Here is a 69,596-nt window from a genome sequence, read left to right on the forward strand (position 1 = left end):
TGTATGGCAAGAATACACTGGTCTAAATCTTTAAGCTGTGACAGTGGCTAACGCAGAGACAGCCTCACATTTTGTTTTTCTGGGGCTGAAAAGTTTCCCCGGAGTCATTAGCTGCCAGCAGCTGGGTCAGTGGCGGACCGCTAGCAGATCAACTTCCAGAGATTCCAGCCTAACTGAAACTGAGCTGAGGTCTCTTAACCTCTTTTGTGCAGACTGAGCCATGTGGTGTAGGGGGGGAATAAGGGCCTAAATCTGACGGGATGGTTCTGCTTTCAAATTCTTCCTTTTAACATTTCAATCAATCATCACTTTAAGGTGGATCTGCAGAGCTTTGGTCTGAATCCCTCATAAACCAGCCGTCCATCAGCCTGGTAGAGAGAAACTCGTTTGGATGTGAACGACCACAAGGAATGCAGATGATAACAGAGGAATCCAGAACAGAAATCAGGAGAATGTAATCAGCTACGACAGAAACAGGTGGTGGTGGTAAGGTGGGGGTGGTTGTTTGAGTCTGAAGCCTTCCTTCCTCTCACTGTGGAGACGCCCCTAAAGGACTCCTTCATGGAGACCCTCCACCCTAAAGGACTCCTTCATGGAGACCCTCCACCCTAAAGGACTCCTTCATGGAGACACTCCACCCTAAAGGACTCCTTCATGGAGACCATCCACCCTAAAGGACTCCTTCATGGAGACCCTCCACCCTAAAGGACTCCTTCATGGAGACCATCCACCCTAAAGGACTCCTTCATGGAGACCATCCACCCTAAAGGACTCCTTCATGGAGACCATCCACCCTAAAGGACTCCTTCATGGAGACCCTCCACCCTAAAGGACTCCTTCATGGAGACCATCCACCCTAAAGGACTCCTTCATGGAGACCATCCACCCTAAAGGACTCCTTCATGGAGACCCTCCACCCTAAAGAACTCCTTCATGGAGACCATCCACCCTAAAGGACTCCTTCATGGAGACCATCCACCCTAAAGGACTCCTTCATGGAGACCCTCCCCCTTTTGGAAGCGGTTTACAGGACAGTGAGGGTTACTGCTGTAGGGAACGAGCTCCACTTCAAATCAGAGTCTATAGACCAAAAACAGGATGTCAGACTAATCTAGCTTTATGTTGTATGTTGGTGCCATTCAGGGTTTTTCTAAGCCAGTCCTTCTTATATCTGGGTAGTTTCTGATCGACTGACTCCACACTCTTCTGCTTTAGTGTAAATCACTGCTAAGTATGGAGGCTTTCCTGTTAAACTGCTCCCCACTGACCTTGTTTCATCATATCTCCTCCTGGCTCTGGATCATCATTACAACAGCGCCATGTTTGCCAGGGAATAATGGGGCAATGGGTCAGTGTTCACTGGCTGCTTCTAACCCACACCACCCATCACTGCAGCAGACCACTGACCTGCAGGTGGTGCAACTCGACCTCCTGCTGCAGCTAAGCTCACCTGATGCAGCTGTGACCCAGATCTCAGACCAGAACCTCCTCTTCCTTCACCTGTTTAACCAATAATTCTTTTATTTCCTTAATATCATCTAATTTCTGCTGTTTGATCTGAGGAAGGAAGGATGAGATAACTAAACGCTGCACACAGACTAGTGAGATAAAGATGGATGCTGAGTGAACTATTCCTGAGTCCATCCTCATGGATGACACCTATTCTCTCACTGAGCGAGTCACTAGTTCCTTTAATAAACCGTCTCTTTGAAGCTGATTGGCAGCATTTAGTGCCGCTGCCATTAAAACCAACTGGAGCGGTTTGATGGTTTTACTGGAAAAACAGGCAGCCACCTGAGCATGGCACACCTGGAGGAGTTGGTTTTGTTTACAGTAAGGGCACAATAACGTTGGGGTTAACCCTGGAAGTAAAAGCTTTTGGAAGGTTCTGTGCATCTCTGCAGTCAGTAGCTGCTGAACGAGGGTGACTGTAAAAATCTGAGCTGGATTAAAGACCCACTGCGTGGTCAGTCAGCAGGACCTCCAGTAGCTGATGGGATGAGCTGCAAAGGTCCTCAGGAGAACCAGCTTTTCCACCAATAGAGTTTGGGGTTGCTAAGCTCTGCTGGACATCCGTCCGTCCGTCCTCTCAGACATCTTCAGGACTGCTTTAGGGACCATTTGTCCATTTAAGTCAGATCACATGATCTTCAAAGCATCCAGATCAGATCCAGGATCTCCTTCATACCAGAGATGTTCAGATGTTCATTGTTCATAATGATGATAAACTTTTAATAAAATCATACATCTGATCAAAGTGTTCAGTAGCTGCTTGATGTGACTGAAATAAACACTATTTCTAACAATGAGTCATTCCTGTGAAGCTTCTCCAGGATTGTTAAAATACGTTGGTGCCACAGAATTGGGGCCTCAGTGTCTGCTGCCCCCTATCTGTAGATCATTAGCACTACATGAAATGATGTGGACAGCAAATATAGAATAGAAAATCCCTTTATTTTCCCTCCATGGGTAATTCTGGTATTTACATCAACAACAGGATAAAAATGGTCACACAAATGTGGACCTTAGAAAAATGTATCAGAATAAAAATAATAGTGAAGAGTTAAAAGATAAACAATAAAATCCTGTAAAGTATTTTAACAACATAAAACTGGCGAATAAATACCCAACATGCAGCTATGGACATTTTTCCAGTAATGGATATTTGAAAATAGCAGCAACATCAGAGATGTGCAGAATGACAGCAGAATGTTATTTAACTAAGGTAGAAACTGTGCAAAATCAGCATGAACGGATCAACTGATTGAGGTTGTTGGGAACAGTGGTGGTTCTAGAATCTTCCAGCTGCTGGGACAAAGGATCTGTAATAACGCTCCCTGGTGCATTTAGGGGGCAGCAGTCTGTCACTGAAGGAGCTCCACCATCATCCCTGCTGGGGTGGCAAGGGCTGCCGTCTACGGGTAAGAGGCACCGTCCGCCCTGGATAGGGGGGCGGGGTCCATCCTGGATAGGGGGGCGGGGTCCATCCTGGATAGGGGGGCGGGGTCCATCCTGGATAGGGGGGCGGGGTCCATCCTGGATAGGGGGGCGGGGTCCACCCTGGACAGAGGGGCGGGGTCCATCCTGGAAAGGTCGCCAGTCCATCTCAGGGCAACACAGAGACAAACGGGACAAACAACCATTCACACTAACACCTAAGGAGAATTTAGAGACCAGAACCAGGACCGGAACTGGAACCAAAACCAGAACTATAAACCAGGACCAGAACCAGGACCAGGACCAGAACCAGTCAGGAGGAACAGAAGGTTTTATTGAGCTGTGGAGATAAACAACATCTAGTGTAGAAAATACTGATTATCAAAAAGGCAAAGTGATAGAAGACCCTTTGGGGGGACGGGGGAGGGTCACTGTTGCCATAGAAACGGAGCAGCAGTCCTTCCTCCTCCTGGTGTCACATGAGCGACCTGCGGCCGAAGGAATCAGGACGTTTCAAGAACCAAAGTTCTGCTGATGCTGCTGGAACCACCTGATCCAGGAACCTGGTTGCCCTGGTTACCAGCAGAGTGCAGCGGCCCGGAACCACAGAGGAACTCGTTAGGTGTCTATGTTGGGGCGTGTGGTGCGGCTCAGTTCTTCTTCATGTCCTCCAGCAGTTTTATGATTCGCTCGTTCTGCTCGATGATCTTCTGGCTGTACTCGTTGTCCTTCTCGCACTGCTGCCTGATCAGGCGCAGCAGTGCGTCTCCGCAGCGTTTCCTACTGGGCTGCGGCGCAGTCAAGCCGTTGCTGGTGGAGGCTGCGGCACGGCAGGGTGGCGGGGAGGAGCGGCCCTTGTTTGGGGCCCCACATGAAGCGATGAGGTGAGGGGCCTCCACAGCTCCCCGCTCCCCGATGGCCTCATGCATGGCTTCAAACCAGGGCCAAGTAGCGGCCCTGCCCTCCTCCTCAGACGACCTCAGGTTGGGGTTCGTCAGCTCCTGCAGGAGGAACGCGGATCGTTAGCCTACCTTAGCTTTCTGTCAGCTAACGACGTCCTAACAGGAATCTACCTTGTATTTGGATTTGAGGTTGTCCCACTTCTTGGCCGCCTGGGTGGGAGTGACCACCCCTTCCACCCCCGTCTCCTGGATGACCTGCCTTATGATGTCACAGCGTTAGTCAGTGGACTCATGGATGGACAGAAGCAGGACTGGGATGGACTTACTGCCACGCTCCGTGGACCTTGTTTCTCTTCCCCGTGAACAGGAAGTCCAGGCGGGTTCGGGTCTGGATGAACCTCAGCGTGTCTTCGTCTGTGACTGCGGGACAGAAGGATCCAGACTTTACTGGTTCCAGCAGGAACCGCTTTGTCTTTCTACACCGAGTTACCGACAGGAAACCATTTATTGTTAACGGAAAAAACCCACAGTGGACAGGAAGCAGCCGGCTTCCTCTACCTGCCGCTCTGCTCATTGGCACTTTGGCAGAGACTCCTCCTGCTTCCATTCATCAGGATTCAACCGTCAACCATCAATCATCTGAAGACTGAAATATGGAGGCAGAAGGAATGCCGCACGCTTTTCCCTGTAGACTTCCGGAAAACAGCCGCTTCCTGTGGCGCCTGCAGAGGGCGCTGCTGCTGAACCAGAACCATGGAGACCCATCTGAACAATGGAGACCCATAAGAACAATGGAGAACCATCTGAACCACGGAGAACCACCAGAACCATGGAGACCCATCAGAACAATGGAGAACCACCAGAACCATGGAGACCCATCAGAACAATGGAGAACCACCAGAACCATGGAGACCCATCAGAACAATGGAGAACCACCAGAACCATGGAGAACCACCACAACCATGGAGAACCAGCAGTACCACGGAGACCCACCAGAACCACGGAGAACCACCAGAACCATGTAGACCCACCAGAACCATGGAGACCCACCAGAACCATTGAGAACCACCACAACCATGGAGAACCACCAGAAGCATGGAGAACCACCAGAACCATGGAGACCCATCAGAACAATGGAGAACCACCAGAACCATGGAGACCCATCAGAACAATGGAGAACCACCAGAACCATGGAGACCCATCAGAACAATGGAGAACCACCAGAACCATGGAGAACCACCACAACCATGGAGAACCAGCAGTACCACGGAGACCCACCAGAACCACGGAGAACCACCAGAACCATGTAGACCCACCAGAACCATGGAGACCCACCAGAACCATTGAGAACCACCACAACCATGGAGAACCACCAGAAGCATGGAGACCCATCAGAACCATGGAGACCCATCAGAACCATGGAGAACCACCAGAACCATGGAGACCCATCAGAACCATGGAGACCCATCAGAACCATGGAGAACCACCAGAACCATGGAGACCCATCAGAACAATAGAGAACCACCAGAACCATGGAGACCCTTCAGAACCATGGAGAACCACCAGAACCATGGAGACCCATCAGAACAATAGAGAACCACCAGAACCATGGAGACCCTTCAGAACCATGGAGAACAAACAGAACCATGGAGACCCATCAGAACCATAGAGAACCATCAGAACCACGGAGAACCAACAGAACCATGGAGAAGCATGGAGACCCACCAGAACCATGGAGAACCAACAGAACCGTGGAAAACCACCAGAACCATGGAGACCCAACAGAACCATAGAGACCCACCAGAACCAAGGGGAACCACCAGAACCATGGGGAACCACCAGAACCATGGAGAACCATGGACAACCACCAGAACCATGGAGACCCATCAGAACCATGGAGAACCACCAGAACCATGGAGACCCATCAGAACCATGGAGACCCAACAGAACCATGGAGAACCAGCAGTACCACGGAGACCCACCAGAACCACGGAGAACCACCAGAACCATGTAGACCCACCAGAACCATGGAGACCCACCAGAACCATTGAGAACCACCACAACCATGGAGAACCACCAGAACCATGGAGACCCATCAGAACCATTGAGACCCATCAGAACCATTGAGAACCACCAGAACCATGTAGACCCACCAGGACCATGGAGACCCACCAGAACCATTGAGAACCACCACAACCATGGAGAACCAGCAGAACCACGGAGAACCACCAGAACCACGGAGAACCACCAGAACCACGAAGACCCATCAGAACCATGGAGAACCACCAGAACCATGGAGACCCATCAGAACAATAGAGAACCACCAGAACCATGGAGACCCTTTAGAACCATGGAGAACCACCAGAACCATGGAGACCCATCAGAACAATAGAGAACCACCAGAACCACGGAGACCCTTCAGAACCATGGAGAACCACCAGAACCATGGAGAACAAACAGAACCATGGAGACCCATCAGAACCATAGAGAACCATCAGAACCACGGAGAACCAACAGAACCATGGAGAAGCATGGAGACCCACCAGAACCATGGAGAACCAACAGAACCGTGGAAAACCACCAGAACCATGGAGAGCCAACAGAACCATAGAGACCCACCAGAACCAAGGGTAACCACCAGAACCATGGAGAACCATGGACAACCACCAGAACCATGGAGACCCATCAGAACCATGGAGAACCACCAGAACCATGGAGACCCATCAGAACCATGGAGACCCAACAGAACCATGGAGAACCACCAGAACCATGAAGAACCAATCGAACCATGGCGACCCACAAGAACCATGGAGAACAAACAGAACCATGGAGAACAAACAGAACCATGGAGACCCATCAGAACCATGGAGAAGCATGGAGATCCACCAGAACCATGGAAAACCAACAGAATCGTGGAGAACCACCAGAACCATGGAGACCCAACAGAACCATGGGGAACCACCAGAACCATGGAGAAGCATGGAGATCCACCAGAACCATGGAAAACCAACAGAATCGTGGAGAACCACCAGAACCATGGAGACCCAAAAGAACCATAGAGACCCAACAGAACCATGGGGAACCACCAGAACCATGGCAACCCACCAGAACCATGGCGACCCACCAGAACCATGGAGAACCAACAGAACCATGGGGAACCACCAGAACCATGGCGACCCACCAGAACCATGGAGAACCACCAGAACCATGGAGAACCACCACAACCACGGAGAACCAGCAGAACCACAGAGACCCACCAGAACCACGGAGAACCACCAGAACCATGTAGACCCACCAGAACCATGGAGAACCACCAGAACCATTGAGAACCACCACAACCATGGAGAACCAGCAGAACCACGGAGACCCACCAGAACCACGGAGAACCACCAGAACCATGTAGACCCACCACAACCATGGAGAACCACCAGAACCACGGAGAACCACCAGAACCACGAAGACCCATCAGAACCATGGAGAACCACCAGAACCATGGAGACCCATCAGAACAATAGAGAACCACCAGAACCATGGAGACCCTTCTGAACCATGGAGAACCACCAGAACCATGGAGAACAAACAGAACCATGGAGACCAATCAGAACCACGGAGAACCAACAGAACCATGGAGAAGCATGGAGACCCACCAGAACCATGGAGAACCAACAGAACCGTGGAAAACCACCAGAACCATGGAGACCCAACAGAACCATAGAGACCCACCAGAACCATGGGGAACCACCAGAACCATGGAGAACCATGGACAACCATCAGAACCATGGAGACCCAACAGAACCATGGAGAACCACTAGAACCATGGAGAACCAATCGAACCATGGCGACCCACAAGAACCATGGAGAACCAATCGAACCATGGAGAACCACCAGAACCATGGAGAACCAATCGAACCATGGAGAACCACCAGAACCATGGAGAACAAACAGAACCATGGAGAACCACCAGAACCATGTAGACCCACCAGGACCATGGAGACCCACCAGAACCATTGAGAACCACCACAACCATGGAGAACCAGCAGAACCACGGAGAACCACCAGAACCACGGAGAACCACCAGAACCACGAAGACCCATCAGAACCATGGAGAACCACCAAAACCATGGAGACCCATCAGAACAATAGAGAACCACCAGAACCATGGAGACCCTTCAGAACCATGGAGAACCACCAGAACCATGGAGAACAAACAGAACCATGGAGACCCATCAGAACCACGGAGAACCAACAGAACCATGGAGAAGCATGGAGACCCACCAGAACCATGGAGAACCAACAGAACCGTGGAAAACCACCAGAACCATGGAGACCCAACAGAACCATAGAGACCCACCAGAACCATGGGGAACCACCAGAACCATGGAGAACCATGGACAACCATCAGAACCATGGAGACCCAACAGAACCATGGAGAACCACCAGAACCATGGAGAACCAATCGAACCATGGCGACCCACAAGAACCATGGAGAACCAATCGAACCATGGAGAACCACCAGAACCATGGAGAACAAACAGAACCATGGAGAACCACCAGAACCATGGAGAACAAACAGAACCATGGAGACCCATCAGAACCATGGAGAACCATCACAACCATGGAGAACAAACAGAACCATGGAGACCCACCAGAACCATGGAGAAGCATGGAGATCCACCAGAACCATGGAGAACCAACAGAATCGTGGAGAACCACTAGAACCATGGAGACCCAACAGAACCATAGAGACCCAACAGAACCATGGGGAACCACCAGAACCATGGAGAACCAACAGAACCATGGGGAACCAATAGAACCATGGGGAACCACCAGAACCATGGGGAACCACCAGAACCATGGAGAACCAACAGAACTACGGAGAAACATGGAGAACCACCAGAACCATGGAGAACCAACAGAACCATGGGGAACCAACAGAACCATGGGGAACCACCAGAACCATGGGGAACCACCAGAACCATGGAGAACCAACAGAACTACGGAGAAACATGGAGAACCATCAGAACCATGGAGAACCACCAGAACCATGGGGAACCACCAGAACCATGGAGAACCAACAGAACCATGGAGAACCACCAGAACCATGGAGACCTATCAGAACTATGGAGACCCAACAGAACCATGGAGAACCACCAGAACCATGGAGAACCACCAGAACCACCAGAACCATGGAGACCCACCAGAACCATGGAGAACCATCAGAACCATGGAGACCCATCAGAACCATGGAGAAGCATGGAGACCCACAAGAACCATGGAGACCCATCAGAACCATGGAGAAGCATGGAGACCCGCCAGAACCACGGAAAACCATCAGAACCATGGATAACCACCAGAATCATGGAAAACCATCAGAACCATGGAGACCCATCAGAACCATGGAGAACCATCAGAACCATGGTGAAGCATGGAGACCCACAAGAACCATGGAGACCCATCAGAACCATGAAGAACCACCAGAACCATGGAGAACCATCAGACCCATGGAGAACCACCAGAACCATGGAGGCCCATCAAAACCACGGAGAAGCATGGAGACCCACAAGAACCACTGAGAACCATGGAGACCCATTAGAACCACAGAGACCCACCAGAACCATGGAGACCCACCAGAACCATGGAGAAGCACCTCAACTGTTCTGATCCATTTCTGTCCGGATCTGCAGCTCACTATATTCGGACATTTCTGAGCAGAAAAGAAAGGCAGAACCAGACTTCCTGTTAGCTAAGCTAACTGTAACACCATGAAAGGAAGAGGAGCTACAAATAGACCGTTTCGGACGGAGCTCCTTCCTCCTTCCTTCTCCCCGTTACTTTTCGGACAGCACTTATCATGGCGGACGCTGACGTCATCCACTTTAGATTAAGCGTTTTTACCGACGAGATCATTTCAGGTTGATTCCAACCAGTCATGTTTTATATGAAGCCATTAAAGGCGCAACTTACATGTCCGAGGTCTCTTTTCTGCGGACATTTTCCTCCTTCTGCTTCTTCTTCTTGAAATTTTTATGGCAGTTGGCAAAAACGTTAGGTGAGCATTACCGCCACCAACTGGTAAGGAGTTTGGACCGCACACACAAAAACAAACTGTTGTACAATTTAATCTGTATCAAAAACTCAAATTTAACCAGATATCCTGTTTCTTGATTCATTTTGCCGCAAATTAATGTCAACTTTCATTTTCATATTACCGAGTTTTTTGTTTCTCTGAATCAAACATCTCCTACAACTCCACCGCCTCACATTTCCCTTTGATGTTTCCATATTTAAAAAGTGACCGATTCAATCCTGTGTGTCTGATTCTAAGCGGTGAAATAATAATTCTCTCTTCTTTCCTCTTCTTCTCTTTTGTATTGTATAGAACAACCTTCCATTCTTTTCTTCTTCTTCTTCTCCTCCTCCAGGATCAGGCTGGAGTTTACTTACACAGCCACACAAAACATGGAGGATTTTATTCAGTTGTGGGGTTTTAAAAACATTTTATGTACTGTGTCAGATGATGCAGAACTGCATTTTAACAAGCTCCTCATTTAATGATTTTAACTGACACTTAGTTTACGTTAATTGTCGATATGTTTGAATTGTTATTAAAAGTCAAAGGTCTTCTTCTTCTTCTTCTTCTTCTTCTTCTGCTTCTTCTTCTGTAATGGCGGCTGGCAGAGAATTAAAGGTGTCTTGGCGCCACCTGCTGGACAGAGAGCTAGCAGCATCCAAGGAATGAAACCCTCAGATTCTGTTAAAAAGCTTTAATCCTGCAAATCTTTATGAAATAAATCATTATTGTTAAATATTTTTCTTCCTTTAGTTTTTGATTATAGGCTTTTACTTGGAAAATTAAAACTAATTACTTGAAAATAAAGAAAACGTTCTTATATTAATTAAGTTCTTTATTTATCTATGTTGGTATATCTTACATCTAAAACAAAATTATTTATTTTCTAACTCTCTGAAACTGGCATAACATAAACCTTTAATCAGCCTGATGCATTTTGTTTTATTTACTCGTCTTATTCTCTTTCTATATTTGCTATATTTCATAGTCCAAATGTAGTGAAACGTGTTTGATTTTTATTCAAATATCTAACTGTGTATATTTATATTTATTAATGTTCCTCTGACTTGTTGATTGTCTGTTTTATTATAATTTGCCCTATTATTGATTTTTCTTTATCTAATCTTGTTCATATTACAGAAGTGAAGCAAATAACAGGCGAACAGAGCAATAATCCCAGAGGAGGAAAATCTGATTCAGGAAAAGATCAACATGAGGAACCAGTTACAGGATTTTAAAGGACGTCTCTATAGAATCTGCATGTTGTGACATTTTATTCAGGCAGAGTTTAAAAGTAGCTTTCTTAGAGACAACTTGGCGTTTATGGATACAGGCTGCTAAGATTAATAAAAGATTGATGATATTAAAGCTGTTCAGGCATCAAATCCAAAAAGCACGTCTATTTCCACAAGAGTGAAGTTGAGACGAGTTTTTCCAAGTTTGTACAGTGAGCAGCTGTTTCCAGAATAATACCACCAAATTACATAAAGACCTAAATCCTTACGCAGAGGAAGACGTTTGAGGCACACGTCACAAGATGTGTTTGTGATAAAGTGTTTAGAAGGTAAAGTCAGTTAGGAGCAAAGTGTCTCAGCCTAAAGTCAGGAGATCAGAAACGATTCAGAGAAAGAGGAAAGTTTCCCCTCAGAGTTCAGCAGCAGCTTCATTTAAATAATCTTTAAACCAGCGAGAGAAGTCTTTTACTTTTCTAATGAAAACAAAGATTATTAAACTGAAACGCGTGAGTAGAAAACGGATGCTTATTAATCGCAAACCAGACAGTTGTATGTGTCAGTTTGGTTGAAATAAATAATCGACTCATTTTGGAGAAAATGTCATTTCTGATCCAGTTCATGTTTAAACTGCAGTTCAGGCTAAATAGCAGAGATTAAAGTTTTAACTGCTTAATTCATGTAGTTTTCACATGCAGCTCTGCTGATTACTTTCTTTCTCTTTTGTCATTTTGTGTCTGGCTCAGTTGTTTTTTAAACTTCCTGTTTTGTTTTGGTTCACTAATTTCTGTTCTCTTTTCTTCCTGGGGTTCCCCTTTAATCAGCCTCCCCGATGCTGCTCACCTGTGTCTTGTTGCCTCACCTTTTCCAACTTTTCCTCTGCAGCCATCTTTGCCAGTTCTTCTTTGTGTCGAGTCTTCCAGCCTTTGTTCTTACCTTTCCTAGCAGCTAAGCTTGTTGCTCTTCTTGCTTTTTTGAGCAGCCTGGACTTCATTTCCCTGAGTTCAGTCCTCTTTAGTTGCTTCTGACTGATTTAGTATGTTTGGCTGTTATCAATAACTGGATCAATATTTAAAAGAGACAATTACCCATTAATAAACAAACATAAACATGAATAAATCCCATTAATAAACACCTGAATTAGACAAACTTTATTGTCACCTTATATACACCGAGTTTATACAGAACCAATTTTCCATGCATTCAGCTTTTCAACAGCTAATGAGCAGCTTAGCAGTGAAATGAACATTTCCATTTATAAAGTGCAGCAATGAGAGCTGAGCTCTATTTAAAGGCAACTGAAGATTCACAATGTAGTGCAATTATGATGTCATCAGTATCATGCAGAATCTGGATTTGAATGAATGAATGAATGAATGAATGGGAATTTATTTCAGACAATTTTAAAAACAACAATAAAATGAATCACTAAATACACACAGAGACTAGCTTACATCAAACAAACCTAACACCATTTTCAAACTAACTAAATTCACCTGAACAAAAATAGAAACTAAACCGTCCACCTAATAAACCAGTCGGTATAAACAGCCAGAGAAATGACATCATTCATGCCTGAAAACGGGAATGAAGAAGTAAAACGTATTATTCATGCCCCCTCTCCCTCTAATTACACTCTAATAAACTAGTAGAAGTAGAGTAACTTTCCTGTTAAACTTGTTTTTTTTTATCCAATATTCACACACACACACACACACACACACACGTACAAAAACAACAAAAAAACGACAACATGAAATGAAAATGATCAACCTACAGAGGGCTGAATTCAAAGACACCCCAAAAATTACAGTGAAAAAATTATGTGTTCTATTAGATTTAGGTCAGGTGAGCATGAGAGCCAATCAGTGGTATCAATTCCTTCATCCTCCAGGAACTGCCTGCATACTCCCGCCACATGAGGCCGGGCATTGTCGTGCACCAGGAGGAACCCAGGACCCACTGCACCAGCATAGGGTCTGACAATGGGTGGAAGGATTTCATCGCGATACCTAATGGCAGTCAGGGTGCCGTTGTCTAGCCTGTAGAGGTCTGTGCTTCCCTCCATGGATATGCCTCCCCAGACCATCACTAACCCACCACCAACCGCTCATGCTGAACATTATTACAGGCAGCATAACGTTCTCCAAGGGTTCTCCAGAGCCTTTCACGTCTGTCACATGTGCTCAGGGTGAACCTGCTCTCATCTGTGAAAAGCACAGGGTGCCAGTGGCCGACTTGCCAATTCTGGTGTTCTGTGGCAAATGCCAATCGAGCTCCACGGTGCCGGGCAGTGAGCACAGGGCCCACTAGAGGACGTCGGCCCTCAGGCCACCCTCATGAAGTCTGTTTCTGACTGGTCAGAGACATTCACACCAGAGGCCTACTGGAGGTCATTCTGTAGGGCTCTGGCAGTGCTCCTCCTGCTCCTCCTTGCACAAAGGAGCAGATACCGGTCCTGCTGATGGGTTGTAGACCTTCTATGGCCCTGTCCAGCTCTCCTGGAGTAACTGTCTGTCTCCTAGAGTCTCCTCCATGCTCTTGAGATTGTTCTGGGAGACACAGCAAACCTTCTGGCAATGGCACGTATTCATGTGCCATCCTGGAGGAGTTGGACTGCCTGTGCAACCTCTGTAGGGTCCAGGTAGCGTCTCATGCTAACAGTAGTGACAGTGACCCTAGCCAAAGCAAAACTGGTGAAAAAGAGTCAGAAAAGTTGAGGAGGGGGAAAATGTCAGTGGCCTCCACCTGTAAAACAATTCCTGTTTTGATGGTCGTCTCGTTGTTGCCCCTCTAGTGCACCTGTTGTTAATTTAATTAACACCAAAGCAGCTGAAACTGATTAACAACCCCCTCTGCTACTTACCTGACCAAATCAATATCCCACACCACAGTCCCTCCCCCCATGGGTCCCCCCTCTCACCCCATAGCGACATCCTCCTCCCCTCCTCATCACAGTATGTGTTAAAACCATCAGTTGGAGCCTTTTTCTAAACAGACTCCTGCTTGAATTTTGCTTCATCTCTTTCTGGACCTTCACTCCTCTGACTGAAATGCACATTCTCTTCATGGTGGTTCTGATGTTCAGGTTTACTCTGTAGTAGCACTACTCCTTGGATGCCATAACGCTCCAATTGTTTAATTCATATTTCATGATTTATTGTCTCAAAAGCTCTTTTGAGACAATAAATCAACCAACTGCAGATTTCTTATTGTCTGAGGCGCTGGTGATTTCTTCTATCAATTCAGTGACGGCCATTCCTGTAGATCTTTGGGATCTGAATCCATCCTGACTTTAAGAATTAGTTTATGTTTAATAATGAATGTATCTAATCTATCCACAAATAATTTCTCCAACATTTCTGAAAAAGGTGAAAGTAGAGAAACAGGCCTATAATTTGAGAAATGGTGTCTGTCCCCAGATTTATAAAGTCGAATAAATTTTGGCAATTTTCATCTTTTCTGGAAATTTACGCAAATGAAATGACAGATTGCAGATTTAGGTCAGAGACTGAATAATTCCCTCAATTACCTTCCTAATTACTGTCACATCAATGCCATCACAGTCGGTGGACCTCTTGTTTTTACATTTAATGAGCATATCTATAATGTCTCTTTCTGTCACCGCGGTGAGAAACATGGAATAAGGATTTCTGCTGATTGTTTCATTCAGAGCTCCAGTTGTTGTAGGATCCAGGATTTTTTTCAGCCAGTTTGGGTCCCACACTCACAAAATATTTATTGAAATTATGAACGTGATTAATGTCCTCAAAATTATTATCATTATTCACAAAAAAACTGTGGAAATTTCATTTTTCCAGAGTTTTTCTTGATAAAATGATTCAATACATTCCAACTCCCTTTGATATTTTTCTTATTTCTATTTAATAATTAAATGTAATAAAGCTGTTTAGATATTTGTAGAATAGAAGTTAATGTATCCTTATATTTATTCTCTACCTCTAAATATCTATGCCTTTTGAAATCTCTATATGGTTTGTTCTGTTTTTGTGATCCATGGATCGTTTTCTCAGCAGTTCATCAGTCTGATGGTGGTGGGGAAGAAGCTGCTGCAGAACCTGCTGGACCTGCATTGAATGCTGTGAAGCCTCTTCCCAGAGGGCAGCAGGGAGAACAGTCCATGGTGGGGGGGGAGGGGTCATTGATGATCCTCATCCTCCAAGCCCTTTGGACAAGAAAACGTTTAAATTCGCGTAATGACGTCAGCGGTCTCATAAAAAGTGATGTCAACATCTACAGGGCTTATCCTGCCTCTACCTGAGCTCCTGTTGAAGCTGTTGGTCCAATAAGAATGGAGAAGTGAGTTAACCAATCAGAGAACAGGAGAGCTTACGCACATCCAATCACAGCTCACTTCCTGTATCAGGACAGTTTCCAAAGATGGCCGCCGCTGTGGCAGTGAAGGAGAAAAGTCCATCAGAGAACAGAAGATAGGATCCGCTGAGCTCTAACATCAGGTCAGTCTACCATGATTAACCTGCCGCCGGCTGCAATTCACCATCCAGTTACGCTAATGACGTAGAAGCAGACGGTAGGAGGGCGACGCCGTCTGCGGCTCCGGTTCTCACCCAGAACCTTCAGCCCAGACTGACCCACTTCTAGCAGAACCAGCAGCTCGGTTCGGTTTCTAACGGAACCATGACCCAATATCTGCTGCTGCGGACCGAACCGCTTTAGGGACGTTTTTAAACATTAAACCTGGAAGCTGCGGGTCCAGAACTTTGGACCCTTTCTGCTAAAACCTCAACCATTCCTGCCATAATTTAACCAGGAGGTCCAGCCATCATCATCAACAACTCTGGCAACATAAACATCGTTTCTGTTCTAGTTTCCGTCAAACTAAACATGGCGGATATTTAAACCTGCTATAAACCATGAAGAGCTACAATCAGATCAGACTAAAGAAACTGAGTTTGATGTTTCTGATCAAAGCTAAACGACAACGACGATGATGATGATGATGGTGATGCTGGTGAACTTGGTAGGAGTTTCTATGTGGAGGATCAGATGAACTTTGACCTTCTCTCTGCTGGTCCCTGCAGGTTCTACAGGACCATCATCCCAGCCGCTGCCTGTCTTAGCCCCGCCTTCCTGCTCCTCCTATGCCGCTTGATGGGTGGGCTCCGACAGCAGTAACCTGGAAGGGATCCAGAAGAACAGCCTCCAGGGTGGAGCGTCCCCATCTGGACCTTCTGTGGCCGTTCTGAAGGCCCCTTGCCAATAGTTGATGACGGCCTGAGCAGCAGAGCATGTGGAGAGGGCGGGTCTGGCAGCATGGCCATGCAGGAAAAGAAGCAGGTGGGTTTGCTGCTTGGATCAGAACCAGGCTGGTTACTGTTAACATGTTCATGGGGTGGCCTCAGCCTCAGGGACATGTCCCCTGCACTTTTACTGTTCAAAAACGATGTTACGCTGCAGTACACTGATACTCGTCGAGCACTAGAACCAAGCGGGAAACCAAGCTCAGGCTAAAGCCATCTTCCCTGAGATTAGACCCGCCCACAATCTCCTGTTTGGCCCACTGTGTTTTCTTGTTTGATTAGTTGTCACTGCGGAGTCACTGTTACAAACATCTGATGCGCCACTGAAGCAGGTCTGTGATTGGACGATCACTGCGCTGCTGAAGTCCTACACACTACCGTAATTACAACTATAGGGTGACAAGACCGTTTCTTTGCTTTCTGGTATGTTTTTGATTTTTGAGATAACTTAAACTGTGCAGGAGGTACAGTCTTCATAGAACTGAGTAACATCCGTCCTAAAACACCTTCACTGGATCCATAGAGCAGCAGATCCACTTCTAGATCCTCCACCGCATAAAAAGCTCTAAGTTACCTGTTAAAGTATATTTGTTTCATTAAAAGTTCTGATCAATCAAATGTATTATTGTTATATATTATTATTATAATCAAAAAAGTAAAAAAATCCAATCTATGAATGTGATTTTTATATATCCAAGCTTATAATAAAAGTAATTTTTTTTTTTATCTACATAGATTGTTGCTCCTAGATTGTGCAGTTATTCCTGTCATGCATCCAAACATTTAGTCAGGATGCAGAGATGCAGGAGAAACTTGAGGAAACAATGAAGATCTACTAGAAAACACGCTGAACTTACTGCGTATATAGGAGGGATATTAAATAATACTTGCATCATGCCCCACCCCCCAAAAAAATAAAAAAAAAACACTAATCTTATCACTATCACTAATCTGGTCCATAGTTGTGGGGAAGTTATTTCTGTCTAGTCTGCGTGGGATGTGGGGCCTGAGAGTTAAACTCGGGTTCAAGCAAGCAGCCTTATTTGGTAGTGTGTGTGTGTTGTCCTGTTCTGCCATCAGAGTGAGGACCATTTGCACTAAAGTGATCATTTGGGTTTATGCTAACAGCTGGGTTTGTGGCTAAGGTGTGGGTTTAGGTTAGGGTTATTTGCAGGGTTAGACTCGGTCCGAACTTTCAGGATCAGGTAACCGTGCCGAGCTTAGTTCTTATGACCATTTACTCATCATGCTAGCACGGTTCCTCGCCTCCTATCGGTGGTCCACGATATTACAGCTCTCAAGGCAGCAAACAAAAATGCCGGCGGCAATTATATTCAGGAACTTATGTGCCTGGATAGCCTCCTCTGCCCACATTTCAATGAGAGCCTCGGTCTCTGCATCATCACAGGTCAGAAAGCGCTCTTCTGATGCCTTTTATTGTTAATAAGCTGAGAAGAAGAAGTTTGTGTAGTGAACAGCAAATGAGATCTGTGAATTACAAAGCTGGACACTCTGGAAAACCCGCGATGTGTCGGCTGACTGTAAATAGGAGATGAGATGGTCTGCTGATGTGCTCTGTTATCAGAGAACTGAGCCACAGATGAACTGTGCCGAGTCCTACACAAAAAAACACAGTATTTTGTGATTTGGTGTAGTGCCCAGAGTAGCACTTTGGAAATGATGCAATAGCTTATCTTGTAAGATGGTTGGTTAAAAAAGAGCTATAGAAATCTTTTTGAAATATATTATGCCTGTAGGCTTATGCTCCTGTTTTTTCTGTTAAATGGTGATGTAAATTATGATGATATGTGTTTACAGGGGGCAGATGGTGTGACCCATGGCCTCTCAACCAGTCAGGCACTGGTGAAGCTCCGGGACCAGCTCAGCAGCCTGCTGGAGCAGCACCAGAGAGCCAGACAGAGACGGCTTTCCTGGCGGGTACGCACGTTCTCTCTAAGTCGAGAAAAATTTTCGGAGTGTTTTTATCATTAAAAAAAATAATAATAAATTGAAGCACTTCCATTTCCACCCTTATTTTTGAGCTTTTCTAGAAAATGGATTTCAGAAAGTTTGAACATCTTAAAGATTGTTTTATTTGTTTTAGGACAGCTTTTGATATTTGCGTGTAAGCCTAGGGTCAAGGTCGAACTGCCTCCCACCTGCATGTTCCCAAATACAGAGCTTGGATCACAAACTGAATGTTTTTGTTGATTTTTTATTTCTGCCTTTTTTCAATAGGAGCAGTGGCTGAATAGCTTTCTATACCATGGCAATCGGCAATCCTGTCTCCACTGGCCAGGCGGAGCCCTTACCCTGCTGGTTGTTCTGGGACTTATTTGCTGCCACGGCAGCCAGCCGACTGGCAGGTAAGGGGTGAACCTTCCTGTCATGGACCTAAAATGGGGAAGTTAAGGTAGCATATCAAGGAAAAGCACAATAATTCATCCAAATGCTCTAAACTCCAAAAAGATTCAATTAGCTCTGCCTAAAACATCCACATACCTACCCAAGGTTCTTCTCATATTCTGGATCAAATAATAATTGATTTTACTTTCTTTATCTATATATAAAAGTTTTAAAACCTTTAAGTTCAGAACAACACTTTCAATAATAGTTTCATTGTGATTTCCAGTTCTGGTATAGAGATGGTGAACGCTGCAGCTCTACTCCTCCTCTTCCTGTTGAACCTGCTCTTGGTTGGCCGTCAGGAGAGGCTAAAGAAAACTGAGATGATCCGGCGCCTCAAACGCATCATCAATCAACTCAGTGGTGAGTTGCCGGTGCAAAAGCTCCGGTGAGAACATGTGAAAATCACTGCTGCTTGTCCAGTGTGCTTCTCGCCTGTCTGTCATAGTTGGAACTTGTCCAGTGACTGCAGTCTAGATATCCATTTGAATAATAACTTTCTATTAGTGTTTATTTTCAAATATTCAGCAGTAATTAAGCTGTTCAATATTATAAGATATAAAGTCAAGTTAGCCTGATTAGTGCATCTTGGCTTCATTCGTTTCATCCAGGCTACATCAAGCCAGGTCCAACAGTAGTGCTGACCAGGTTAGTTCTGGGGAGAATGTTTCCATGGCAACAGAAACAGAGGATGAATAAACTATCTTTAAAGGAAAACCCAGGGCCAGCAGGTGGTGCAGTGGTTAGCGCGCACAACCTATGTACGGAGGCCTAAGTCTTCTACACGGGCGACCCGAGTTCGAATCGATGTCCCCCCCCCCCCCAACCCTGTCAGCCTCCTTGAAAAAAACAAGCCACTAGTGCCGTAAAAAAAAAAAAAAAAAAAAAAAAGGGAAAAACTTTTTTATCTTAACTTGCCTCTGAAGGGTTAAATTTTGCTTTCTGATGACGCTGCAGGGCTAAAACTGTCTGCTTCCTACTTTCTCTCCTTTATTATTTACAGATTATGTGTCAGCGTGTGTGGGGGAAGTTCATTGGCCGTCCTCTCTTTACCCTGACCTTTACACGCCCCCGTCTCCATCATGGTCCCTTCATTGGACCTACCGGGACTCTAAGCTCGTCAACCTGCCCGTCAGTCTGCTGGTGGAAGGAGATGTCATCGCTCTGCGACCTGGCCAAGAGGCGTTTGCATCTCTCAGAGGCATCAAGGTCAGACTAGGCTTGGTTTGCTCCTCAGCCCCCATAATGAACTCATTTTCTCCTGAGGAGAAGCTGTGGACTTGGATGGCTCCCTCTCACACCCTCTGTCTCTTCCTCAGGATGATGAGCACATAGTCCTGGAACCAGGAGATCTTTTCCCCCCGTTTTCCCCCCCACCTTCACCCCGGGTTGAGAAAAAGGAACCCCAGAGCCCCCAGCAGCACCGCCTCTTCAGAGTGGTCCGGACCCCGGTGCTGGAGCTGGTCAGGTGGGGGCCTGGATGAATGGGGGGGGGGAACAAGGGTCTATAATCAAAGGATTATAGACCCTAAAACTCTGGTTCCCTCCACAGGAGCAGCCTGGAGCTGGCTCTGTCCCGGCCCATCACTGTGTTGGATAATGAGCGGTTCACGGTCCAGTCCATCATCACAAAGCTGGTCTGTCCTGTTGTACTGGTGAGCTGAGCTGCTGGAGCCTCAATCATTGTTCAATGGTTCTAGGAACAGATGGAGGGTTCATTCATCTGCTCCTTCCTCCTGCAGGTGGCGTTCCTGCTGGTGAACACCGTCCGCTTCTTCTGCGACTCCCCCAGCCTCACACCCAGCAGCTACAACTTCCTCCAGCTGCAGGTAAGACCATGCTACACTCCAGGTGTCGTGGTGTTTTAGATGGAGTCCAGGTGTCGTGGTGTTTTAGATGGAGTCCAGGTGTCGTCGTTTTAGAGGGAGTCCAGGTGTCGTCGTGTTTTAGATGGAGTCCAGGTGTCGTCGTGTTTTAGATGGAGTCCAGGTGTCGTCGTGTTTTAGATGGAGTCCAGGTGTCGTCGTGTTTTAGATGGAGTCCAGGTGTCGTGGTGTTTTAGATGGAGTCCAGGTGTCGTGGTGTTTTAGATGGAGTCCAGGTGTCGTGGTGTTTTAGATGGAGTCCAGGTGTCGTGGTGTTTTAGATGGAGTCCAGGTGTCGTGGTGTTTTAGATGGAGTCCAGGTGTCGTGGTGTTTTAGATGGAGTCCAGGTGTCGTGGTGTTTTAGATGGAGTCCAGGTGTCGTGGTGTTTTAGATGGAGTCCAGGTGTCGTGGTGTTTTAGATGGAGTCCAGGTGTCGTGGTGTTTTAGATGGAGTCCAGGTGTCGTGGTGTTTTAGATGGAGTCCAGGTGTCGTCGAGTTTTAGATGGAGTCCAGGTGTCGTCGAGTTTTAGATGGAGTCCAGGTGTCGTCGAGTTTTAGATGGAGTCCAGGTGTCGTCGAGTTTTAGATGGAGTCCAGGTGTCGTCGAGTTTTAGATGGAGTCCAGGTGTCGTCGAGTTTTAGATGGAGTCCAGGTGTCGTCGTGTTTTAGAGGGAGTCCAGGTGTCGTCGTGTTTTAGATGGAGTCCAGGTGTCGTGGTGTTTTAGATGGAGTCCAGGTGTCGTGGTGTTTTAGATGGAGTCCAGGTGTCGTGGTGTTTTAGATGGAGTCCAGGTGTCGTCGAGTTTTAGATGGAGTCCAGGTGTCGTCGAGTTTTAGATGGAGTCCAGGTGTCGTCGAGTTTTAGATGGAGTCCAGGTGTCGTCGAGTTTTAGATGGAGTCCAGGTGTCGTCGAGTTTTAGATGGAGTCCAGGTGTCGTCGAGTTTTAGATGGAGTCCAGGTGTCGTCGTGTTTTAGAGGGAGTCCAGGTGTCGTCGTGTTTTAGAGGGAGTCCAGGTGTCGTCGTGTTTTAGAGGGAGTCCAGGTGTCGTCGTGTTTTAGAGGGAGTCCAGGTGTCGTCGTGTTTTAGAGGGAGTCCAGGTGTCGTCGTGTTTTAGAGGGAGTCCAGGTGTCGTCGTGTTTTAGAGGGAGTCCAGGTGTCGTCGTGTTTTAGAGGGAGTCCAGGTGTCGTCGTGTTTTAGAGGGAGTCCAGGTGTCGTCGTGTTTTAGAGGGAGTCCAGGTGTCGTCGTGTTTTAGAGGGAGTCCAGGTGTCGTCGTGTTTTAGAGGGAGTCCAGGTGTCGTCGTGTTTTAGAGGGAGTTTTAGATGGGAGTCCAGGTGTCGTCGAGTTTTAGAGGGAGTTTTAGATGGGAGTCCAGGTGTCGTCGAGTTTTAGATGGGAGTCCAGGTGTCGTCGTGTTTTAGATGCAGTCCCGGTGTCGTCGTGTTTTAGATGCAGTCCAGGTGTCATGGTGTTTTAGATGGAGTCCAGGTGTCGTCTTGTTTTAGATGGGAGTCCAGGTGTCGTCGTGTTTTAGATGGGAGTCCAAGTGTCGTCGTGTTTTAGATGCAGTCCAGGTGTCGTCGTGTTTTAGATGGAGTCCAGGTGTCGTCGTGTGTCGTGGTGGTTTAGATGGAGTCCAGGTGTCGTCGTGTTTTAGATGGAGTCCAGGTGTCGTGGTGTTTTAGATGCAGTCCAGGTGTCGTGGTGTTTTAGATGCAGTCCAGGTGTCGTCGTGTTTTAGATGGAGTCCAGGTGTCGTCGAGTTTTAGATGGAGTCCAGGTGTCGTCGAGTTTTAGATGGAGTCCAGGTGTCGTCGTGTTTTAGATGGAGTCCAGGTGTCGTCGTGTTTTAGAGGGAGTCCAGCTGTCGTCGTGTTTTAGATGGAGTCCAGGTGTCGTCGTGTTTTAGAGGGAGTCCAGGTGTCGTCGTGTTTTAGAGGGAGTCCAGGTGTCGTCGAGTTTTAGATGGAGTCCAGGTGTCGTCGTGTTTTAGAGGGAGTCCAGGTGTCGTCGTGTTTTAGAGGGAGTCCAGGTGTCGTCGTGTTTTAGAGGGAGTCCAGGTGTCGTCGTGTTTTAGATGGAGTCCAGGTGTCGTCGTGTTTTAGAGGGAGTCCAGGTGTCGTCGAGTTTTAGATGGAGTCCAGGTGTCGTCGTGTTTTAGAGGGAGTCCAGGTGTCGTCGTGTTTTAGAGGGAGTCCAGGTGTCGTCGAGTTTTAGAGGGAGTCCAGGTGTCGTCGTGTTTTAGAGGGAGTCCAGGTGTCGTCGTGTTTTAGAGGGAGTCCAGGTGGTCGTCGTGGTTTAGATGGACTCCAGGTGGTCATCGTGGTTTAGATGGACTCCAGGTGGTCGTCGTGGTTTAGATGGACTCCAGGTGGTCGTCGTGGTTTAGATGGACTCCAGGTGGTCGTCGTGGTTTAGATGGACTCCAGGTGTCCTCATGGTTTAGATGGAGTCCATGTGTCCTCATGTTTTTTATTTACTCCAGGTGTCCTCATGTTTTAGACACCTTGTTGGACTTCTGACCTCAGGACTTTTTACTGTTTGCACACAGTCGGAGCTCATCCCACTGACCTGATGCCTCTATCCTCTAATGTAAAGTCTGAAAACAAGTGAAATAAGTCAGTTAATTATTCTTGGAGAATGGTTTGGAGTGGTTTATTTAACATAAGATCTCTTTCCTCAAAAAAGTGAAGTCTGCTTGTTAATGGCTTGATTTGTGATAATCACATTGATTTATGTTGCCTTACTCCTTAATATTTAAATTTTCACACCCCCAGAAGTTCTGGGCGAGGAGGAGGAGTAGCAACAATCTTTCAGTCTGACTTACTGATTACTCCAAAGGCAGTTAATACTCTTAGAACATTTAACATTTAACTCTTAATTTCCCTCATCCAACCTGCAAAGCAAGAAAACTTGTTCTTTTTGTTACTTTGTATCGTCCACCAGGTCCTTACTCTGAATATTTAGATGAGTTTTCAGACTTTCTATCTGATTTGGTATTAAAGACTGACAGTGTCATCATATCGGGAGATTTAGACTGCTTTGATCCAGTTAGCAAAACTTCATCTAGCCTTCAACTTAGGGTGGTCGCGAGGGGTGCTGGTGCCTATCTCCAGCTGTCTACGGGCAAGAGGTGGGGTAAACCCTGGCTAGGTATCCAGTCCATCGCAGTGCAACACAGAGACAAACAGGACAAGCAACCATTCACACACACACTCACAACTAAGGAGAATTTAGAGAAGCTAATTAACCTCCATTTTAGATATAATTAATCTTTCTCTGTTACAGGGATATGTACCAAAGGCTTTTAAGGTTGCTGGAATTAAACCTCTGCGTAAGAAACCGTCTCTTGACCCAGATGACTTGGTCAATTATAGACCTATATCCAATCTTCCTTTCTGATCTAAAATTCTTGAGAAAGTAGTTGCCAAACAAGTGTGCGATCACTTACACCATAATGAACTTTTTGAAGAGTTTCAGTCTGGCTTTAGAGCTCATCATAGCACTGAAACAGCTCTGGTGAAAGTCACTAATGATATTCTCATGGCCTCAGATAATGGACTTGTATCTGTGCTCGTCCTGTTGGATCTCAGTGCTGCATTTGATACAGTTGACCATAATACTCTTTTAGAAAGACTTGAAGATTTTGTTGGAATTAAAGGAACAGCTCTAGACTGGTTTAAATCTTATCTGATCGATTTCAGTTTGTTCACGTTAATGATAAATCTTCCTCATGCTCAAAGGTTACCTGTGGAGTACCACAGGGATCAGTGCTAGGACCAATTCTCTTTACTATATATATGCTCCCAATCGGTAGAATTATTAGACAGCATTGGATTAATTTCCACTGTTATGCTGATGATACCCAGCTATATCTGTATAAATCCAGATGAAGCTAACCCATTACATAGATTACAGGCATGTCTGAAGACATAAAAACCTGGATGACTCTTAACTTTCTCCTTCTGAATGCAGACAAAACAGAAGTTATAGTCTTTGGACCAGAGTCTTTGAAAAAGAAGCTGATTAGTCAGTCACTTCATTTGGATGGGATTAAACTGATTTCAGATAATAAAGTAAAAAATCTTGGTGTTGTTTTTGATCAGGACCTGTCATTTAAATCCCATATCAAAGAGGTTTCTAGAATTTCCTTCTTTCATCTGAGGAATATTGCAAAAAAGAGAAATCTCCTGTCCAGGGGTGATGCTGAGAAACTAGTCCATGCATTTGTTACTTCAAGGCTGGACTATTGTAATTCTTTTTTGTTTGGTGCTCAGAACAGGAACCTCTTCAAAATCTTCCAGTTCCTCTGAGTAATGGAGTGACTTTCTCCACAGTCAGTTGGAACCAGAACCCCCATGGTTCTGTTCCAGCTGATGGCTAGAATATTAGAAATGATCAGACTGATCAGATGGACTGACTCCACTGAACTCCAGGGTCCTATCCTGGTGGTCCACAGTGGACACCGTGATGGACCTAGAACCCCACCCTGGTTCCTGGAACCAGCTGGGACTGTCCAGAACCTGTTCTAAGGTGGAAACTGTCTTTGCAGCTGATGGCCATCCTGCCCATCCTTCCCCTGCTCTTTCCCGTCATGTGGGTTCTGGTCAACGCCTTTGGAGAGGCCCGGGTCCTTTCTGAGTTCAGCCGCGCATCACCAGCTGGCTTGGTAGGACACACACATACACACAACCCACCCCCCATACACACACACACACTCCTCCACACAGTCTCTACTGACTGAAACAAATGTTAACCTTTAGCACTGGTTCCACCAGAATTAGAAGATAACAGGTTAAACTTTTCTATTTAAGTTAATTATAAATTAGTGCTGTCAATCGATAAAAAAATTTTAATCGCGATTAATAGCATCAATGCCTGAGTTAACTCGCGATTAATCGCATTTTAATCGCAAATTTTTTTTATGATTGAAAATCATTTAAATACTCTCGATGACATACAAAAAATACATACAGGCTAGGTTTGTGCCAATGTTCTTTTTTTAAAATGAAAACAGGTCACAGACACTGATTTATGCCATAGAAACATATGGCAAGAAGATGGGGAGGCATGTAGCAAAAAATAACAAATATGTAGCCAAAAAAAAGGCCCTGAAAACAGGCTGATGTAAAAGACAGTCTTTACAGTCAATACAGTCTTTTGAACAAAGACAAGCATTTTACCCTACTGCTATAAAATGTAGTACAGTTAACATTAGATGTTAATTAACCAAGATAATAATGAACAATTTTCAATCAATACATCAAAATCAATAGACCGACATCACTAGTTGGAGGTAGTCTATGCTCTAGAAAGTTACTTTTCAGCCTCTTAACAAAAATGAGAACACACACACACACACACCCACCCACCCACACACACACACACCCACACACACACACACACGATACCGACCTGTGGCGTACACAGACAGCAAGAGTGCCGTAGCAGATTCCATTTCACCTCAGTAATCTGTTTTCTAAGCGTATTTCAGGTTGCTACTAGTTACCAGACACTCAACTTGTTTGTTGGTGGTGGAGCTTAAAGAAAAGGCACTAGCGCTACCCAGTGTATGAGCGTCTTTTTTCCTTGAGGAGCTCCGCTCTCGAAGCCTATGGAAAATGCATAGACTGGGGGAAAATAGCCCCGCCTTTCCGCAGGCTGCAGCGGGATGTACTTGGAAAATTGTACCATAAAACCACATAGCGTTAATCTCACGTTAAAAAAATTATCGCCGTTAAAATGGCCTTGCGTTAACGCGATAATAACGCGATAATTTTGACAGCACTAATATAAATACAAATGTGTCCTTAGTGATGAATATAGGTTTGAGGTCGGTCGGTCTAATCCTCATCTTGGAATGAAGCAGAGCTTCGGTCTGCATGTGGAAAGGTGTGGAGCACCTCCTGCTTTCTGATCAGTGACCATTTGGAGCAGCAGAGAGAAGCTTTAAAAAGAAAATTAATCATTCAACCAAACTAATTTAATTCTCTCCAGATTGTCTTTCACTATTATCAGTAACTATATTGGAAATGTGAAAAATAAAAAAGTAAAATAACAAACGAAGCTTTGTTTTATCGTTTTTTGGTAAGGGCGCAGCCTTGTTGCAGTACCTCAAACAGTGACATCACAGAGTTGGTCTAGCTGTAGCAACTGTCTACATTAGGGCTGCAACAACGAATCGATAAAATCGATAAAAATCGACTTTTAAAAGCGTTGGCAACGAATTTAATCATCGATTAGTTGTGTCGCGCGATTAATGCGTCATCCGCCGCCGCCGTCATCCGGGGGGAAGAAAAAAAAATATGACGGAGCGAGTCAGCGCCGCAGTTGCAGTGTTGCCAACTCAGCGACTTTTCAGACCCCTCCAGCGACTATTTTTCAAAAAAGCGACTGGCGACAAATCTGGCGACTTTTTACGGTGTCACTGGCGGCTTTTGCCTGCCGTGGGGCGCCTCCCCCATCCCAACCCCTTTCTCCCTCTCCCACAGGAATCCCTCTCAGCGCGGCAGTCAGAGTCAGAGCCGCAGGATTTTAGTGAGGAGTTTACCCTCAGCGTCCAGACTGCAAATGAAGCGCGCATGCGCCGGGATTGACGGCGCAAATTGATCACAATAATTAAAATAGCCTGCGCTTTGTAAAGTGAAAAAAGTCGTAACATGCAACTTTTGTAAAAACAAATGAACATGGCACGGAAGCACCACTGTTATGACGCAGCACCTGAAAAGAAAACACGTTGGAGCCTTCAATGGCAGTGAAGAGAGCTGATCAGCAGGATGAGTAACCATGTTTGTTTCATTTTAAAGAGGGGAAACGTAACGTTAGTTTCTCAGTTCGCTCATCTGATGCTTTCCTTACCTTGTTAGTAGGTTACAGACAGTGATAAGGTTGGCTACTTATTTTACTTTTAATTTCATTTAAATTTGGTTAAGCAGCGTTTATATTTTCTTTATAAATAAATTAACTTGCAAATTATGAGGGCAAGGCTTTTAAAGTTTAAATCTTCTGGCAAAGATAAAGAAAAGAAGATCCTGCAATTTATGGAAGTAAAGCAGAACAAAATCCAGCAAGATCAGTAATATGTCAATTAATTATCTGCCACATTCCCATGTAAATATCTGTCTTTGGAGGATGTGTTTTTTACCACCCCTAGTTCTCTCATTTTTATTCCAAATACAATTTATAATTAGAATCACAGGGCTATTTTTATCTTTCTGGTTCAGTATTTTCTCAAGTAGCAACTTAACTGCTATACTTTCCTGTCTTAAAAGGCAGAACTCTTCTAGTCTAAAAAAAACTCATTTGTTGAAATGGGGGGACCTATTGTTTGAACCCCTTAGGGGCTTTAAAAAACAAAAATGCCTGTCTCTTTTTGCGCTTTATGAAACAAAGTAGCCTATATTTTGTGGATGTACAGCTACATTTCTCATGTAAGTTTGCGTAGTTTTTACACAAACATTTATTTTTCATATTGCACCAGTACAGTTAATGAGCAACCTGTACTTGTGTGCTTGTTTGTTCTGTCTAAAATGTTTATTTTGGAATAAAGAAGTTAATATAAAATTTTTTTTTTGTCCGATTCATCGATTAATCGAAAAAATAATCGGCCGATTCATCGATTTTTAAAATAATCGTTAGTTGCAGCCCTAGTCTACATTGGATATAGCGGTGGTAGATCACAACCATAAAACATTAAAAACATTTGGTTTGATGGAAGACTGACCGACCAACACTCTACTGGCCCACCGTCGCTCCCGACCAGTTACAAGAGCGTCCCTATCCCTGACAAAAACCCTACCGGTTACCAGAGCGTCCCTATCCCTGACAGAAACCCTGCCGGTTACCAGAGCGTCCCTATCCCTGAGAGAAACCCTAGCGGTTACCAGAGCGTCCCTATCCCTTAGAGAAACCCTACCGGTTACCAGAGCAGCCCTATCCCTGAGAGAAACCCTACCGGTTACCAGAGTGTCCCTATCGCTGAGAGAAACACTACCGGTTACCAGAGCGTCCCTATCCCTGGGAGAAACCCTACAGTTTACCAGAGCGTCCCTATCCCTGAGAGAAACCCTACCGGTTACCAGAGCGTCCCTATCCCTGAGAGAAACCCTACCGGTTATCAGAGCGTCCCTATCGCTAAGAGAAACCCTACAGGTTACCAGAGCGTCCCTATCGCTGAGAGAAACCCTACCGGTTATCAGAGCGTCCCTATCCCTGAGAGAAACCCTACCGGTTGCCAGAGCGTCCCTATCCCTGAGAGAAACCCTACCGGTTATCAGAGCGTCCCTATCCCTGAGAGAAACCCTACCGGTTACCAGAGCGTCCCTATCACTGAGAGAAACACTACCGGTTACCAGAGCGTCCCTATCGCTGAGAGAAACCCTACCGGTTACCAGAGCGTCCCTATCGCTGAGAGAAACCCTACCGGTTACCAGAGCGTCCCTATCCCTGAGAGAAACCCTACCGGTTACCAGAGCGTCCCTATCCCTGAGAGAAACCCTACCGGTTACCAGAGCGTCCCTATCCCTGAGAGAAACCCTACCGGTTACCAGAGCGTCCCTATCCCTGACAGAAACCCTACCGGTTACCAGAGCGTCCCTATCCCTGACAGAAACCCTACCGGTTACCAGAGCGTCCCTATCCCTGAGAGAAACCCTACCGGTTACCAGAGCGTCCCTATCGCTGAGAGAAACCCTACCGGTTACCAGAGCGTCCCCATCCCTGAGAGAAACCCTACCGGTTACCAGAGCGTCCCTATCCCTGAGAGAAACCCTACCGGTTACCAGAGCGTCCCTATCCCTGACAGAAACCCTACCGGTTACCAAAGCCTCCCTATCTCTGACAAAAAGGACATTTAAATTTTAATGCACATCTTAGTCCTCAGCCAACCTGTTAGCAGCTCCAAAGTGAAGAACATCAAAATGTCCTCATTTTGGGACAAACTTTCCTCACCTTTAAATGGGATAAATGGTCCTCACTCTGATGCTAGGATGGGAGCACACACACTGGTACAGAGGAGATTCTCCACCAGCCTTTAACTAGCTTCTTCTTCTGCCCTAGCTTGCTAAGTTCTCTGAGGACACTCTAAGCAGCTACACAGAAGCAGTTTCCTCGCAGGTATAACCCTTCTCTGTCCCGCTAACACGTCTCACACCTGCTTCAATCCCAGCTCCACCTCAGCCTGCCTTGATCTTCTCTGTTCTGCTGCTCCCCCTTGTGGCCTTCAGCCCCATATCTCTGCTGAATCTTTAGCACAAGCTTCCATCATTTGATTTTGTTATTGAACCCATCAAAGGCATGGGACATCCTCTGCATCTCACTCACTCTTTTTCCTTGTTTTTTTGCACGGCAGCTGGTATTTCCAACATGACTCAGTTTGGGTTCCATCATGTGTGGAGACCTCTTGGTGTCCATGTTGGACAGGCGCTGCTCTCTCACTTTAAGCATGCCTTCATTTTTCTCAGCTTCTGCCCTGAGTGCTGTCCTCTGCTGTCTCATTCTCTGGTTTGTTCATCTTTGCTTCACATAAATCTGTCTCAGAGACATAACCCTGAGAATGGTTTCCTCCAGATTGTCTGTCCAGTGTGTTCATTCTTTGGGGTCTTACTTAATATGCCTCAATCAGACGATATGTCATTAGCTGTTCTCTCTACATCCTTTGAGCCGGCGGTAGCTCAGGATGGAGGAGTTCCTCCTGTAAGCAGCAGGTTTCCAGGTTAGCCCTGGATCTATCCTCCTCGGTTGTTGATCTTCTTCATTGTTCAGGTCTAGAACAGTCTTCTGTCTGCAGGCTGGGGAGCTTTAGATGCCTCCTGCCTCGTATTTTTATTTTTTTTTTCTGCCGCGTTGCTTTTACTGGATTAGATCCTAGCTGCACTGATGATGCTGACGAATGAGGCGGTGGATGAAATAACATAAAGCTGATCTGTAAAGTCTAATGGCTTCTGTTCATTTTTCTCTGAAAACTCTTGAGATCCGGTGCTTGTGGTTTGTTCAGTTCTTCTATAAAGGTTCTTCTGCTGTTCCTGCCTCAGTCGCTTCTCATTTAAGAGCTTTCCTCCTGTTTAATGGCTGCTGACTGAAGACGTATCTGGCTAAACCACCAGTGTGTGGTTTAGTATGCTGAATTTTCCCTTTCTATTGGATTCTCACTGCTTGGCACCAGTATTGGTGCCGGTATCCTTCAGTTCAGAGCTGCTGTCCTCATAAAGCTGGTGAAGGTGTCTTGTTGTTTTGCAAGGTCATTCTTGTCCTGTGTGTGACCTGCAGGAGATGCTGCGCTGCGTCTGGAGGCACATGGTTCGAGTCATGAAGGGAGAATCGGAGACGCTGTGCTACACATCCAGCCTTCTGCACACTCTGGGCTCTGTCACTGTGAGTCGGACCTGATTTCCTAGCATTGTCTTTAATAACCAACTTTTCATTTTTGCAGGTATCCTGTGTTTAATGTTTTAATTCACCTCAGAAAGCGTGAGCCTCAAAGTGATTTTTCTCTGTGGTGTCTGAGACGCTCTGTTACAGACAGGGGCCATATTTATGAAGTGTTGCCAACTCAGCGACTTTGTCGCTATATTTAGCGACTATTCAGACCCCTCCAGCGACTATTTAAAAAAAAAGCGACTAGCGACAAATGTGGCGACTTTTTACGGTGTCACTGGCGGCTTTTGGAGACTCTTATGTGAAAGCATGTATCGTTCCTAATCTTGTCCTCCAGCGGCAGCTGCTGCCGTGAGGCGCCTCCCCCATCTCAACCCCGTTCTCCCGCAGGAGTCCCTCTCAGCGCTGCAGTCAGAGCCGCAGGATGTTTCAGCGTCCAGACTGCAAATGAAGCGCGCATGCGCCAGGATTGACGGCGCAAATTGATCACAATAATTAAAATAGCCTTTTTAAATAAATTAACTTGCAAATTATGAGGGCAAGGCTTTTAAAGTTTAAATCTTCTGGCAAAGATAAAGTAAAGAAGATCCTGCAATTTATGGAAGTAAAGCAGAATAAAATCCAGCAAGATCAGTAATATGTCAATTAATTATCTGCCACATTCCCATGTAAATATCTGTCTTTGGAGGATGTGTTTTTTACCACCCCTTGTTCTCTCATTTTTATTCCAAATACAATTTATAATTTGAATCACAGGGCTATTTTTATCTCTATGGTTCAGTATTTTCTCAAGTAGCAACGTTAACTGCTATACTTTCCTGTCGTAAAAGGCAGAATTCTTCTAGTCTAAAAAAATCTAATTTGATGAAATGGGGGGACCTATTGTTTGAGCCCCTTAGGGGCTTTTAAAAACAAAAATGTCTTTTTTTGCGCTTTATTAAACAAAGTACCCTATGTTTTGTGGATGTACAGCTACATTTCTCATGTAAGTTTGCGTAGTTTTAACACAAACATTTATTTTTCATATTGCACCAGTACAGTTAACGAACAACCTGTTTATTTTGGAATAAAGAGGTTAGTATAAAAAATATTTTTTGTCCGATTCATCGATTAATCGAAAAAATAATCGGCCGATTCATCGATTTTTAAAATAATCGTTAGTTGCAGCCCTACTACATTCAGTCATTCACCCATTCACGCACACACTCACACACTGATGGTGGCAAGCTACATTGTAGCTTACTGACAGAAGGGAGGCTGCCGTACACTGGCGCCACTGGGCCTCTGACCACAATCAGTAGACAGTGCAGGTGAAGGGTCTTGCCCAAGGACACAATGACACTGAAAGTCCTTCTATTTCAGGGTAAACTCCTACATCCAACGCCACTGTCGCCCGGCCATCTGCTGAGGCCGACTGGGGTTCAAGGAGACAGAAGCAAACATAGAAAAAGAAGCATAGATACAACAGGCAACTGTCAGAGAAACAGAATTACACTGAAAAACAGGCCAATCTCCAACATCTAGAAACAAGGGTGTTGATGGCAGCAGCACAGCTGATATTTCTCTCCAGGATGAATCTCTCACAGCCAAACAGGAACAGACCAGATGAAGATACTATGAGAAAAAGCAGAGAGAGCAGAACGTTAGAGATTGAACTAACAGATTCTGCAGAGTGGGAGAATAGAGATAGAATGATGAAAAAGGGGTCCCTATGTCCTCCAGCAGTCCAAACCTATAGCAGCATAACTATAGAGATAGCTCAGGATAACCTGAGCCACTCTAACTATAAGCTTTATCAAAAAGGAAAGTTTTAAGCCTAGCCTTAAAAGTAGACAGAGTGTCTGCCTCACGGACCCGGTTCAGATTCCATGACTACCTCAGATGCTGCCCAACGCTCCAGAGACAAACCAATCGTGGATAGAGGAGTGCTAATGATCTTATTTTTAATAAGATCAATCTTATTTATAAAGAATCCCACGAAATCATTCCTGCTAAGAGCAGGTGGAATAGACGGTTTTACCAGAGGATTATTGTTACTCTCCTCTATTAAAGGAGAATTCCGGTTTTTAACACTTTTAGCCCATTTTCTGTAGTGTCCAGGATGAAATCGAATGATCGACACCAAAATTTTGACAATTGGTCCTGTCTCTGCTTTTTGGCTCATTTAGAATCCACCCCTGGCTGCTTTAGAATGGCTTCCATTGTGCATGTCCGATAATGTCCTTAAAACAACCTTAAAATATGCTACTCACCGGGTCGTCAGCGCTGTTCAATGACGTTCCAAAAAAAGTTTCGTAAAGAAAAAACATTCCTGTCTTGTTTTATTTAGCATTTTGTAAATCCCATTGAGTTCTGTTGGAATAGTCAATATTCCCCTGCCACCGGAAACGGAAATGGGGCCTGTTTATGCTTAGTTGTAGTCTTTTCCCTTCACTCTGTGTACTCCGACGTCGAGGTGCTAACGTCTCTGTTAAACACTTTAAACAACTCTGAAAATGGAATACGAAAGGTGGATTCTTGATTCTCGACGTCGGAGTACACAGAGTGAAGCGAAAAGACTACAACTGTGTAAACAGGCCCCATTTCCGTTTCCGGTGGCAGGGGAATATTGACTATTCCTACAGAACTCAATGGGATTTACAAAATGCTAAATAAAACACTACAGGAACGTTTTTTCTTTACGAAACTTTTTTTGGAACATCATTGAACAGCGCTGACGACCCGGTGAGTAGCATATTTTAAAAAAAGAACGTTTAAGGTTGTTTTAAGGACATTATCGGACATGCTCTATGGAAGCCATTCTAAAGCAGCCAGGGGGTGATTCTAAATGAGCCAAAAAGCAGAGACAGGACCAATTGTCAAAATTTTGGTGTCGATCATTCGATTTCATCCTGGACACTACAGAAAATGGGCTTAAAGTGTTAAAAAGTTAACTTCTCCTTTAAAGGCTGCTCTTAACCCATCACCCATCACCTTCAATGTCAGCATGGATGTTAAAATCTCCCACTATCATGACCCTGTCAGTATTTAATACCAAATCAGAGAGGAACCCGGGACGGCCCCGGGATGCTGACCCAGGACCGGCCCTGTACGCTGACCTGGGACCGACCCGAGACGGCACAGTTCAGTCCATAATCTGACGACCTCGTTAATCTGAACCTACTCTCCTCCTGCTCCTCTCCCACACCTCAGTTAAACGCTGGGCTTCTGCGCTCTCTTGGCTGCGGTTACCATGGTACCCATTCAGGACATCTGCGGTGATGTCCTTCACTAACTGGAACCTTCTCTCCGCTTCAGTTCAGCTGAAGCATGGAGGTGGAAGTGTCATGGTCTGGGGACCCTCCCTGGAGAGCTGCTGAGGCCTAGGGACGCCCTTATTTCTCTGTGTTCTAAGGAGGAACCACCAGAAATATAATCCCTGGGGCCTGTTTCCATGGCGACCTGTGACCCTTGGCTCTCTGTGTTCTGCAGGTGCTGTGCTGCGTGGACAAGCAGGGGATTCTGTCATGGCCGAACCCGAGTCCAGAGACGGTGCTGTTCTTCAGTGGGAGGGTGGAACCGCCTCACAACAGCCAGGAAGACCTCCGAGATGACCTCTCCATGAACTCCTACTGCCACCTGGAGATGGAGGACGACAGGGACGAGGTGAAGCAGTCTGTGGCGTCTTAATCAGGAAGGCTTTCATTTCTAACAACCCTGCTCTGCTCTGTTCCTTCCTGGTTCTGCTTGGTTCCTGCCTGTTCCTGCCTGGTTCTGCGCTGTTCCTGCCTGGTTCTGTTCTGTTTCTGCCTGGTTCTGCTCTGTCCCTGCCTGGTTCTGCACTGTCCCTGCCTGGTTCTGCACTGTCCCTGCCTGGTTCTGCACTGTCCCTGCCTGGTTCTGCTCTGTTCCTGCCTGGTTCTGCTCTGTCCCTGCCTGGTTCTGCTCTGTTCCTGCCTGGTTTTGCTCTGTTCCTGCCTGGTTTTGCTCTGTTCCTGCCTGGTTTTGCTCTGTCCCTGCCTGGTTCTGCTCGGTTCCTGCCTGGTTTTGCTCTGTTCCTGCCTGGTTTTGCTCTGTCCCTGCCTGGTTCTGCTCGGTTCCTGCCTGGTTCTGCTCGGTTCCTGCCTGGTTCTGCTCTGTTCCTGCCTGGTTCTGCTCTGTTCCTGCCTGGTTTTGCTCTGTTCCTGCCTGGTTTTGCTCTGTCCCTGCCTGGTTCTGCTCGGTTCCTGCCTGGTTCTGCTCTGTTCCTGCCTGGTTTTGCTCTGTTCCTGCCTGGTTTTGCTCTGTCCCTGCCTGGTTCTGCTCGGTTCCTGCCTGGTTCTGCTCGGTTCCTGCCTGGTTCTGCTCGGTTCCTGCCTGGTTCCTGCCTGGTTCCTGGTGAATCGTGGTGAGCCAGGCCACCAATGATCTGGTCTCTCCCACAGCCTCAGGAAGCAGAGACTCTCCTCTGTCCATCGGAGACGCCCGCTGCCCAGCAGGACGGATCATCCGAGCCCAGTGAGGCGGCTCACAACCCGCCTTGCGCCCCTGAAGCGGTCCAGCTCCGACGGCCCCATCAGCCCGCTCAGTGTCGGACCAAGCACCACTCTGGATCCAACGTGAGCTTCAGCCATGACACGGAGGGAGGCGAGAATGAGCAGGTATCGGCACATGTTTCTGCTGCCAGTTGGACCTTCAGGGGGAACCAGTAGAGCTGGAAGGTTCTGGTCCGTCAGATGTAAACCTTCTGCTCACTGTAAACATTTAGGGGAGCGTTCCAGCTGCCGTACAGGTTCTCATCTGTCTTTGTTTTCCAGGACTTTGCTGTGGGCTGCCCAGAAGCAGAGGCGGAGGACTTTGTGTGCGACTACCACCTGGAGATGCTGAGTCTGTCTCAGGACCAGCAGAACCCGACCAGCATCCAGTTCGACGATCTCTCCTGGCAGTGCCACCTGCCCTCCCTCAAGCCGCTGGGCCTCAACATCATGCTGAACCTGTGCAATGCGGCGGTGACACAGCAGCTGTGCCGCTTCTCTGACCACCTGTCCAACCTAGCGTTGCAGGAGAGCCACGGCTCCGTTCTTCCTGTCTACGTCCCCTGGGGCCTCTGCGAGCTCTCCAGGCTCATAGGTGACGCCGGCAGGCAGCCTTTCTTTCATTCATAGACGTCATTTCTGTTTTAGTCTGAGCACCGCGCTCACAACCGCTCTGCCGTGCGGGTCGGCTCCGTCTCTACAACTCCTAGCAACCAGCCAAGCACAGAGCAACAAACATCCGATTTTAATACTAAACATTCTAAACTCTATATAAATATATAGTTGATTGCATCGACTCATTGACTCTTCAGCAATCCCTCACACTAAGCATGCTTGTAGCGACAGTGGAGAGGAAAAACTACCTTTGAACAGGAAGAAACCTCCAGCAGAACCAGGCTCAGTGTGAGCGGCCATCTGCTGAGGCCGACTGGAGTTCAAGGAGACAGAAGCAGACATAGAAATATCTAAACTGCCAAATGGTGAAAGGTGGAACATGTTCTGTATATTAATATAGAACATTTAGGACCATTTTATCAGAGCCTGGTGTTGTTTTTCTGCTGTTGGGAGGGTTTGCCACGGTTACTGCCAGGATAAAACCATCCAGCCTTTGATCAGCTGGTGGTCTGTTGGTGTCAGAGATGGAGCTAAGCACACAGAAAAGACGGGTTCGTTGGCACTCAGGTTGATGGCTCCAAAACTAGACACCGGAGGCAGGAGATCAGAGCAAGGCAGCAGGTCCAGTCGTCCCTCAGATCAGGAAGGAACTGGGAGCCGCTCCTTTCCTAGTTTTAGGACTCTGGTTCTGACCCATTTTATGGCTGTTTGTAGTGTCTGATAAACCTCCTCCTCACAGCTTTTCTGCTTCTCCTCCAGGGTTCACTCCTGGAGCCAGGGAGCTGTTCCAGCAGGAGAACCACCTGACCCTCTACCAGCTGCCATCCAGAGAGACCACCAAGGAGCTGGCCTCCCGCCGCCTCCCCTACTTCACCAAACGCCAGCCCCCCATCTCCCACCTCATGTCTCTGTGTGTGAGAGACTCCTCCTCCAGTAAGTCCCTTCAGCGCCCTGCTGATAGAAAGAAGCGGTTTCCATGCCAACCCGTCCTGTCTTTCTGCAGATAGTGTCCAGATGTTGTCCCACGGTTCGGCCGACCTCATCCTGGAGGCCTGCACAGACTTCTGGGATGGGACGGATATCTACCCTCTCTCGGGTTCGGACAGGTCTGATAGTGGACCTTTGGGCTCCATGGTCAGTTTGATCTGAACCTGCGACCCATTTTCTGCTCTGTGTTCCAGGAAAAAAGTTCTGGACTTCTACCAGCGGGCCGTGTTGTCCGGTTACTGCTCCGCCTTCGCCTACAAACCCATGCAGGTGTCGCTGTCCAGCCAGCTGGATGGGAAATGTGTGCAGCTGGCCTCGGGCCCCTGCCTGTTCTCCGGGGTGGAGCTGCCCTCCACCACGCCCATCAAACACAGCCTGTTGAGGAACAGCTGGAGCTCAGATGGTGAGGGCGGCGCACCAGGAGCAGCCCAACGACTGTTAACGCTGCTAACGAATTCTGTCTGGGTCTGTTTCTGGGTCACGCAGAGGGGATCGGAGAGGGCGTGGAGCGGGAAGACTGCGTTCAGGCGCTGAGCGGTCAGATCTTCATGGGGATGGTGTCGTCTCAGTTCCAGGCGAAGCTGGACACGGTCCGCCTCATCGATGCCTTGGTCACCGCCTGCATTCGCTTCGTTTATTTCTCCATGGAGGATGAGCTCCGCAGCAAGGTGAGCGGTTCTGAGGTTGGCATGGACCGCGGGGTCTGACTGCTGACCTGGAATGTTAGCATACGGTGCCATAGAAGCCATTGGATCCAACAAGCACAGGATCTTCAAGATCCGGTCCTGACCCGACCCATCTGTGTTTTTAGAACTTTTTAAATGGCAGCTGAAATAAAAAAAAAAAAAGAAACTCCACCGGCCACTAGGGGACACCAGGGCTGGACGTTCCAGGTTTAGCTCCCTTACTGGCCACAGGCTGCGCTAACCTGTGGCTAAATTAACCTGGTTCTGCTTCTCAACTTTGGGCTGGGCCCTGCTCAGCTAGAATCAATCCTCCATCAGAAAACCAAAAACGTTTTTGTTCAGCTAAATTTCAGACCAACCATTAGCTTAGTTAGCTTAGCTCTGGGTCACAAGACCCATCAGATATGACCCAACCAGAACAGCAGAGTTTCTGTTCAACAGGAGACGAAACAGATTTAACCAGAACCAACAATGACTGGGACAGAACCACTGGGGGGACCTCAGGGGAGAACCACATGGGAGATCCTCAGGGAGAACCACTGGGGGAACCACAGGGGGGAACCTCGGGGGGAACCTTAAGGAGAACCACAGGCAGAACCACTGGGGGAACCACAGGGGAGAGCCTCAGGGGGAACCACTAGGAGAACCTCAGGGAGATCCACAGGGGGAACCTCAGGAATAACCACAGGGGGCACCACAGGGAGAACCTCAAGTAGAACCACAGGGAGAACCTCAGGTAGAACCACAGGGAGAACTTCAGGTAGAACCTCAGGGGGAACTTCAGGTAGAACCTCGGGGAACTTCAGGGAGAACCTCAGGGAGAACCACAGAGAGAACCTCAAGGGGAACCATAGGGAGAATCTCAAGGTGAACCATAGGAAGAACCACAGGGAGAACCATAGGGAGAACCACAGGAGGAACCACAGGGAGAACCACAGGAGGAACCACAGGGAGAACCACAGGGGGAACCACAGGGAGAACCACAGGGGGAACCACAGGGAGAACCACAGGGGGAGCCTCAGGGGGAACTAGCCCTCCTGGGTTCTGCTTCAGATTAGAAACTGCTGACGATGCGGCTCTTGTAGGTGTTTGCAGAGAAGATGGGTCTGGAGACAGGCTGGAACTGCCACATCTCTCTGACTCCAAACGGAGACGGCCCATGTGAGGGAGCTGCTTCCAGCCCCAGCCACGGCTCGCTGCATGAAGACCTCCACCACGGTAGGTACTCACAGATGCATCATGGTCTATAGCCTCCTTTCCCTGGTTGCTCTGCTTTGTCTAGGTTCTCCGGGTTGAACAGGTAACAGGAAGAGGTGCTGAAACGGAGATCTGTCTAGGTCTCTGACCTTTGGTGCTGCTCACCTGCTCTGCTTTCAATCAGCCAGACTCTGCCTGGGGGTCTGCAGTAGAGCCTGAGGTCTAACTAAGCTAGCCCTCGACAGTAGAGCCTGAGGTCTAACTAAGCTAGCCCTCGGCAGTAAGGCCTGAGGTCTAACTAAGCTAGCCCTGGGCAGTAGAGCCTGAGGTCTAACTAAGCTAGCCCTCGGCAGCAGAGCCTGAGGTCTAACTAAGCTAGCCCTCGGCAGCAGAGCCTGAGGTCTAACTAAGTTAGCCCTCGGCAGCAGAGTCTGAGGTCTAACTAAGCTAGCCTTCGGGCAGTAGGACCTGAGGTCTAACTAAGCTAGCCCTCCGCAGTAGGGCCTGAGATCTAACTAAGCTAGCCCTCAACAGTAGAGCCTGAGATCTAACTAAGCTAGCCCTGGGCAGTAAGGCCTGATGTCTAACTAAGCTAGCCCTCGGCAGTAAGGCCTGAGGTCTAACTAAGCTAGCCCTCGGCAGCGGAGCCTGAGGTCTAACTAAGCTAGCCCTCGGCAGTGGAGCCTGAGGTCTAACTAAGCTAGCCCTGGGCAGTAGAGCATGAGGTCTAACCAAGCTAGCCCTGGGCAGTAGAGCATGAGGTCTAACTAAGCTAGCCCTGGGCAGTAGGGCCTGAGGTCTAACTAAGCTAGCCCTGGGCAGTAGGGCCTGAGGTCTAACTAAGCTAGCCCTGGGCAGTAGGGCCTGAGGTCTAACTAAGCTAGCCCTGGGCAGTAGGGCATGAGGTCTAACTAAGCTAGCCCTCGGCAGCAGAGCCAGAGGTCTAATTAAGCTAGCCCTGGGCAGTAGAGCCTGAGGTCTAACCAAGCTAGCCCTCGGCAGTAGAGCCTGAGGTCTAACCAAGCTAGCCCTGGGCAGTAGAGCATGAGGTCTAACCAAGCTAGCCCTGGGCAGCAGAGCCTGAGGTCTAACTAAGCTAGCCCTCGGCAGTAGGGCCTGAGGTCTAACTAAGCTAGCCCTGGGCAGTAGAGCCTGAGGTCTAACTAAGCTAGCCCTGGGCAGTAGAGCCTGAGGTCTAACTAAGCTAGCCCTCGGCAGTAGAGCCTGAGGTCTAACCAAGCTAGCCCTGGGCAGTAGGGCCTGAGGTCTAACCAAGCTAGCCCTCGGCAGTAGGGCCTGAGGTCTAACTAAGCTAGCCCTCGGCAGTAAGGCCTGATGTCTAACTAAGCTAGCCCTCGGCAGTAAGGCCTGAGGTCTAACTAAGCTAGCCCTGGGCAGTAGGGCCTGAGGTCTAACTAAGCTAGCCCTCGGCAGCGGTGCCTGAGGTCTAACTAAGCTAGCCCTCGGCAGTAAGGCCTGATGTCTAACTAAGCTAGCCCTCGGCAGTAAGGCCTGAGGTCTAACTAAGCTAGCCCTCGGCAGTAAGGCCTGAGGTCTAACTAAGCTAGCCCTGGGCAGTAGGACCTGAGGTCTAACTAAGCTAGCCCTCCGCAGTAGGGCCTGAGATCTAACTAAGCTAGCCCTCAACAGTAGAGTCTGAGATCTAACTAAGCTAGCCCTCGGCAGCGGAGCCTGAGGTCTAACTAAGCTAGCCCTGGGCAGTGGAGCCTGAGATCTAACTAAGTTAGCCCTGGGCAGTAGAGCCTGAGGTCTAACCAAGCTAGCCCTGGGCAGTAGAGCCTGAGGTCTAACTAAGCTAGCCCTGGGCAGTAGAGCATGAGGTCTAACTAAGCTAGCCCTGGGCAGTAGGGCCTGAGGTCTAACTAAGCTAGCCCTGGGCAGTAGGGCCTGAGGTCTAACTAAGCTAGCCCTGGGCAGTAGGGCATGAGGTCTAACTAAGCTAGCCCTGGGCAGTAGAGCCTGAGGTCTAACCAAGCTAGCCCTCGACAGTAGAGCCTGAGGTCTAACCAAGCTAGCCCTGGGCAGTAGAGCATGAGGTCTAACTAAGCTAGCCCTGGGCAGTAGGGCCTGAGGTCTAACTAAGCTAGCCCTGGGCAGTAAGGCCTGAGGTCTAACTAAGCTAGCCCTGGGCAGTAAGGCCTGAGGTCTAACTAAGCTAGCCCTGGGCAGTAAGGCCTGATGTCTAACTAAGCTAGCCCTCGGCAGTAAGGCCTGAGGTCTAACTAAGCTAGCCCTCGGCAGCGGAGCCTGAGGTCTAACTAAGCTATCCCTCGGGAGTGGAGCCTGAGGTCTAACTAAGCTAGCCCTGGGCAGTGGAGCCTGAGATCTAACTAAGTTAGCCCTGGGCAGTAGAGCCTGAGGTCTAACCAAGCTAGCCCTGGGCAGTAGAGCCTGAGGTCTAACTAAGCTAGCCCTGGGCAGTAGAGCATGAGGTCTAACTAAGCTAGCCCTGGGCAGTAGGGCCTGAGGTCTAACTAAGCTAGCCCTGGGCAGTAGGGCCTGAGGTCTAACTAAGCTAGCCCTGGGCAGTAGGGCATGAGGTCTAACTAAGCTAGCCCTGGGCAGTAGAGCCTGAGGTCTAACCAAGCTAGCCCTCGACAGTAGAGCCTGAGGTCTAACTAAGCTAGCCCTGGGCAGTAGAGCATGAGGTCTAACTAAGCTAGCCCTGGGCAGTAGGGCATGAGGTCTAACTAAGCTAGCCCTGGGCAGTAGAGCCTGAGGTCTAACTAAGCTAGCCCTGGGCAGTAGGGCATGAGGTCTAACTAAGCTAGCCCTGGGCAGTAGGGCATGAGGTCTAACTAAGCTAGCCCTGGGCAGTAGAGCCTGAGGTCTAACCAAGCTAGCCCTGGGCAGTAGAGCATGAGGTCTAACTAAGCTAGCCCTGGGCAGTAGGGCCTGAGGTCTAACTAAGCTAGCCCTGGGCAGTAAGGCCTGAGGTCTAACTAAGCTAGCCCTGGGCAGTAAGGCCTGATGTCTAACTAAGCTAGCCCTGGGCAGTAAGGCCTGATGTCTAACTAAGCTAGCCCTCGGCAGTAAGGCCTGAGGTCTAACTAAGCTAGCCCTCGGCAGCGGAGCCTGAGGTCTAACTAAGCTAGCCCTCGGCAGCGGTGCCTGAGATCTAAATTAGCTAAGCTCTTTGTCCTCTGTTTGGTTTGGAAGATTCCAGAGACGAAGCAGAAGGCCCGCTGCTGTCGGAGGAGGAGGCTCAGTCGGACCTGGCCAGTTTCCAACCCGCAGACAGCGACGTGCCCAGCTTCCTGGAGGATTGTAACAGAGTAACGGTCGCCTCGCTGAGTTTAACTAAGCCATGTTTGGTCTGAGGCGTTTAACAGTTCGCTCCTGTTCAGGCCAAGCTTCCTCGTGGGATCCACCAGGTCCGGCCTCACCTCAAGAACATCGACAACGTGCCTCTTTTAGTGCCGCTCTTCACAGACTGCACTCCTGACAGTGAGTCCCGTTTCCTCCTCTTTTCTTCGCTTTCCTGCAAAGTTTAAACTTATTTGTGTTTTTGAAACATTTCTGTCAGCAAACAGAAAAAGAGTTTGACTGAACTTTGAACAGAGAATAATCTGATTGGTCACTTCAGCAAACCAGAAGGTCGATTGCGGTTTAACAGAAAGACGCCAAAGTGAACCTGAAATAGGGTTTGCTTTCTGGGTGGGGTTCTTACTGTCTGCAGTCTGGCTCAGTTTGATGCTCTGCTCTTCCAGACTGTTAGACGGTGGCTTCCTTTAGGCGTCAGGATTACAGACTGGCTCAGTGTGGAGGTGGAGACCTCCCTCTACTGCTCTCATCCAGAGATGTAGAGGCGTCTTCATCCTGCAGACACACCAGAACTGTTTGGAAAGAGAGACAGTAACCAATCAGAGACGAGGAGCGTTAACTACTCATCCAGGACTCTGTCTTCTTCTCTGCAGCCATGTGTGAGATGATGAAGATCATGCAGGAGAACCGTGAGGTGACCTGCTGTCTGGGAAGCTCCGCCAATTTCCGGAACAGCCGCCTGTTTCTGCAGAGCGACTTCAGGTACAGAGGTGGCAGAATCATTTCCTTTAGTGGTGCTGAGCCTGCCTGGACTGCTGATAAGTCTTCCATCTCTTGGCTCCACAGCATTGGGCTGGACCCTCTGTACCCATCTCAGTGTTCATGGGAGACCTTTGGCTACGCCACAGGAGGAGGACTTCACGGAGATGCTGAAGGACTGTCTCCTCTGAGACTGTCAGGACAGCTGAACAGCCTGGGCTGCTCCGTGTCCTTTCACCAGGGAAACAGCGTCAGCCTGATCAAACTTATCGAGCAGGTTGGTCCCGTTTCAGCCCCTGGAGCACCCAGCGCAGACCGTCAGCTTCGTTCGGACCCCGGAGCAACCGGTGCAGACCTTCAGCTCATATTTATTCTGAATCTCTTCCAGGCGCGACACACGACGTCTGGCATCCGCAAGTGCTTTCTGTTCCTTCTGCAGTGCCAGCTCAGTCTGGTTATTGTTCAGGTACGACGGTGAACCACAGGAACGCTATGGTTTGAAGTAGCTCTGTCTGATGAAGTGTTTCCTGTTTTCATGCAGGTCCTGGCCTGTCTCGCTCAGCTTCCTCCACCCATGAACACCACTGACATCCTGTGGATGTCCTGCTTCAGCTGCCCGTTATTGAGGTACGCACCGACGCCACACACTGAGAAACGATGAATCCGCTGCAGCTTTGCTCTGTTTGAACGTCTGTAATTTTTCGGCAGTGTGTCGCTTCTGGGGAAGCCGCCAGACAGCTCAGTCATGACTGTTGCTACGGGGAAGAACTTGGATTCCATCCCTAAAAAGGTAGGAGGTCCTGTCAGGTGGAACGATTGCAGATTTTACCGCAAATAACGCCTGGTCACATGGGAGGAATCAGAATAAAGCACCCAAATGTGCGTCTGTCTTTCCAGGAGGTGGGGGTCTTCCTCTGAGTGTTTTCTCGCAATGCATGTCTTTAGGTGGCGCCGTCTCTGAATAACTTTTTCTTTAATTATTTTTCTTCTTTTCAATCTTTAGACGGTTTCTCTTTGGTGCTGGGTGGTGGGAGGCTCATTGCTGCTATTTGCTTTTGATGCATCACCATGGCAACCATTAGTTTGATAGGAACAAGAACAACTGATTAATGTCTAAAAAAATAAAAAATACTTGAGCTCCCAGTCCAGGCTGAACTGAACGGAGAAGAGAAGGAAGGGAGGAGATGGATGAGGAGGATGTTATGGCCATCAGTCCTTTTTAGAGGTGTAGGTTGGTCCTTATGGTTGCCGTGGGAGACCATCATGGTGGAGCAGGGAGAAGATGGTAGCAGCTTATGGGTCTGAAGGGGAATTAAATACGTCCTCAGTAGATTCTGGAATGAGCTGGTCCACCGTAGGACGGACCACCGGTAACACGTCCAAGACCAACGATCCTGAACACCAGGTGGACCAAGGCAGTACTGGTGAGCTCGTCTGGCTAAGGGTCAGGCGATGGAGCTCTGGATGTCCTGATAGGACCTTCTAAACGCCGCTGTGTTGGTTCCCCATTGTCTCCTTCCTCATGGTGTGTAGCTGACCAGGACATGTCTTCTATTGAAGCGGACCATTCTGTCACCTCCTGTTTCCTCAGACTCAGAACTATTTCCTGGGCTGTTTCCTCCTGAAGTTTGGCCTCACCCTGTGTGCGTACCTGCTGGTGTTTGGCTTCACCCTGCAGTCGGTGTGCCCCGCCGGGACCAACATCACCCTCAGCCTCAACACCACCCTGAGCCCCAACACCACAATAGACTGCAGCTCCTTATTCACTCCCAGGTAGGTCAGAGGACACCATCCCTCGGAACCCAGCACCTCAACCTTTGAAGACATGGAGGAAGAGGCGGTCCAGTAACTCTAACTTCCTCTCTGTTTGTGGCTCTGCAGCTCGTCGCCAAAGGCTCTCCCTTGGTTCAAGGAGCTGTCCAACGGCCTCCTGCTGACCCAGAAGCTCCTGGCCGGTTTCCTTGTGCTGCACACAGGTGGAGATGGAGGGCAGTGACTGTGTGCTGGTGGTTCTGATTGGGCGTCTAACCTTCTGTTCTTTGTGTTGAAATGGTTTCAGTGGTGATCTCCCTCAGCTACGTCCACCGCTCACAACCTCTGTGGAGGAAGAGTCCCTTCAACAACACCTGGTGGTGCATCACCGTGCCGGTGGTGTAAGTCTTCCTGCTCGTTCTTCCTTCAGTGCAGCAGGTCTGTCATGAAATCGTTTCCTCACCTTTAACCTCCTCCTACCAGATTGCTGGGTCAGGGTGTTCAGGCAACCGTGGATTACCAGCTGTGGCGTGACCAGGGTAGCTCTCTGACCTTCAGTCTGGCCAACATCCCCATGGAGGTCTGGCTCCTGGCCTCTTTGTCCCCGGTGCTGGTGGTGGTGGTCAACGAGGTGGTGAAACTGCATGAGATACGGTACGCAGCCATAGACTCTACCAAGGCCTGGTTATCTGGGGTCGGTTAGCAGGGACGGGTTAGCTGGAACCGGTTAGCTGGAACCGCTCAGCTGGGACTGGTTATCAGGGAGCGGTTAGCTGGGACTGGTTAGCAGGGACTGGTTAGCTGTGACTGGTTATCAGGGAGCAGTTAGCAGGGAGCGTTTAGCTTGGACTGGTTAGCAGGGAGCAGCTAGCGGGGACTGGTTAGCAGGGACTGGTTAGCAGGGAGCGGTTAGCAGGGACTGGTTAGTTGGGACTGGTTAGCAGGGAGCGTTTAGCTTGGACTGGTTAGCAGGGAGCAGTTAGCGGGGACTGGTTAGCAGGGACTGGTTATCAGGGAGCGGTTAGCTGGGACTGGTTAGCTGGGACTGGTTAGCAGGGAGCGGTTAGCTGGGACTGGTTATCAGGGAGTGGTCAGCAGGAAGCGGTTAGCAGGGACTGGTTAGCAGGGAGCGGTTAGCTGGAACCGGTTAGCGGGGACTGGTTAGCGGGGACTGGTTAGCTGGGACTGGTTATCAGGGAGCGGTTAGCTGGGACTGGTTATCACGGAGCGGTTAGCAGGGAGCGGTTAGCTAGAACCGGTTAGCGGGGACTGGTTAGCGGGGACTGGTTAGCGGGGACTGGTTAGCGGGAACTGGTTAGCGGGGAGCGGTTAGCGGGGACTGGTTAGCAGGGAGCGGTTAGCGGGGACTGGTTAGCGGGGACTGGTTAGCAGGAAGTGGTTAGCTGGGACTGGTTAGCAGGGAGCGGTTACCTATAACCGGTTAGCGGGGACTGGTTAGCGGGGACTGGTTAGCAGGGACTGGTTAGCAGGGACTGGTTAGCTGGGACTGGTTATCAGGGAGCGGTTAGCTGGGACTGGTTATCACGGAGCGGTTAGCTAGAACCGGTTAGCGGGGACTGGTTAGCAGGGAGCGGTTAGCAGGGAGCGGTTAGCAGGGAGCGGTTAGCAGGGAGCGGTTAGCTGGGACTGGTTATCACGGAGCGGTTAGCAGGGAGCGGTTAGCTAGAATTGGTTAGCGGGGACTGGTTAGCAGGGAGCGGTTAGCAGGGAGCGGTTAGCTGGGACTGGTTATCACGGAGCGGTTAGCAGGGAGCGGTTAGCTAGAACCGGTTAGCGGGGACTGGTTAGCTGGGACTGGTTATCAGGGAGCGGTTAGCTGGGACTGGTTAGCTGGAACCGGTTAGCAGGGAGCAGTTAGCTGGGACTGGTTATCACGTAGCGGTTAGCAGGGAGCGGTTAGCTAGAACCGGTTAGCGGGGACTGGTTAGCAGGGAGCGGTTAGCTGGGACTGGTTATCACGGAGCGGTTAGCTAGAACCGGTTAGCGGGGACTGGTTAGCAGGGAGCGGTTAGTAGGGAGCGGTTAGCTGGGACTGGTTATCACGGAGCGGTTAGCAGGGAGCGGTTAGCTAGAACCGGTTAGCGGGGACTGGTTAGCTGGGACTGGTTATCAGGGAGCGGTTAGCTGGGACTGGTTAGCTGGGACTGGTTATCAGGGAGCGGTTAGCAGGGAGCGGTTAGCTAGAACCGGTTAGCGGGGACTGGTTAGCTGGGACTGGTTATCAGGGAGCGGTTAGCGGTGACTGGTTAGCTGGGACTGGTTATCAGGGAGCGGTTAGCTGGGACTGGTTAGCTGGAACCGGTTAGCAGGGAGCAGTTAGCTGGGACTGGTTATCACGTAGCGGTTAGCAGGGAGCGGTTAGCTAGAACCGGTTAGCGGGGACTGGTTAGCTGGGACAGGTTATGTGGGAGCGGTTAGCAGGAAGCAATTAGAAGGAAGTGGTTTACTCGAAGGGGTTAGCAGAAACAACTGAATATGTTGTTCTTCGAGAGCCAAAAGTTCCAGACCTGGCTTCTTGTTACAGCCTGTTTAACCCAGACCAGTTCCTGCTTGTTGCTATCGCCCAGTTAACCCAGACTAGTTTCCAGTCCACAGCAGACGAAGATCTCAGACTCCAGCAGCTTTTCCCTGCAGGTGGATCCTGGATGCTGATTGGTTCTCTTGTTTCTTCAGGGCTCGAGTTCGTTACCAGAAGAGACAGAAGCTGCAGTTTGAAACCAAGCTGGGAATGAATTCTCCTTTCTAAGGCACATAAGGTCCCAGCAGAGGACTGTGATGTTCTGGCAGGTTCCTTCCAAATGATGACCACGCCCACCCAGCAGCATCTGAAGAAGACTCCAGCGGCTTTATTAGCACCTCCATGTTCTCCATGTGGTTTAAAGACGAGGAATGAGCAGATGTTCTGCTGCATGTTCTCCAGGAATGGTTAGCCCCTCCCATCACTAAGGATCTTCTCACCAACTCGGCCTTCATTTTATAGAGAAGAACATGAAAATAAAATCAGAGGCGAGATCTGAAGCTCTGATCCCAGCGAGGAACCAGGACCTCAATCAGCTCTGGATCTTTGGGGAAACCAGTCCATCCTGGAAGATTTCTTAAAAACAATCAATGGTTTTTTTATGCTTTTAATTCATGTCTTAGATTTAAGGGACCCCCCCTAACCCCCATCAGGGGTGACCTGAGGTGACCCAGCATGCACCCTGTTCAGTGATGGAACAATAAAGTGGTACCGGTTCCCAGTCTGTTACTGCTGTGTTTTTATCAACATGTTCAAGTGGAAATAAAATGATGGAGACGGTTCAGTCTGATCCAGTTTGACGGGGATGTTCTGATTGGGTACTGTTATTAAGCCCAGCAGCATTACTGAGCATCAGGAGGTAATTTCATCTCCTGTAGTTTTAACCCTTTCCTTTTCTCCTGAGGGTAAACATGAGTCTGATCGTGTGTCTGTGTGAATGTCAGCAAGGCTTGTGTTGATTGGTCGCAGGAAGAAGGGAGGAGGGATGGAGCTGGCCCAGTTTTACACGCGTTGCTGCTCCAGAACCAGAACCAATGTTTCTCGACCGGATTTTAAAATCCAGCAAGAGTCGGAACCAAAGGCGAAGACGTGCAATATAGTGATGGAGGGGCCAGAGGTCAGGGCGGACCCCGCTCTATACAGTCATGGTGGGGTCCTCCCCGAGAAAACATGATGGCCAGACTGAGATTCCCCAGAGAGAAGCAGACCTGGACCTCTGCAAGTACGGGTCATTATGGACCATCCAGTCATATGGGTCAGAAAACAGATTCATCAGGGAACCTCAGAAATCTGATAAACTTTATTTATACGTCTCAAAGATATGTACAGGTCCACAAAACGCATAAAACCCTGTCATCACAGGTCATTTTATAGCTACAGATCATCCAGTCAGATTGATTCAAAGTTTTCTATCTAAGGAAAACCAGCTGATTGCATCGACTCATTGACTCTTCAGCAATCCCTCACACTAAGCATGCTTGTAGCGACAGTGGTACAAGATACAAAAGGCAACTGTCAACCAGCTCCACAGGCGACCCCGTCCAGGAAACACACAGCCAGGCAGACGAGCTCCGAGCCAAATCCCATGTCGGAGGATAAGGAGAGCACAGTTAGTCACAGTCAGAGAAACAGGACTACACTGAAAAACAGGCCAAGCTCCACTGTCTACACTGTGTGCAGAATTATTAGCAAATGAGTATTTCCACCACATCCTCCTTTTCATACATTTTGTTCTACTCCAACCTGTAAAGGCTTGAAAGCCAACTGCTAGTTAAATAAATCAGGTGGTGTGCTTTCCTTTGGCAGAATGGATCAGAAAAGAGATTTGACAGACTCTGAAAAGTCAAAAATTGTCAGATGTCTTTCAGAGGGGTGCAGCAGTTTGGAAATTGCCAAGCTTTTGAAGCGGGATCATCGCACAATCAAGCGGTTCATGGCAAATAGCCAACAGGGGAGCAAGAAGCGTGTTGAAAAAAGAAGATGCAAAATAACTCCCCATGAATTGAGAAGGTCTACTGCCAGTTTCTGGAAGACGCCTTCTTCAAACAGTGGTAGAAGAAGAATCATTCAAGAAAAACCTGATATTCATGCAGGACAATACTCCGTCACACGCATCAAAATGCACCACAGCGTGGCTGGCCGGAAAAAGTCTAAAAGGAGAAAAAATAATGACATGGCCCCCTTGTTCACCTGATCTGAACCCCATGGAGAACCTGTGGTCCTTCATGAAATGTGAGATCTACAGGGAGGGAAAACAGTGTCTGGGAGGCTGTGGAGGCTGCTGCACGCAATGTGGATCCCAAACAGATCCAGACACTGATAGAATCTATGGATGGAAGGCTTTAGAGCGTCACGGTGAAGAAAGGTGGCTATATTGGTCACTGATTTGGGATTTTTTAGTTTTTGAATGTAGTAAATGTTTATTTTTGAGTTTATATTGGTTTACCTGGTGAAAATAAACGAGTGAGATGGGAATATATTTGTTTTTTATTACGTTGCCTAATAATTCTGCACAGTAATATTTACCTCCACACACAGAAATCCTCATAAAATGGCCAAATCTAAAAAAAACACATCAACACCCAAAAATATGAAACTTTAATATTAAGGAGTCTTTTGGGTTGATTAAGAACTCAATTGAGCCCAATAATAAAAAATAATCAGTAATAAATCAATAATAAAGGAATAGACCAGATGAAGCTACTATGAGAAAAAGCAGAGAGAGCAGAACGTTAGAGATTGAACTAACAGATTTTGCAGAGTGGGAGAATAGAGAGAGAATGAAGCAGAATGATGAAAAAGGGGTCCCTATGTCCTCCGGCAGTCTAAGCCTATAGCAGCATAACTATAGAGATAGAATAAAGCAGAATAGATTATTTTACTTATAATTGTGTTTGTTTGATTAAAAAGAACCTCGACAGCATGTGGAAACTTCTGGTATTCAAAATAAATGATGACTTAAATTTCTACTTTAAAAAGGTATGTTATTCATAAAACAGGATTAGTGCCATTCTCTTAAAAAAAATAATTGTGAGCATTTTAGCTCATTAGCTTAGCTGGTGGCCTGATGGGTAAAAATGAGCCTTAATCAGGGGGTCCCTGTGAAACATCAGGTACAAACATATACAGACATCCCAAGTTCCAAAAACTAATTTCCAGCAACTTTTCACCAACTGTTTATAAACTTACAGTTTATAGATATATCGATCGATAGATAGATAGATAGATAGATAGATAGATTGAGAGAGTATATATATATATATATATACTCTCTCAATCTATCTATCTATCTATCTATCTATCGATCGATCGATCGATCGATAGATAGATAGATAGATAGATAGATAGATAGATAGATTGAGAGAGTATATAGTATATATATATATATATATATTTTTTTTTTTTTTTCACATCCTTCATTGTTGTCGTGCTGATAACCATATTTTTGGTTTGCAGGGGAAGCTGAGACCAGACCTGCTATGGTTTTTGCCTTATTTCACTGTTTTCTACCTTCTCCAAATTTTTATTTCTTTTTTTATTAGGATTCTCTGCTGTAGGACACCATGGAAGCAGCAAGGTGCTGTGGCACATTAAAGGGAAATCGTTCCCTTCCTAAAGTCATCTCCACTCTGCTATGTCTAATAGAAGATTGCATTGGATCAGTAGAAATCCTCCCTCTGATCACCTGGATCCAGGTGAGAACGAACCGTTGCTGTTCCTTTTTACCTTGCATGCGAATTCTGAGGGATTTGGCCAAGAAATGATGGACGATATGCAAAAGCAGAGCTATGCTGTGCTTTCCCTGCCTTTGCTGTATAGCCTCCTCTCCCTGCTTGGTGATTCTTCTGTTCCCTCTGGTTTTATTTACCAAAACTAACTAAACAGGTTTCAATAGAGAAATGTACTTTATTGTGTCTGTTCTGGGAAAACAATAGAAGCAGAATTGTAAATATACTTTTATATGTGTGTGTGTGTGTGTGTGTGTGTGTGTGTGTGTGTGTGTGTGTGTGTGTGTGTGTGTGTGTGTGTGTGTGTGTGTGTGTGTGTGTGTGTGTGTGTGTGTGTAGATAAGAATAGAATAGATCAAAGCATGGACAGGAAGAAAAAAGGATGGATCTAATGAATATAAAATGATTGTTTTATATTTTATTATCTATCAACTTCACATGAGATTTACTCTTTACACAGAATCATCTCATGTTAACATCTATGGTTCCTTATTTTAGATAACCATGGCTGAAGGAGCTGCATTGCTGTTGGGAATGGGTGGAAGAGTTCCCGCCACCAGATTCTATAGCGCCTATTCACAACACAAGTTATTTCTCACGATCGTCACGATCTGTGACGGCCTTGGATTATTTTGGCTTTGGGGAAAAATGTAGAAACATCCTTCAGCTGCTTTATACGGACATTAATAGCTCAGTGTTTCTGGAACGACCAAATGCTTCGATATAAAAAGAGGCATCCGTCAAGGTTGTCCTGCGACCCCTTTACTATTTATTATTGTGGCAGAACTTTTAGCAATTTAAAAAAAAAAATAATCTAAATATTGAACCGCTGAAAGTGATGGGAATTTCCTTGGTAATTACTCAACTAGAAGATGATACAACCTTGTTTTAAAAAAAATACCAGTCAAATTTCAAAGGTGCTGAGAGAAATACCAACATTTTCTAAAGCCTCTGGTGTACATTTAAATATGAAAAAATGTGAAATAATGACTCTTCATGATCGCCCTTTAAACACTGTTTGTAATATCCCAATTAAAAAAGAGGCGAAATATTTAGGTATCAACATATCAAAGGATAAAAAAAATCAAGTGAAGCATCAAATATAGAAACTAAAATGGAGAAAGGTAAAGTCATTCTCAACAGTTGGCTCCAGAGAGATTGATCTATTTTTGGACGTATTTTATTGACAAAAATGGAAAGTTTATCTGGGCTCATTTACCCAGCTTACTCATTGCATGTATCTGATAAAATGATTAAAAAAATAAATCAACTTTAATTTAATTTGGCGAAACAGACGCCATTATATAAGGAGGTCTGATGTTGTTACGTCTTTAGAAGAAGGAGGTTTGAATATGATCGATTTTGACCCAATGAATGGTACCATCAGACTCAGATGGCTTCATAAAAAATTATGAAAGTTTCTGGCATAATTTTCCCTGCAAGATTTTTAATGCTTTTGGTGGAGTGACATTCCTGATGAGATGTGACTTTGAAATCTCCAAGTTACCGATAAAACTATCAGACTTCCATAAACAGGCTCTGCAATATTGGAAACTTATTTTTAAACATAATTTTTCACCTCATTCTGTCCTGATTTGGAACAACAGATGTATCCTATTAAACAAAAATCATTCTTTTACAAAGATTGGATGGACAGAGGTATCTGGTCTATTCTACACCTCATGGAAGTTGATGGAATCTTTTTATCATATGATGCTTTTATCAAAAAATACAAAATAACATGTACAGAAACTAAATTTAATAAAGTTGTAAAGGCAATTCCCCCTGCTATGGTGCTACTAATTAAAGGTACAATAACATATTCAACAATTGCTCTAAAAGAATCCTCTTTAACTATAAACGGTTTTGATTTTATTAACAAAAAATGTACTAATAGATTTATAAGAACCACCTTGACATAAATAGTTTTTCCATCAACCTTAAGAAGAAAACATTTGTTCAAAAAGTATGATGATACCTCTTTAAAGAAAATTAGAACCAGGTCTCTTTCATTTCCACTTCCACAGAAAGTAAAGGAAATCCATTTCAAAATGATGTATGACATATACCCCTGTAATTATGTTTTACATAGAAAATTTAACATAACTACCAACTTTTGTGTATTTTGTGTTTCAGATATTGAAACAGCAGAACATCTTTTTTTTCAGTGCAATATCATAAATATTTTTTGGAAGGTTTTTCAAACTTGGATCTTACGAAAGACTTCTTTACCACTTTAAAATTTTGATATAATAAAATGTGTTTTTTGTAATCCAAATTTTTCATACATAAGTGTCGATTTCAAAAAAGTACCCCATCTCTAAATATCTAAAGTGAGAGTCCTTTTGTTGTTGATTTTTATTATTTAATTACTTTGTTCTATAATGTGTTACTTTTGTTTTCTAATTGTATATAGGTTCTCTGTATGATTCTATTTGTTATATTATACATACTCTGCTTAGCTTCTTAAGATATTCAATTTACAACTTTGTATAATTTTTTTGATATGCTTTGTAATACTTTGATTCTTCAATAAAAAATAAAAAAGTACCAGGAGGAGGGAGGAGGTGGTGTTTCTGCCGGATCTGATTCGTCCCCCTGGACACCAGGGGGCGGTAATGACTCTTTAATGCGTAGAATTCAAAGAGGACCATTACCCACAATGCATCGCGGGGCGCTGTGGGCGCGTTGATGCTGCAGGTTGGAGGTCGGTGCAGACTGTGCTGCAGCGGCGTGAGAGGAGCTGGAATCTAGAAGTTTATTTAGAACTTAATCGCTTCCGGTCACCATCCCGACTGGAGGCGGGAATCCAACATGGCGCCTTTCAGCTTTCTGACAGCCGCCGCTGTCTTCGTGGGGAGGTCACTGAGCTCTGTGTGCGCGAGGACGCCTGTCAGGTAGCTAACTGTGTTTGGGTGATGATGATGATGATGATGATGATGATGATGATGATGATGATGATGATGATGATGATGATGATGAGGGCGGGGAACCCAGCGAACAGAACCGTCCGATATGAGGACGGAACCAGCTGACTGGGTCATTTCCACGGTGAAGGAAATAAAGTTCGGTCCATTTGGACCCATTCCGCTCATTTCTGAGCTCCTTCACTGCAGAATGAAGCAGTGCAGCGATTATCTGACCAGAGACAGAAAATTATCGTATTCTGAGGAAAAGTGTCGCACATTTGTCAAAAAACCAATTATCTAGTCAACCAACGGGAACTCGCAGCTTTATGACGTCAGAAGAATTTAATTTATTCATCAGCAGATCCACATTTAGGTTAGAGTGAAATAATCCATAGAAATAATCCACAAACAACCCAGAAATAATCCATAAACAACCCAGAAATAATCCACAAACAACCCAGAAATAATCCACAAACAGCCTAGGAATAATCCACAAACAGCCTAGGAATAATCCACAAACAGCCTAGGAATAATCCACAAACAACCCAGAAATAATCCACAAACAGCCTAGAAATAATCCACAAACAGCCTAGGAATAATCCACAAACAACCCAGGAATAATCCACAAACAACCCAGAAATAATCCACAAACAGCCCAGGAATAATCCACAAACAACCCAGGAATAATCCACAAACAGCCCAGGAATAATCCACAAACAACCCAGGAATAATCCACAAACAACCCAGGAATAATCCACAAACAGCCCAGCAATAATCCACAAACAGCCCAGGAATAATCCACGAACAGCCTAGGAATAATCCACAAACAGCCCAGGAATAATCCACAAACAACCCAGGAATAATCCACAAACAGCCCAGGAATAATCCACAAACAACCCAGGAATAATCCACAAACAGCCCAGGAATAATCCACAAACAACCCAGGAATAATCCACAAACAGCCCAGGAATAGTCCACAAACAGCCTAGGAATAATCCACAAACAGCCTAGGAATAATCCACAAACAGCCCAGGAATAATCCACAAACAGCCCAGGAATAATCCACAAACAGCCTAGGAATAATCCACAAACAGCCTAGGAATAATCCACAAACAACCCAGGAATAATCCACACACAAACCCAGGAATAATCCACACACAAACCGAGGAATAATCCACAAACAATCTTTGTCTCTGCAGGACCTGCATAACAGGTAATTTGTGTAAAATACATGAAAAAAATCTTTAAAGAATGTTTTTATGTAGACTCTTCATTGTTCTGTTTTCCCTGCGTGTTTCTGTTCGGGTTCTTGCCCCTCCATGGTTTCAATGCTACCATCAGTGAAGCTCAGAGGAAAGCTCTGGGTTCTTCCAGGTTCTGCCGTCTCTCTCCTTCACCTGGTCCACATTCTGAAGGGATACTGATGAAGCAGGGCTATGTGAGAAATCTGCATCTTTTCTGTTTTTAGATGCACCAGCATCTTCGACCCAGTGAAGTACCTGACGTCCCAGACCAGCGGCCCCCCAAAGAGACCCCTAAATGGATACATGAGATACGTTCTGCAGCAGAAGCCAATCGTGACTCGTCAGAACCCAGGTAACCCTTCAGAATCCAGTTAGAACCCAGGAAACCCTTTAGAATCCAGTTAGAACCCAGGGAACCCTTTAGAATCCAGTTAGAACCCAGGAAACCCTTTAGAATCCAGTTAGAACCCAGGGAACCCTTTAGAATCCAGTTAGAACCCAGGAAACCCTTCAGAATCCAGTTAGAACCCAGGAAACCCTTTAGAATCCAGTTAGAACCCAGGGAACCCTTTAGAATCCAGTTAGAACCCAGGGAACCCTTTAGAATCCAGTTAGAACCCAGGAAACCCTTTAGAATCCAGTTAGAACCCAGGTAACCCTTCAGAATCCAGTTAGAACCCAGCAGAACCCTTTAGAATCCAGTTAAAACCCAGGGAACCCTTCGGAATCCAGTTAGAACCCAGGGAACCCTTTAGAATCTAGTTAGAACCCAGGAAACCCTTTAGAATCTAGTTAGAACCCAGGAAACCCTTTAGAATCTAGTTAGAACCCAGGAAACCCTTCAGAATCCAGTTAGAACCCAGGGAACCCTTTAGAATCTAGTTAGTACCCAGTAAACCCTTTAGAATCTAGTTAGAACCCAGGAAACCCTTCAGAATCCATTTAAAACCCAGGGAACCCTTCGGAATCCAGGTAGAACCCAGGAAACCCTTTAGAATATAGTTAGAACTCAGGGAACCCTTTAGAATATAGTTAGAACCCAGGAAACCCTTTAGAATCTAGTTAGAATCCAGGGAACCCTTCGGAATCCAGTTAGAACCCAGGGAACCCTTTAGAATCTAGTTAGAACCCAGGAAACCCTTTAGAATATAGTTAGAACTCAGGGAACCCTTTAGAATCCAGTTAGAACCCAGGAAACCCTTTAGAATCCAGTTAAAACCCAGGGAACCCTTCGGAATCCAGTTAGAACCCAGGGAACCCTTTAGAATCTAGTTAGAACCCAGGAAACCCTTTAGAATCTAGTTAGAACCCAGTAAACCCTTTAGAATCCAGTTAAAACCCAGGGAACCCTTCGGAATCCAGTTAGAACCCAGGGAACCCTTTAGAATCTAGTTAGAACCCAGGAAACCCTTTAGAATCTAGTTAGAACCCAGGAAACCCTTTAGAATCTAGTTAGAACCCAGGAAACCCTTCAGAATCCAGTTAGAACCCAGGGAACCCTTTAGAATCTAGTTAGTACCCAGTAAACCCTTTAGAATCTAGTTAGAACCCAGGAAACCCTCCAGAATCCAGTTAAAACCCAGGGAACCCTTCGGAATCCAGGTAGAACCCAGGAAACCCTTTAGAATATAGTTAGAACCCAGGAAACCCTTTAGAATCCAGTTAAAACCCAGGGAACCCTTCGGAATCCAGTTAGAACCCAGGGAACCCTTTAGAATCTAGTTAGAACCCAGGAAACCCTTTAGAATCTAGTTAGAACCCAGGAAACCCTTTAGAATCCAGTTAAAACCCAGGGAACCCTTCGGAATCCAGTTAGAACCCAGGGAACCCTTTAGAATCTAGTTCGAACCCAGGAAACCCTTTAGAATCTAGTTAGAACCCAGGAAACCCTTTAGAATCTAGTTAGAACCCAGGAAACCCTTCAGAATCCAGTTAGAACCCAGGGAACCCTTTAGAATCTAGTTAGTACCCAGTAAACCCTTTAGAATCTAGTTAGAACCCAGGAAACCCTTCAGAATCCAGTTAAAACCCAGGGAACCCTTCGGAATCCAGGTAGAACCCAGGAAACCCTTTAGAATATAGTTAGAACTCAGGGAACCCTTTAGAATATAGTTAGAACCCAGGAAACCCTTTAGAATCTAGTTAGAATCCAGGGAACCCTTCGGAATCCAGTTAGAACCCAGGGAACCCTTTAGAATCTAGTTAGAACCCTGGAAACCCTTTAGAATATAGTTAGAACTCAGGGAACCCTTTAGAATCCAGTTAGAACCCAGGAAACCCTTTAGAATCCAGTTAAAACCCAGGGAACCCTTCGGAATCCAGTTAGAACCCAGGGAACCCTTTAGAATCTAGTTAGAACCCAGGAAACCCTTTAGAATCTAGTTAGAACCCAGTAAACCCTTTAGAATCTAGTTAGAACCCAGGAAACCCTTCAGAATCCAGTTGGAACCCAGCAGAACCCTTTAGAATCCAGTTAAAACCCAGGGGACCCTTCGGAATCCAGGTAGAACCCAGGAAACCCTTTAGAATATAGTTAGAACTCAGGGAACCCTTTAGAATCCAGTTAGAACCCAGGGAACCCTTTAGAATCCAGTTAGAACCCAGGGAACCCTTTAGAATCCAGTTAGAACCCAGTAAACCCTTTAGAATCTAGTTAGAACCCAGGAAACCCTTCAGAATCCAGTTAGAACCCAGGGAACCCTTTAGAATCTAGTTAGTACCCAGTAAACCCTTTAGAATCTAGTTAGAACCCAGGAAACCCTTCAGAATCCAGTTAAAACCCAGGGAACCCTTCGGAATCCAGGTAGAACCCAGGAAACCCTTTAGAATATAGTTAGAACTCAGGGAACCCTTTAGAATATAGTTAGAACCCAGGAAACCCTTTAGAATCTAGTTAGAATCCAGGGAACCCTTCGGAATCCAGTTAGAACCCAGGGAACCCTTTAGAATCTAGTTAGAACCCTGGAAACCCTTTAGAATATAGTTAGAACTCAGGGAACCCTTTAGAATCCAGTTAGAACCCAGGAAACCCTTTAGAATCCAGTTAAAACCCAGGGAACCCTTCGGAATCCAGTTAGAACCCAGGGAACCCTTTAGAATCTAGTTAGAACCCAGGAAACCCTTTAGAATCTAGTTAGAACCCAGTAAACCCTTTAGAATCTAGTTAGAACCCAGGAAACCCTTCAGAATCCAGTTGGAACCCAGCAGAACCCTTTAGAATCCAGTTAAAACCCAGGGGACCCTTCGGAATCCAGGTAGAACCCAGGAAACCCTTTAGAATATAGTTAGAACTCAGGGAACCCTTTAGAATCCAGTTAGAACCCAGGGAACCCTTTAGAATCCAGTTAGAACCCAGGGAACCCTTTAGAATCCAGTTAGAACCCAGTAAACCCTTTAGAATCTAGTTAGAACCCAGGAAACCCTTCAGAATCCAGTTGGAACCCAGCAGAACCCTTTAGAATCCAGTTAAAACCCAGGGAACCCTTCGGAATCCAGGTAGAACCCAGGGAACCCTTCGGAATCCAGGTAGAACCCAGGAAACCCTTTAGAATATAGTTAGAACTCAGGGAACCCTTTAGAATCCAGTTAGAACCCAGGGAACCCTTTAGAATTTAGTTAGAATCCGCTAAATGTGCAGGCTCCGCTCCGGGTCCGGCCAGGTCAAGATCTGCTATTGCAATCGCACCAAACAGGAGAAAGAATGGCGAGAAAATCTGATTTGTCAAATTTAAATATAGTAACAGATCGGTAACTAAAAATTAGAGCATAATTCTTATACATTTCAAAAAAACTAACACCATTTTTTTAAAAGATTGGATGCAAACTATTGGTTCTTCAACAGACCAGGAAGCAGATTTCTCATCTCCATCAGAAACCACACATCTGCTGGATGCTGATGTTTTTTTTATATATCATATTAAATTAAGCGTTCATTTCTGCATGTTTTGCTCCAACCAATTCAATGATAATATCGCTCCTGCTCTCCTCGAGCTCTGAAGAAGTCAGACGAAAGGGGCGGAGACAGAGGATGTGGGATTTCGGGGTAACAGGAGAAGCGGCGCAAGTGACGTTAGCCACTGTCGTCAGACAACATGCAGTAATTTCTAAATGTTTTAAATCAGGTTGGGTCCGGATTAGCCAGCAGGTGGATCCAGACCACGGTCCGCTAATCAGTGACCTCTGCCTTATAGTGTCCCCCACCAACTTTCCTTACAAAGTTACACCCTTGGACCTAGGGATGGGGATCGTTAATATTTATTGATATCGATACCTTTATCGATACTCCTTATCGATCCAAGTCTTTATCGATACCACTATCGATACTTTTCTGTTATTTGATGGAAAGACGATGCAACAAAATTTTTTTAACAGAACTGGTATTGCTTCTATTGCTTAACAAGTGAGCATAACAAAAACGTTTCTAGCCTTCAATAAACATGGCTAATGTAATAGGCCACTTGGAAATGACATAAAACTAACTAGAATATATTTTCACAATTGTTGGTTAATGTATTGTCTACTGTCACTTTTCATCATGTTTTTAGTCATTAGGAAAATATTTAACAAATAAATAATTGTATTTTAAATTAAATGTAATTTTTAATTAATGTTGGCATCAGTAGTTTAATTATATATAGAGCATGTATTACTCATGTTTCTCTCTTATACATGTATTACTCATGTTTCTCACCAAAAACAAAATTTCCCGTTTTCTTTACGTTAGACTTGAACGCATCATGATAACCTAATTGTCGTTTTACTGAGCCAATCTGAACACATCATCACGCAGCACGTCTGAAACTTTATTTACTTTTCAAGCTAACTAGCTTGTATGCTTCCGATTACAAGACGGATTTCACAATTACTATTTTTAACTGAACGGACAAGCTACAAAGTCTGTGTGCGCGCTAACCAGTGGTACTCTGAGTGGATGATTAAGACGTGGTGCGGCGGCAGCAGCAGGAGGAGGAGGAGTCTTTTCCGTTCAGCCATCCTCGAGTCGCGAGCAAAGTTAAGTGCCAGACTTCACTTGTTTTACTTTTAATATCTGTTTGCTTACAATTTCATTCCAAAGCATTGGTGGACATGCTGCAGTGATTGGGATTGATTAGATTTAAATGCTGTGATGCGACTCGAGGGACACACAATTATGTTACAGGACCTCCGGGAGAAAAAAAAAAAAAACGACCAGACTCGATAGTGGTATCGATAAGCCCAAACGTTATTGATTTTCGGGTTTTGAAAAAAGTGGAACCGGGTCCTTGATGGAACCGGGTTTCGATCCCCATCCCTACTTGGATCAGACGTTTGATCCAGAGAACATTGGAAATGTTTCCAGTCTTCATCTCAGTTGAATCAGAAGGTTACTGGTCTGCAGGTCCAACTTTAACCTGAATCTTCAACGTCAGAACCCCTGATCTTCAAGGTTTGGTGTGAACTTGGTCTGAGTTCCTCAGTGATGATGCAGGAACCATCGGTCTCCTGAGGTTCTCCTGGTCTGATGGTGGTGAGCAGAACCTGTTTTGGTTCTGACCTGAGGGACCTGCTGACCGTCTGATATCCCTTTGTTTCCAGAGACCAAGCTGGTGGACATCATCAGGAAGATTGCCCAGCAGTGGAGGACGCTAAGCCCAGAGGAGAAGAAGGTACCATTTTGGTGGAGATCTTCTGGAGCAGTGTTCTACTGCTGCCATCTTAGATAAATTCTCTTGTCCTGCTTAGCCTTTCCAGGAGGCCTCTGTCCAGGCCATGAAGCAATTCAAGGTGGACTTCCAGAAGTACCAGGCCCAGCTGACCCCGGCCCAGCTCCAGCAGCAAGCTATGGAAAGGAGGCAGAGGATGGCCAAGAGGAAGGCCATTCGGAAGAAGAGGGTAGGAGGAAGCTGCTCCCTTCGTCTGCGCTAGTCTTTGTGGTTCCTCCCCAGTCTAGAAAAAACAGTCCTAGCCAGTCCTGGCGAAGCCTGGAGACACCCTGACCTTCCCTGCAGGAGCTCTTAGGCTGCTGCAGACGAGCTAACATTAGCCCCTGAATGCCGCAGACGAGCTAACGCTAGCCCCGAGTGCCGCAGACGAGCTGACGCCAGCCCCGATTGCCGCAGACGAGCTGACGCTAGCCCCGAGTGCAGCAGACGAGCTGACGCTAGCCCCGAGTGCAGCACACGAGCTGACGCCAGCCCCGATTGCCGCAGACGAGCTGACGCTAGCCCCGAGTGCAGCACACGAGCTGACGCCAGCCCCGATTGCCGCAGACGAGCTGACGCCAGCCCCGATTGCCGCAGACGAGCTGACGCTAGCCACGATTGCCGCAGACGAGCTGACGCCAGCCCCGAGTGCAGCACACGAGCTGACGCCAGCCCCGATTGCCGCAGACGAGCTGACGCTAGCCCCGAGTGCCGTAGACGGGCTGACGCTAGCCCCGAGTGCCGCACACGAGCTGACGCTAGCCCCGAGTGCCGCAGACGAGCTGACGCTAGCCCCGAGTGCCGCAGACGAGCCGACGCTAGCCCCGGGTGCCGCAGACGGGCCGACGCTAGCCCCGGGTGCCGCAGACGGGCCGACGCTAGCCCCGGGTGCCGCAGACGGGCCGACGCTAGCCCCGGGTGCCGCAGACGGGCCGACGCTAGCCCCGAGTGCCGCAGACGGGCCGACGCTAGCCCCGAGTGCCGCAGACGGGCCGACGCTAGCCCCGAGTGCCGCAGACGGGCCGACGCTAGCCCCGAGTGCCGCAGACGGGCCGACGCTAGCCCCGAGTGCCGCAGACGGGCCGACGCTAGCCCCGAGTGCCGCAGACGGGCCGACGCTAGCCCCGAGTGCCGCAGACGGGCCGACGCTAGCCCCGAGTGCCGCAGACGGGCCGACGCTAGCCCCGAGTGCCGCAGACGGGCCGACGCTAGCCCCGAGTGCCGCAGACGGGCCGACGCTAGCCCCGAGTGCCGCAGACGGGCCGACGCTAGCCCCGAGTGCCGCAGACGGGCCGACGCTAGCCCCGAGTGCCGCAGACGGGCCTACGCTAGCCCCGAGTGCCGCAGACGGGCCGACGCTAGCCCCGAGTGCCGCAGACGGGCCGACGCTAGCCCCGAGTGCCGCAGACGGGCCGACGCTAGCCCCGAGTGCCGCAGACGGGCCGACGCTAGCCCCGAGTGCCGCAGACGGGCCGACGCTAGCCCCGAGTGCCGCAGACGGGCCGACGCTAGCCCCGAGTGCCGCAGACGGGCCGACGCTAGCCCCGAGTGCCGCAGACGGGCCGACGCTAGCCCCGAGTGCCGCAGACGGGCCGACGCTAGCCCCGAGTGCCGCAGACGGGCCGACGCTAGCCCCGAGTGCCGCAGACGGGCCGACGCTAGCCCCGAGTGCCGCAGACGGGCCGACGCTAGCCCCGAGTGCCGCAGACGGGCCGACGCTAGCCCCGAGTGCCGCAGACGGGCCGACGCTAGCCCCGAGTGCCGCAGACGGGCCGACGCTAGCCCCGAGTGCCGCAGACGGGCCGACGCTAGCCCCGAGTGCCGCAGACGGGCCGACGCTAGCCCCGAGTGCCGCAGACGGGCCGACGCTAGCCCCGAGTGCCGCAGACGGGCCGACGCTAGCCCCGAGTGCCGCAGACGGGCCGACGCTAGCCCCGAGTGCCGCACACGAGCCGACGCTAGCCCCGAGTGCCGCACACGAGCTGATGCTAGCCCTGACCCTGGAGCGGTTAGCCTCAGAGCTCCGCTTGTAGCCGCGATCCTCTGAACACGGGAATGTTTTAAATAACGTATCAGTAAACGGCCATACAGTGGAACACTGAGCTGAACCAGAGTTTGCTTCTGAAACCTTTGATCTGCTGGCAGCTGATCAGAACCAGGAGGAGCAGCGCCTTTCACCAGTTGGTGTCCGTCCCCTCTGGCAGCAGTTTGGTCTGGATCAGGAACCTTCCTGTGTTCCACAGGATCAGCAGCATCATGTAGCCGTCTGGGTGGATCTGTCCACATTTAGCTCCCTGAGGAGAGAACCTCTGTCGGTATCGGTCGGGTCTGATTGTCTCCTGCCAGAACCAGAACCAACGTGTCAATGTGTCTGTTTCAGGAACTGACGGTCCTTGGGAAACCCAAACGGCCCAGATCTCCATTCAACATCTTCATGTCTGAGCACTTCCAGGAGGCCAGAGGAACCAGCACCCAGGTGGGCAGAACCTTCCACATGTGTATCAGTACCAGAAAGAACTGAGCTGGATCCTGCAGGGTTCCTGGGCCCAGGCCGCCCAGGAACCCTGCAGGGATCAAAGAAAAGCTGAGCTAGCCTAGCCTGAACAGAACCGAAGAAATAAGGTTCATGATGGAACATCTGGCATTCCCAGGTTCTGACCTCATCGGATGTTCCGAGGTTCTGACTGCCTATTCTCTGATCCAGAAAATGTTAAGAACTGTTCGTCACCATCAGCTCGTTAGAAACTGAAGGAACCTTTTGTGGAGCAGAGTTCCTCCTTCCTGGTCTTCAGGGTCCCAGCATGTTCTAGATGTTCTCCTGCCTCCACACACCAGACTAAAAGAAATGGGTGATGAACAGCTTCTTAGGAGGAAATTAAATTTGATTCACATGCGACACATTTAGAACATCCAGGACCGCGGACCCCGAGGACCGGGCCTGGACCCAGAGGTCTGGAGGTGGAGATCTCTTCTCCAAATGGGTCCTTTAGGTTCCAGTAGCCCCCCAGCAGTAGCAGTGCTTCCCCACTTAGAGAACCAGTTTAATTGTTGACAGGACCGGTTCTGACCCAGACCAGGAACCTTCTGTAGATGTTTTCCAAACACAAGAACCCAGATGAACCTCTGCTGTTTGTTTCAGGCCAAAATGAAGTCTCTGCTGGAGGACTGGAGGAACTTGTTCAGTCACCAGAAACAGGTTTGGTTCTGAAGGATCTTCATGTCTCTGTGGCCCAGTGAAGGGTAGCTAGATGTTCTGATCAGCTCTCTACATCTCAGGTCTACATCCAGCTGGCTGAAGATGACAAGATCCGTTACAAGAACGAGATCAAGTCCTGGGAAGATCACATGGCAGACATTGGACGAGAAGATCTGATCCGGGAGCAGACCCGGCCCAGGAAGAAAAAAGTTCCTGCAGTGAAGGACACCAAGAAGACCCAAGTGGTAAAGAAGACCTCTCCATCACGGAGGTCTAAAGCTGCTACTAAGACCAAGTCTGCAAAAACTGTGAAAAAGGGACCTTCTAAGAAGTGATCAGAGGTGGGTCCATCCAGGAGGAGCAGAACTCTGGACCCAGTGGCTGGTTCTGCTCCCCTGGACGCCACTCTCTTCTTCTTTTTGTACAGCGCTGTTTCTAAAATAAACCGTCTTTAGGTCTGTTTTCCAGAACCTGACTGGATTTTTCTTCTGAAAGCAGCTGCTCTGTAGTTGGGTGGTTTCATGGGTGGAGCCTCAGGATGGGCGGAGCCTCAGGATGGGGGTTCTGGGGCGTCCATGTTGGGTTGGAGGTAACCCTGGTTACCACGTATCACAGATTCTGATTGGTTCTCATTCTCTGGCTTCATTCAAACCTCTAGACTCAGAACTCTAATGAATTAGATTACTTTCTATGTGCTGCAGATCTAGACTAATGCTGCGTTCACACCAGAGACTTCAAAAATGCTCAAACTCAGAAGTCTGGACTCTGGTTCCAACGATGCTCTGGAAGCTTCAGGTGTCCGGACGCTCGGCGCTCTGGTTGTTTATCTGCTCGTTCTGTAGCTTCCAGCTAGAGAGCAGCTCAGCTTTATTTACTTTATGAGCTGGAAAAATAGTTTGAAAAGGTTTTTAAGCGAGAAAGTTCTCCTCCAAACATCCTCTGATCATCAGGATTATAATCCCTCTATAATCTGCAGTTCTTGTTGGGAGCTCCAACATAGTGCCAGGAGGCAGCGCTGGAAATCCCCACTGATTTCAGCCAGCCTGGGGGGGATTTCCTGCTGGATGTGAATAGAAAAAGTTTTTAAGGTTTGTGGGAAAAACTGGAAGAACCAGAATAAACAATCCAATATTTTAAAATTTCTAGTTAATTTGGGGATTTAGAAACTGTTTCTCCATAGTTCATAAAAATGTTTTAGTGCAGCAATAATGATCAGAGCTGCTCTCTGATTCCTTCTACAGAACAATCCATCCTACCTGCTTTATTTAACCTTTATTATAATTATTTATTCTTCATGGCAGCTTGCAGGTAGAGTCTGTCTCCCTAATAAACTCCTGGAGCAGCTTTTCTGATTGGTTGACGCTCCGCCGTCCCCCATAGACTCTGGATGTGAATCAGACGCTTTGACGCCTTCGATGCGAACGCAGCCTAAAGGTTCTGCAATATTAGGAACCGGGTCTGTTTGACCCACTGGACAGAACCAGCTGGTTGATTATCAGAATTAGTCCAAATCAGCTTTTCTACCACAGAGAATTAAAGGCAGTTCTGAAGATGAAACCCGGTACCAGTGAGGTGGATCAGAATAATGAAATCCATTTATTGAATAAGTTAAAGGTATAAAACATGGTCCTCAGAGGGATTGCTGGTCCAGAACAGTCCTGGCTCCACCGGGCCTCACGGCTGAGCTGCTGCTGCCTGATCCAGTAAGGACTGGAAGTCAGGAGAGAGAACCAGCTTGTGTTGGACGTTTCCCAGCACCACCAGGTTCCCAGTCCTCCCAGCAGTCAGACGGACCGACACCAGTTGCTGAAAAACAGGAAGCAGAATCCCAGTCAGAGGTTGGAGCGCCGCCACTGGAGGACAGGGCTGGAACCGGTTTATACCAGCTTCTGACAGAAGGTCAGAAACAAAATCTCAGTTACTACAGCTGTAAAACGGTTGTCATGGAAACGTTTGATCAACCTAGAAAGACTAGATCTAGACTGAAGCTGTTACCTGCAGGAAGGAGAAAGCTGCTCCCTCTGACACGTCCAGGAGAACATCTCCGAGTTTCAGCTCAACCTTCCCAGATTTCCTGATCTGCAGTTTCCCCAGAAATCCTTCAGGGAGCTGATGGAGCTGAAGGAGCTGCAGAGGAAGAGGAGGAAGATGATCAGCAGGAAGACCAGGGATGAAGGTGACCTCTGGGGACAGGTTGGGGTTGGATGGTTCTGGGTGAGAAGCTGCTCCAGCTGTGGAGCAGCTAGCAGCAGGTGTGGTTCCTCACCTTCCCTTCCTTCTCTGATCTTCCTCCATGAGCTGCTTCCTCTGCAGCAGGGAGGCCGTCTGGGAACTGCATGAAGAATATCTGCTCTCCTTCAGCCACACTGAGGTCCTGCAGCTTCTTCACCAGAGACGGCTGCTCAGGAGGTTCGGACGGCGCGGTCCGGAGCTCTGCTCCTCGAGACGGCGCCGGTTCTGGACCTGCAAAGTCAACCAGGACATCAGGCTAAGCAGCAGCTATCAGAGCAGAACCTTTAGGCTCGGTTCTGCTTTTCATCCTGGTTCCAGATCCTTCAACGCGTCAAAGAGCCGCTGAGCAGAACCAGCTGGGTTCCTTCATCCAATCCGCTGCTGAGTCTCTGATCAGAAGATCAGTAGAAGTTTGAACAAACACACCAAAAAATTAAGGTTTTAGACAATCTGAACCCAATGGCTCCGCTTCTGTAGGCGGCATGAGGACGACTGATTGGACCGTCCTGGTCGTCCACCGCCGTCCTGCAGGTTCTAGACGTCTAAAACCTGCAGGACTACACGGGGACACGTCTCTCACCTGAGGCGGTGGACATGGAGATGCTGCTGGGTCGGTACTGAGGCAGGCTGACGGGCTGCAGGCTGGAATCGTTCCTCAGCTCTGGATCTACCAGGAACTGGAGAGGAAGCAAACATCCTGTTAGAGGTCCGCTTGGACCGGTTCTGACTGAAGCAGAAGGATGTTCTGGTTCAGCCCAGAGCGTCCATCCTGCAGGGATCTGATGTCTGAGGGAACATCTGGGAAGCTCTCACATCATCTCGCTGCAGCCTGCTGAGAAGACGACCTTCATCCTCCCATGAAGCTTCTCCTTCCTTCTTCACCAGCCGGCCAGGAGATGAGGAGGAGTTCTGGAAACTTCTGGTACCGGATCGGCCTGAGGGGAGAACGGCGCCATGAGCTCTGGCTGTGGTCCTCGGGGACAGAGAGACGGAGACGGACCTGTTTTGAAGCTGGAGGAGGCAGGATGGTGTTCAAAGATGGAGTGGGACTGGATGGTCTGAGGTCGGCTTCTCCTCCCTCCTCGGCTCTCTCTTCTCTTCCAGCTTCTTTCAGTCTTCTCCTTCTTAGGAGCCGCTGGGAATTGGGCTCGCAACCTGTGGAGGGCAGCTTGATCAGAGGCGGCCTTCAGAGCCGTGGAGGTTTTACGTGCTGCAGATCACTCACTCCTCTCTGCTCCTCCTCACGGCGTGGACGTTGGGCTCCCAGGTTTTCTACAGAGAACAGAACCAAGGTGAGAACCTGCAGACCAAACGGCTTCAGCATCAGAAGGGTTTAGAAATCAAAGTCATTTTAAAAAAGTGTTGATTTTAATAGATTTTATTCCTCCATCAGCAATTTGGGTTTCCTACATCCTGTCATCTCAGGTCACTCCATAGATCCAGTCCAACCAGATCATCCAGTCAGATTAAAGTATTTATGGAAGGAAAACCAGCTGATTGGTCTTTCCTGCTTTCATCGCCCTGCATCACATCCTGCAAACCTTCCTAACTTCAGGAGAGGATCCTGCTGCATCCCTTTAGTTTAGCCCTTCAGTTTTGTATTAAAAAGAAAACACTTTAAATCCCTCGAAAGGCATGTATCTCTTTAGTCATTTACAAAAAATACGATTTAAGGTCAGGTCGCCATACCCTTCAAAAAAAAAAGTTATTAAATAGTTTTAATACACTGTATACTTATGAGTGTAGTCTTTCTTCACTTTACAATAAAAAAAATAAATAGAAACAGCAGTGAAAAGTTTGGTATTCATTCTTTCCTGCTTTGTGTGATAACTGATATGTTTGCTAAGCAACAGAGCCGAAGGCTTGACATGTTTGAATCCACAGCCACAAGTCTTCTGGTCTCCTTATTTACACAGAACTGGAATGATCTGGTCCAGGTAGACCGGGTCCTGGGAGGATCTGGTCCAGGTAGACCGGGTCCTGGGAGGATCGGTCCAGTCAGCGGCCCAAAAAGTGTCCTTTTCAGAAACTCAAATCTGGTCACCATATTTATGCTAGCATTGCTATCAACAGCTTAGTGACAGAATCATCCTTCCAGCTTGCGGTTGTGATGGCCTTACGGTGGGAACAGCCCCTCGTTTCAGTAAAAGAAGTTTAGCAGATCCTGCTTTGAACTGTCCAAGATTGTGAAAGCTGTCTTTAATAAAATGCTTCAAGCAAATGAACAGCTGAGCATCAAACTTTGCAGGGATCTTCTGATAGACTGAAATAATCCATGCCTGTCGAGTCCTCGGATCCTTGGGAAGACTCTGAAAATGTTCCCTTTTCTCCAGTCAGCCTGAAACGCTGTGTTTCCTCCTGTGGTTCTGGTTAATTTTCAATAGAGAAACTTCCTGCTTTGTAATTCTTGTAGAAATAAACCCAACTGTGGGCTAAACTGCTGTCTTCCATCTACCTCTATTCATGTTCTTGGGCCGTGAACCAGTGGGCTGGGGTGTGACAAAAGTCCAGGCCAGAACCAAATAAGGCAACAGCCCAGAGTTTACGTCAACTCGGTGCTTCGTTTGGATTCACTGTTTTATGATGGAAGTTTAGAATAGTGAGATTTGCAGAGAAAGGAGGTGTTGATGGGTTTGAACTTCTCTCTACGTCCATTTCACCCACTAAACTATCGTTATTCATCTATGACAATGGAAACTCTGCATTCCATCACCCCTTTAATGTTGTGATAGATTACAGCCATGAAAATATGTTTCAATGTCAAATATTGATATATACAAACATTAAAATATATGAAATATGTACTGTTTTTTCAATAAACATATAATGTGAGAAATGCGACAGGTGGTTCCACACTTCATGTCTGTCAATGAGGAGCAAGGACATCGAAGACACCCGTGAGAAAAACTGGAAATGTCTGTTATGTAAATAAATAAAAGAGAAACTGGTTCTACAGAAATATATTTTTTAACTGCTTTTTTTTAAATTAAATTTTTATATAGAATATTAGGATTTTTGCTCAATAGCTTCCAGGTTATGTGATGAATAGACTCAAAATTAGTGTTGGATCATAGTTCTCCACTGGCTTCAGGAGTAATGCCTTTTTTATTTTTACATTTCAAGTCTCTTAATAGTTTCTAATATTTTTTTATACATTTAATTTTTTATATATATATTTGTGTAGATATTAACAGTTTAGCTAAATAGGTTTTTTGATG

At 47.3% G+C, this 69,596-nt stretch overlaps 4 protein-coding genes across 8 annotated transcripts in view; 2 read left to right on the forward strand and 2 right to left on the reverse strand.

Moving 5' to 3' along the window:
• Nucleotides 1–3,250: 3,250 nt before the first annotated feature.
• LOC119796119 lies at nt 3,251–10,031 on the reverse strand. 2 transcript variants are annotated; one of them, XM_038304531.1, is made up of 4 exons: nt 9,804–10,031; nt 4,166–4,259; nt 4,011–4,098; nt 3,251–3,938 (listed from the first exon to the last, which is right to left on the reverse strand). In XM_038304531.1, the coding sequence occupies exons 1-4, from the start codon at nt 9,829–9,831 to the stop codon at nt 3,588–3,590; spliced, it is 561 nt and encodes a 186-aa protein (XP_038160459.1). In that variant the 5' UTR covers nt 9,832–10,031; the 3' UTR covers nt 3,251–3,587. The 2 variants fall into 2 exon arrangements, with proteins under 2 accessions (XP_038160459.1, XP_038160460.1); XM_038304532.1 differs by lacking the exon at nt 9,804–10,031 and adding an exon at nt 4,368–4,585.
• A 5,459-nt stretch (nt 10,032–15,490) lies between these two features.
• tmem94 (transmembrane protein 94) lies at nt 15,491–47,707 on the forward strand. 3 transcript variants are annotated; one of them, XM_038304520.1, is made up of 32 exons: nt 15,491–15,619; nt 16,205–16,460; nt 18,242–18,361; nt 18,662–18,789; nt 19,056–19,192; nt 19,833–20,038; nt 20,149–20,297; nt 20,382–20,484; nt 20,572–20,658; nt 25,254–25,370; nt 29,759–29,815; nt 30,968–31,072; nt 34,547–34,720; nt 35,479–35,694; nt 35,851–36,163; nt 36,943–37,116; nt 37,187–37,289; nt 37,365–37,573; nt 37,657–37,838; nt 38,942–39,074; nt 42,234–42,349; nt 42,422–42,521; nt 42,992–43,100; nt 43,185–43,374; nt 43,486–43,563; nt 43,639–43,724; nt 43,806–43,887; nt 44,689–44,870; nt 44,979–45,073; nt 45,157–45,250; nt 45,333–45,503; nt 47,544–47,707. In XM_038304520.1, exons 2-32 carry the CDS (start codon nt 16,437–16,439, stop codon nt 47,614–47,616), a joined length of 4,113 nt encoding a protein of 1,370 aa, XP_038160448.1. In that variant the 5' UTR covers nt 15,491–15,619; nt 16,205–16,436; the 3' UTR covers nt 47,617–47,707. The 3 variants fall into 3 exon arrangements, with proteins under 3 accessions (XP_038160448.1, XP_038160450.1, XP_038160449.1); XM_038304521.1 differs by having other exon boundaries at nt 15,525–15,619; nt 16,214–16,460; XM_038304522.1 differs by lacking the exon at nt 29,759–29,815.
• Nucleotides 47,708–53,768: 6,061 nt separating this feature from the next.
• tfam (transcription factor A, mitochondrial) lies at nt 53,769–64,616 on the forward strand. The gene is made up of 7 exons (XM_038304547.1): nt 53,769–54,013; nt 55,494–55,621; nt 60,844–60,914; nt 60,991–61,140; nt 63,331–63,426; nt 64,090–64,146; nt 64,227–64,616. The coding sequence occupies exons 1-7, from the start codon at nt 53,931–53,933 to the stop codon at nt 64,479–64,481; spliced, it is 840 nt and encodes a 279-aa protein (XP_038160475.1). The 5' UTR covers nt 53,769–53,930; the 3' UTR covers nt 64,482–64,616.
• A 1,102-nt stretch (nt 64,617–65,718) lies between these two features.
• The window catches only part of zgc:171971 (uncharacterized protein LOC569690 homolog), a 4,658-nt gene continuing 780 nt past the window's right edge, over nt 65,719–69,596 (reverse strand). Inside the window, exons 2-8 of one of the 2 annotated variants that reach the window (XM_038304546.1) lie at nt 67,604–67,650; nt 67,379–67,533; nt 67,192–67,313; nt 66,957–67,055; nt 66,413–66,595; nt 66,142–66,273; nt 65,719–65,952 (exon numbers count right to left, since the gene is read on the reverse strand). In XM_038304546.1, the coding sequence (XP_038160474.1) occupies nt 65,821–65,952; nt 66,142–66,273; nt 66,413–66,595; nt 66,957–67,055; nt 67,192–67,313; nt 67,379–67,533; nt 67,604–67,650 (870 nt within the window). In that variant the 3' untranslated portion in view covers nt 65,719–65,820. Of the gene's footprint in view, nt 65,953–66,141; nt 66,274–66,412; nt 66,610–66,956; nt 67,056–67,191; nt 67,314–67,378; nt 67,534–67,603; nt 67,651–69,596 lie in introns of both variants that reach the window. The other variant, XM_038304545.1, reaches the window with a different exon arrangement.

Source organism: Cyprinodon tularosa, unplaced genomic scaffold (assembly GCF_016077235.1).
Source record: "Cyprinodon tularosa strain WSP-4 unplaced genomic scaffold, ASM1607723v1 ctg537, whole genome shotgun sequence".
Lineage (NCBI taxonomy): Eukaryota > Metazoa > Chordata > Actinopteri > Cyprinodontiformes > Cyprinodontidae > Cyprinodon > Cyprinodon tularosa.

Bases quoted from the DNA above. Each gene is read 5' to 3' on its own strand.
- LOC119796119 (XM_038304532.1), bottom strand. From the start codon at position 4,446: ATGGAAGCAGGAGGAGTCTCTGCCAAAGTGCCAATGAGCAGAGCGGCA. The intron at 4,260-4,367 runs GTGGGTTTTTTC...TCTGTCCCGCAG, and splicing joins CCGGCTGCTTCCTGTCCACT to TCACAGACGAAGACACGCTG. The intron at 3,939-4,010 runs GTAGATTCCTGT...TTCCTCCTGCAG, and splicing joins ACCTCAAATCCAAATACAAG to GAGCTGACGAACCCCAACCT.
- tmem94 (XM_038304520.1), top strand. From the start codon at position 16,437: ATGGCCATGCAGGAAAAGAAGCAG. The intron at 44,871-44,978 runs GTAGGTCAGAGG...GTGGCTCTGCAG, and splicing joins AGCTCCTTATTCACTCCCAG to CTCGTCGCCAAAGGCTCTCC. The intron at 45,074-45,156 runs GTGGAGATGGAG...AAATGGTTTCAG, and splicing joins TTTCCTTGTGCTGCACACAG to TGGTGATCTCCCTCAGCTAC.
- tfam (XM_038304547.1), top strand. From the start codon at position 53,931: ATGGCGCCTTTCAGCTTTCTGACAGCCGCCGCTGTCTTCGTGGGGAGG. The intron at 54,014-55,493 runs GTAGCTAACTGT...TTCTGTTTTTAG, and splicing joins TGCGCGAGGACGCCTGTCAG to ATGCACCAGCATCTTCGACC. The intron at 63,427-64,089 runs GTGGGCAGAACC...TGTTTGTTTCAG, and splicing joins CCAGAGGAACCAGCACCCAG to GCCAAAATGAAGTCTCTGCT.